This window comes from Gossypium hirsutum, chromosome A13, assembly GCF_007990345.1.
Source record: "Gossypium hirsutum isolate 1008001.06 chromosome A13, Gossypium_hirsutum_v2.1, whole genome shotgun sequence".
Taxonomy (NCBI): Eukaryota; Viridiplantae; Streptophyta; class Magnoliopsida; order Malvales; family Malvaceae; genus Gossypium; species Gossypium hirsutum.
In genome coordinates this window covers 79,956,046-80,028,134 of record NC_053436.1, presented here as the reverse complement: position 1 = coordinate 80,028,134, position 72,089 = coordinate 79,956,046, and the positions used below count along the sequence as shown (strand labels likewise).

The window sequence follows — 72,089 nt, the reverse complement described above, 5'->3', positions numbered from 1 at the left end:
CAATACTGGTGCCTCTGTAAACATTTGTTTCAACATTTCAAAATTTTTCTAACACTGTTCACTCCAAACAAACGGAACATTCTTTTGCAGTAACTTTGTCAATGGTAAAGCTATTTTTGAAAAGCCATTCACAAACCTTCGATAATATCTGGCCAACCCAAGAAAACTACGTATCTCTGACACATTTTTGGGAATTTTCCACTGAAGTATGGCTGCAATCTTCTTTGGATCTACTCTTGTCCCATCCGCTGATACTACATGACCAAGGAATACAACCTTCGTTAACCAAAACTCACACTTATTCAATTTCCCATATAATTTCTTCTCTCGCAATATTTGCAAAACAATTCGAAGATGCTGTTCATGTTCAGTTTCAGACTTCAAATATACTAAAATATCATCTATAAAAACTACTACAAACTGATCCAAGTACGGTTGGAAAATCCGATTCATGAGATCCATAAAAGTAGCTGGAGCATTTGTTAACCCAAATGGCATCACCAAAAATTCATAATGCCCATACCGTGTGCGGAATACCGTCTTCGGTACATCACTCTCCTTTACCTTCAACTGATAATATCCCGACCTCAAATCAATTTTTGAAAACACAGAAGCTCCTTTTAATTGATCAAAAAATCATCAATGCGAGGTAGCGGGTATTTATTCTTAATAGTCACCTTATTCAACTGTCGATAATCAATACACAACCGCATCGAACTATCTTTCTTTTTAACAAATAACACTGGAGCTCCCTACAGTGACTTACTAGGTCGTATAAACCCCCGGTCCAATAAGTCTTGCAGTTGTACCTTCAGCTCATTCAACTTAGTAGGTGATATTCGATATGGAGATATTGACACTGGATCTGTACCCGGGTATACTTCAATCACAAATTCAACTTCCCGATCAGAAGGTAATCCAGACAATTCTTCAGGAAACACATCAAAAAATTCACATACAGTTCAGATTTTACTGCATTGACTCTCAACCGGATCGGATTAATGACATATGCTAAGAAAGTAGCACATCCTTGATAAAGAAGCTTACTAGCTTTAATTGCTGAAATAACACGAATAGTCCCACTAGTCTGAATACCATTTACTTCAATCTGATCACCACTTTCATTCTAAAAGTGAATTTCTTTTTATAACAGTCCAAAATTACTCCATGTTCTCATAGCCAGTCTATGCCCGATATAATATCAAAATTGCCAAATGGCATAATTAACAGATCAACAGAAAAAATGTTATCCTAAATTATTAATGGACATCTTCGACATATCTGATTCACTAACATAGTTTTCCCCAATGGACTAGACACTTCTATCGTTGCTTTAGACAATTCAGGTTTTAAATTTTCCATCTCAACTAGTTTTGCATTAACATAGGAATGTGACGATCTTAGATCTATTAAAACATAAACAGGTTCTGAATGTAATAAGAATATACTTGTCACTACATCATGAGCATCCCCCTCATCTCAAGTTCTTACAACATATACTTGGGCTAGAGCTCTTACTTCAGATTGTTGTGTAGCATTTTCACTAGCTTTTCTAATTCCACCTCTAGCAACTGAACCATTTCGACCTGAACCTCGGCCTCTGGAAACAGATTCAGATCTTTGTGATACCGTTGGTGCTACCTTACCAATCTTTGGACAGTCCTTTACAAAATGATCAGTGGATCCACAATGGAAACAACCCCCAGTTAACTTTCTACATTCTTCCCTATGTCTGTTTCCACAATATTCACATTTGGAATTTCAACGTTCTGAGTTGGGCTTCTGATACTGCCAGTAGATACAGTAGTTTGTCTCTTTTAACTTCTGTCTCCTCTGTCTGATCTTGAATTGAATCTTCCACTACCACAAGATTCCCTCGATCGTTTGAATTGTAAACTTGAACTAGCAATTCCAGGACATTTTCTAGCTGAACGGACATTTTCAGACTTTCTACTCTTCCTCAGTACTTGCTCAATCATTTTAGCTCTTTCTGCTAAATCTGCAAACTCTGTAATCCGTAGAGGCATCAATTGCAGTTGAAATTCATCTCGTAGCCCTCTTAGAAATCGCTTGCATCTGTTAGCTTCAGTCGGTACAAATTCAACTGCATATTTTCTCAGTCTCAAAAATTCCCATTCATAATCCACTACAGACATATCTATCTGTTTTAGCATCAAAAACTCTTGTTTCTGGTCTTCCATTAATGTCTCTCCCAAATACTTCTTCTGAAATTCCCATTTAAAGAATTCCCAGTTTACCTGTTCTTCTGGTATATTCTGAATCACTGATTCCCACCATATGTAAGCCTCTTTTTGTAACAGAGAAACAACACATACTAAACTTTCCTGTGGTATGCATTCTAATTGCTTCAAAATTCTCTTGGTAGTCTCTAACCAATTTTCAACTATTGTTGAATCAGTTCCCTTTGATCCCAGAAGTTTTGTAGCTCCATACTTTCACAACTCCTTAATAGAAGCTATTCGGGTAGTAGGGGTAGGAATAGTAGCAGGCATACCTCCTATCACTCTTTGAAGAGCTTCAGCAATCATTCTAAATATTTCTATATTATCCCTTCCAGTATTCGGTGGTTGGTTACCTACCAGGTTTACACTTGGGGTTACAAATTTAGATTCATTTACATCACGTGATTCATCTCTACTGCACATTTCTTGATCGGTACCCTTGATACTTTCGTCAGACATCTTTTACTCACTATAAAATAGAGTTAGTTTATCAGTATATATAAATCAACATCCAATCCCGACTCAGAGTTAACATAATAATGGCATGTACCTCTAGACTCAATTCGAGCTCGATTTAGTCCTAGAATCGACTAAACCTGAGTAGCTCTGATACCACTAAATGTAACACCCCCTAATCCCAAACCGTCACTGAAATAGGGTTATGAGGCATTACTAGACTTGTACACTAACATTTATACAAAACCAAGTCATAAATTTTCATTTCAATTCAAAACCTTTAAAATTTTACCACAAAGTTCCTAATATGGGCCTACGAGGCCCAATACATGCTTTAGAAGTGATTTGGGACTAAACTGGCAACTTTAGAAATTTTTCCTTGAAGATAGGGGCACACGACCGTGTGGCGAGCCCGTGGAGTTCCTATGGCCGTGTAGCCAGGCTGTGGGCAGATTTGACTTGTACACACGGCCGTAGGAACAGCCCGTGTGACATAAACAGAGAGCCACACGGTCTGAGCACACACCCATGTGACTTGGCCGTGTGAAAACATGATTTTTGACCATTTTTAAGCTATTTTCACAAGCTAAACACATCTAATTCATGCCCAAACATATACTAATAGTTCTTAAATCAAATATCATTCATTATGCCATCCAAACTTAGCAAATATTCATTCATTCACTTCAATACCTCTTAAGGATTATATAACACAATTCATATCAAAATTATACTACATTATCATACTAGTCAAACTCATTAAGTTTAACTTCTAAAATATGCATATTTCATACCATGCTTCAATAACTTTCATGATTATTCACTATCATGTACAAAATAACACCTTAACAACCTGGGTACATGTCATTTTACCAAAAGAAAAGTATTCACCACTTTAAGTCTGGGATTGGCTTGGATGCTGAGTCCTTAGCTTTATTTCGTACCTAGTCCTGCGCACGGAAACATAACCGTACACTGAGTATACACTCAGTGGTATTTCTATAAACTAATACTTAAAATAATAATAAGCTATGTATATACATTGTAACTTAAACTTTTTACTTTCATAATCTTAATAGCTTCACCCCTTACATTCATTTTACATCTCTTCTTTATAGTTAAGCAATTCATATATATTTATATTTCATGTCTTTTGATAACGCAAACATTTGTAAATTAATCACAGTTACTTAATCAATATCAAACAGTCTTCAGTACTTTCATTAACCCCTATTAACATAACTCGGATCTAAACGGATACGCGGATCCAACCCACACAACGAGGATAATATATAGTGTTTCATCGGTCGAAACCGAAATACACCGTAGGGTAATAGTAACAATCATAGACAGGTACGAAGTACCTCTTTGGAATGAATCCGGAATAGTCACAGTAGTCGACACATATAGTGTCTCATCGACACACAGTCGGAATATCCCTAAACACTTCCAATCCTATGGCATGCCAATTTTATCCGACTAGCCCGACACTGTTAATAGGGTATTCAAATCGTTTCATTTCAATACAGAAGTAGTAACAGTTTCCATCATATCATTCATTATACATTCTAACTATTAAAAATAATAGTTATATTGTATTAAATCATTAAGCATAGTTTATAGAAATACAAACCGAAATTCTCGGGTTTATTCGATATCCTTGTTTACTTTCTCTTTTCCCTTTTTTGATGACATTTCTGGTGCTACGTTGGCTACATAAAATTTAACATTTAAAATTATCAATATATGTTATTTAATAACATACTCTTTAATTTCCATGTAACTTTTACTATATTTCCAATTAGGTCATACCACTATAACCATTCTTTTTCTTCAAATAACCTTATAAATATCATTTGATACCTACTTTAAACAAGTTTCAACTCTTAATATTCAATATAAAACATCAATTTTACAATTTAAACAATTTAATCCCTACTATAACAAAACTTATATCTCTCTTTACAATTCAATCCTTCCCCCACTTATAACTTGAATTCCTATCAATTAAACCATAATTCTTCAATTTATACAACTTAATAAACATCTAAAATTTCACTATCTTCTTAAATTTCAACATAATTCAAGTAGGGCATTGTTCTAAGATTCCAAAAACATCAAAATTATAAGAAAATGGATCAAATTGACTTACCAATTAAGCTTGAAACTTCAAAACCTTAAATTTTCCTTTTCTTTTTATTTCCCTTTTTTCTTATTTCTTTCCCTGCTATTTGTGCCCTTCTTTTTCCTTTTTCTTTATGTTTTTTATTTCTTTTATTTATTATAACTATTATATTATTATATTTTAAATTATAATTATTATTTCTTAGATAATAAGTAAATACTTATTTATACATACATTTGTACCAATCAAAGTAATGCCAATGTACTTATACATACCACACACTTGTCACATAAGGCTTATTTACTAATTTAATCCCTTGACTTTTCTATAGTTTATAATTAAACTTTTACCCTATATTCAATCTAGTCCTTTCACTAAATTAGCTTTAATTCAAGCTAATTCACTTAACCAAAGCCTAATTAACTACACTACTAGCTTCGTAAATATTTCTAATAAATATTTACGAATTCATTTTGCGGAAATTATGACCCAAAATTTTAAATTTTCGATACCCGTAAATTTTGGGTTGTTACATTCTGCATCAAAATTTCCATGTTATTCTTTTCACTAAAGGAGATCAGCTCATGAGGGAATTTCAATCAATACATTTCTCGACGTCATACTAGGATAGATCGTTTTACCAAAATTAACCTTTTTCACTAACTGCGATGTTGCGAAATTAAACAATCTTTCACTAACTGCGATGTTGCGAAATTAAACAATCTTTCGATCAATCCGATATCTTTCTAGTTCATATTTGTACTTAACAACCCATTCTCAATCTCTAGTCATGCTTATAACCATTCTACCCCTGAACTCTTTGTTTTCTCACCCAAGAACTCATTCAACACAAATCTCATGAAATTTCATTATAAAACACCACTCTAGTAAGGGGGTGAGGTCGTAGGGCCTCCGACTCAACTCTCATATACATACATATGTGACACAACTTTCATCATCATAGCAATATCATCAAAATCATATCATTCATTTCAGACAACCTGACATTCATATTCGTTTTACGCCAACTTTCCAATTGTCTCGTTTAGACAAGTACGATTATGCATGCACTCTATGAATTCTGAATAACTTCACTTATCCCATTCATTCAACCAAACAAGTCATGTACATAACATCATACGAGGCCAACAAACATGGATGAGTATATTCCAATCGAAACTTTGATTCCACACATCATCATATGCATGTCATTATAATCATATAAATCTATCCAAATAATTTAACACAGTTGCTTAAGTTATACAAGCTTGTCAATCGTAATCATTCAAATAGTTATACATGAACTTTCTTTCTACTTATATTTTTAGTAAGTTATCTAAACAAATGCATACTCAAATAAATCAATCATGTATACCATGGGATTGTCAATCAACCATAGATAAACTCATTATGTCATGTACACATTATATTTCATGTTTCTCATATCAAAAATATATATGCATTTCATGAATTCTTATTCGGACCTTTTCGAGTTTCAATTCATCATAACTGCACTTTATTAGAATACCTTCGTATCTCTATCTACGTGATCGGGTGTAGCTCGGTTGGATAATACCTTCTCTACACAATATGGTTTTCATTCGCGTCGGGAGACATCACACTATCACAAACTTGTGGCATGTATAGCTAGACTCTTACACGTGCTAGGTTAGTCCAAGAACTGATTAAACCATAGCTCTGATACTAATAAATGTAACACCCCTTACCTGGATCCAATGTCGGGACAGGTTTCGAGGCATTACTGGACTTAAACGTACACCATTTCATAAAACCGGGCCATAAAATTTTATTCCTATCAAAACTTTCCATACACATACATAATGTCCCTTACGTGAGCTACCGACGTTCTATGCATGCATTAAAGGCAGTTTGGGACTAAACCAAGAACTTTGAAAAGTTTTGGGAAAACTTAGAAAATTTTCTCATGAAATAGGGTCACACGCCCATGTGGACATAGGGACACGCCCGTGTATCTTTGACACGCCCGTGTCCTCAGGCCATATAACTCTCTGTTTATGATGTTAGTATGCAATCGAACCACATGGTCCAGCCACACGCCTATGTCTCCAAGCAGTGTCCCTCACACCGTCGAGACACACGACCGTGTCTCGGCCCGTGTAGTCAACACTTTGGCTATTTTCCAAGCCTTCATGTTACTCATAAACCCTTACAACCTTATACATATTAAAACCACAAATCATGACATTATTTTAGTGATTAAACACTCTTATTTAAGACATATTCATAACAATAACATGTCCTCTTACAAGCAATGCATCTACTCATGCAATACCAAGTCTAGATTCCTTAATTCACATTCATAAGACTTGTCATTTTGATAATCACTTTTACCATTATACTATGGTTAGCAACTTATCCATCAAGCACTCATGTCTAACCATTATCATATTTTTTCATAACATGCAATTACTACATGGCTATGACCACCTCAATTGGTCATAGAGTGTACATCCAACACACATGTCATATTACCAACCATGCATGGCAACCAAACATAATTACATCATAAACACTAAACATAACATGAATAGCTAGATTTACAAACCATAATCAATATGAGCCACATCTCATGGCCATATACATATAACTTAATATAACCCAATACATTTGGCCAAAATCATAATAACACATGCCATAAAACTAGATCCCTATACATGCCACTCACTTGAAAGTTTCTAACATATGATTCATTATTCCAAAGGTAGTGACTTGATAGTGTGATGCTGCCTCCGACGATCTCCAACCCCGAGCTAACCTGACAAGCTAAAAGAAATGGAAAGGAGGGAGTAAGTTTCACGCTTAGTAAGTCCATATAAAAATAATAAGCAATATTCCAACATGCTTTTCAAGGTAATACAACCATAATTACACTTTTACTTATATTCTGGTCATATTGTTTTCTCGAGTCATAATTACTAATTTATTTATATCTGGAACTACAGAACTCCAAATTAAGATCTGCTAATTTTTCCTGAAACTAGACTCACATATCTTCTTACAATAAAATTTTCAAAATTTTTGGTCTAGCCAATAAGTACAGTTTATTCCTTAAAATTGCCCTTTTTTACTACCTAATAGTTCCAACCCCTCTTCACTAAAAATTAATTATCTCATAATTCAGGACTCAGATGATGTTTCTAACTATTTTTCTTGAAAATAGACTCATAAAGAAATCTAATCATATAAATTATAACCCATAACTATTTTTTCCAATTTTAAATGAATTTCTCAAATTAGAACAGAGGATTTCGAAATCAGTCTGACTTTGTCTCACAACAATTTAAATATTTCATATTATGAAACTCCTTTACTTACATCATTTCTTCTATGTGAAACTAGACTCAATAATATTTAATTTCATATTTTATTTAGCTTCTAACTCAATTTCCACAATTTTTGGTGGATTTTCAAAGTCCAACTACAGCTGCTGCCCAAATTTGTTTTACTGTAATTTAATGATACTAAGTTTATCACACCTTATTAATTCATTTCACCACTTTGGTAAAAATACATGTTTATACGTCATAAGTATAGACCTATAATCACAAGGTCATCACAAAATCATTCTCATAGGCATGACTTACCTATTTACATCCTCACCAAATGTGTATCATAAACCAAAATCATTTCTCATGAGTTGGCATACATGCTTGTGTTACTCAACATGCTCATATACTTACTCATATTCATTCCTTATCAATCAAACAACATGAATTAAATTCACATATCATCAATTTCATGTAAGTACCTGTACCACTCACAATATAACCGTAAGCTCTATCATTTCGATATAAACCATACATCTCCCGTTGAACCGTTTGGAATACTACAGGATATTCAATAGCCCCAAACATAGGATAAGATGCCGGCGCCATATCCCAAACATGGTCTGACACTGGCTAGCATATCAAAGTCGATACCATGTCCTAGATAGGTCTTACACTGACTTTCATATATCGAGGCCGATGCCGTGTCCCAAATAGGTCTTACACTGGCTCTCATCTATCGGTGTCGATGCCATGTCCCAGACAAGTCTTACACTAGCTTGTATATCTCGAGGCCGATGTATGTCCCAAACATGTCTTACACTAGCTCTCGTCTCAATGCCAATGCATGTCCCAAACATGTCTTACACTGGCTGGTATATCTCAAGGCCAATGCATGTCCCAAACATGTCTCACACTGGCTCTCATAATGTGGCCGATGCATGTCCCAGACATGTCTTACACTAGCTCACATATCACCCAATATCATAGCATTAATATCCAGATCTATTCCTAATGTTCAACCAGGAGTCTTTATTACATTAATTTCTCAACATGCATACTCATATTCACAATCAAAACAATTTATGCAATATCAATTCAGTTACACATCATAACAATATAGTTGCATTATTTACATACAACTTACTTATTTCAATGGAATGTCATATTCCATCAACATATAATTAAATACAATCATAGCAAAATAGATTTCAAGTATATTAACAATAATATGGATAACATGCTTATTTAGTCACATGTACATACCTTGAATGCAAATTTCAGCCAATTATTCTATTTTAGTCTATAACCTCGTGCTTTCTGATTTAAGCTCGAATCTCGATTTTTTTATTTTCAAGAAGATAGCTTGGCTGAAATTTTAAAGCTTCAAAACCCTTACTTTTGTTGAAAATTTCGATGAAGATGAAGATGAGAAAGAGATGATATCATTCTTTGTTTATTTTATTTTATTTCTAGTTAATTTGGTTACCAAAATTCACCTAACCATTTTGACTTTTTTAATTCCTTGTCTCATGGCCGGCCATCACTCATTTAAAGGCCTAATTTCACTTTAAAGTCCCCCAATTTTGGTTCTCTAGCTATTTGGTATATCTATCTAATAAAATAAGACTTTTGTCCTTTATGCGATTTAATCTTTTTTCGCAATTAGGCATGAAATCGCTAAAATTAATTCACCAAAATTTTCATGCACTTATATAATCATGCTATGACACATAAAATAATATTTAAAAATAATTTCTTCGGCCTCGGAATAGTGGTTTTGAAACTACTGTTCCTACTAGGCCCAAAATCAGGCTGTTACACACTACTCTTAGGGCACCAAATCTAACACTTTCATGTAATACCAATGAGAGGATATATTTGCCCATATCTTAGGCTATGAACTCCACTATTATGAATGATGCTACGTACTGCAGAAGTTGTATACCCAATGCACCAACTTTCGATTCCTTATCTATTTTAACTCAAGCTTTTACTTACATCAAAGTATACGAGTCACATACATATAGTCCATCATCTATTTAGGTTAAGATATGTCACACTATGAAAGTCACAAGTGAATAAATCCATAAAAGGATTCAGGATATATTATACTTGGGTCCTGTCTGATGTACTGCCGGTCTAGTCAGTCACATCTATGTCTCTATCTTCTAGAAGTCATCTGCTCTGATACCCAAGACAAAGCATCTTCCAATTAGACTTTGGTCCTTCAATCGGTTTGCTCATTTTCGATTAGACTAATGACATGTTTAGATTCATCTACTAATATAAATTGTATTTCGTATTACGATCTAACCATGTAATAGCGTTTAGTATTAGTTAAACATTAGATAACCAATAAGCTAATATTTACTTCCATTTTGCTTTGCATGCAAAAACTATTGAGTATAATATACAAAGTGTATTAATGCAATTCAGGAATGATTTTATTATACCAAATTGATTAAAAAATTACAAAACGAATCTACCATACTTAGGTCACCAAATCCAACAGATATTACAATTATTTCTTTTTAAATGAACAATTGAATAGTTTACCTTAAGTAGATTGTTTATTATCAACTCTTTTTTTTGTTTTTAGTAAAGTACTTTAATCACGAATTATAAAAAGTACCTCCATCATCATGCATATCTTGTTAATTTTGAATTTGTCTCATTTTAATTTGTTCTAAAAAGCATATATGCACGTAATTAAGTTCATGGTGTATTGATATAAGAAATTTATTTAAATGAAGTGTTGATTCACATTAAATAATCTTAAATTTAATGTCTTGATATAGATTTTTTTTCTTGTTAAATAAAATAAAAAGCATAAAGACACGAAATGCGGGTTGATTTATAGAGAAGAACTTCACTTGACTCCATAGTTTGGGATTAATTTAAGCAAAGGAATGTAGCTAGATGTATCCATCATGCTTTAGGCTTTTACTTTCTCATTGCTAGAGCTAAATGCAGAGAGACCAAAGTGAAAGGGTTTACTTGTATGGTAACATTATAAAAATATGGAAGGATGATGTTATGTATTCCACCATCCATACATGTATATATATCCCAAGTTATTCTTTACTTAATCAACTAATCTATTCCTTATCTGAATTAAATATTTCTTTGGTGAAATATGTTTATAGTACAAAATATACAATTCACTAACCCACTATTAAAGGATAATATGTTGGGCCAACGTAGTCATGAATTCAAAAGGACTCTTGGTCCAACCCTAGCCCAAAATGTGCATTTTGCAAAGGTTTACCCTACCTCCACCTGCCAGAATAAAGATGGCTCTTATCGTAAAGGGACAGTGAATGCGTGAAGAAGGGTTTTCAAAAGTTGAAGGCTCGTAATCCAAGACACCAATGATCCACGTGTGAGAAATTTCGCTAAGATGTTGAGAGGGTCAACCTTCTTTTTTATTTTGTCACTATATAAGGAGTCATTCATAATTAAGGAGATTGTGTGCGGTTTGCACCACCATCACTACCACACCACACCACCGTCCTTTTTTTAACTCCACATGTGGCCAAAATTGCCAATCAACCCTCCTGTTTGTTTGACATACATTTTGTCCTCTTCCTCCTCCGCCCTTACCCCTATCTTTGTGTCCCCTCTTTGTTGGGGCCTCCCCCTCTATATCCTTATGGCGGTTGGCCCCTTTTGACAACTCAAAAGCGATTCCTTGTTTCCTCCTTTATTGCTTTCCATTAATTCAAAATCAACTAAATAATCTTATTTGCGGGATGCAAAAGGGTGTTAATCCAACCCCATTGTGACGATTTAATTGATGAGAAATAGTAATGACTTTGTGTTGTGCTGCTAGAGAATAATGCAAAAGGGCGAAGAAGAATATACGGTGGTTGATCCAATGAAAGAGGTGACACATGGCGTGATCATATAATAAATGTCACAATCAGGGTACCACCCAAGATAGGGAAATGTGGCAATGCCACGCTGGAAGGCATACGTGTCACAACTGACATCAAGCGAAAACAACAAGTCGAGATAATGAAATTTCCTTGCCCACCACCGCCACCACCTGCTCACCCGACCTTCTTCTGCCCTTTGTTTCTTTCTTTGTTTCTTTTGCAGCACCTCTTTTCTTTCATTCCTTCATCTATCCATCCATATCTTCTATATTTATGACATTAGGTCAATGGCTTCTTCATTTTTAGTAAAATTTATGACGAACAAACCTAGCTTTTATTAGTATTAATATATATATTTAAAAAAAGTTTTAAGTAAAAGATTCAGATTTAATTATGATCATCAAAATGAATAATAATTTTTATAGGGTCGAGCAGGGGTTTGGCCCAAAAATAATATAATTGCTGGACAATTCTTTTAAATATTGTAACATTATAAGTTCATATGGTGGCACAATTACATTTTAACTTAAAATTTTATATAATTCAATTATGATGGTTGTAGTAAAAAAATTTCTGACATCAACCTTGTTTAGGTTATGATTTCAACGTGAAACATTAATTCCAGTTTAGTGTTGGAATTCAATAGGGGTAGAGGCCAGGCCATTGATGGGGAGGGGGGTTAAAAGGAAAAATATGATGAGATGATTTAAATTTTTTATGTATAGTAGGGTAGGCAAATAAATATTGGCATTAAGTAGGTGACCAAGATGAAGTAAAGAAAAGAGTTGGAAGAAAAATGGTCATAAATTCTTGTAACATCCACTGTTTTAAGAAACACAAGAATTCACAACAATAAATCAACAACAGCTTGAATTGAATCAAACACCCCCCCCCCCAAAACAAAAAAGAAAAAAAAAAACAGATGAAGCCAACATGATCTCCTGGGAGAAACTGAAAACAAGTAACATGTTTAGGTTGGGGGGTATTTATCCCAAAATGTAGTGAATGGAAATTCACCTGAATAAAGGTGATGTTGTAGAAAGCCCCATCTTTTCCTTGCAGTACAAGGCGAAAGAAGGGACGAAACGACAAGACAGCATTTTTGTTTTGCAAAAGACTGGTGGTTTTCAGTCCATATATATATGGTAATGTAAATTACGCATGCGTGCGTCGCCTGACTCTCATTTACCCCCCCCCCTCCTTCTCTCTCTGTATACATTTGTTTCAAGTCTAAGCAAATTTTAATTCGAACATAAGTGGATATGATTCAACGTGTGTTAGTCTTGCTATTGGCCTGGTTTAAACATGAAATATAAATACTGCTTTGAATTTGTTTTTATGTATGGTAGTTGATAAAATCTCTCAAAGGGTTTTTTGTTGGCGTTTAAAATGTAGAAAAGATGATAATGATTGAAGTGAGTGGCGCCGATTACTTGAGGTAATTGTATAAGACACATGTTAGTTGGAGAAGAAAAAGTAGAATGGGGGGCATGTTTTTTGTTTGGTTGCGTTCACATTGTTTTTGTTTAACGAAGGCACATGGTTGCATGTGAAAATAGGGTGAATTAGGCAATGCATGAGCCTATGAAACCAAAATAATAATATTAATTGTTGGAGAAAAAGAAATATAGAAAAACACCCCCCCACAAAAGAACAAGCGCATGTGGTCCTTGATTGCTAATATATATATAAAATTTGCAAAATGGGGCATGCTCAAAACTTCTATTGACCAGCAAGCATCCCACATGTCCCAATCCCAAAATCAGACAGCTTGGCTTTCATGTTACCACACGTGTTAGCCCTTAAATGTGAAAAAGAGATTCCTCCTTTGAGTCATCATCCCTTCCTCCATTGGTGGGGTATATATCACCCCTCCATCCCATCGCAACCTTGTTTCTTTCACGACATTTTCGCTATTTTTTTTGAAAATGTCAATTTTATAAAAAAATTTATTTTATTTATTTCTTTAATTTTTTATTTTTAAAATTTTTTAAATTATATTTTTATCAAGTAATCTCAAAGTTAATAGAAAAATTAACATCCTTTTAATTTTACTGACGTAGCATACCCATATATTATCATGTGGATGATATTTAACATGTCAACATTTAATTATTTTTTTTTAAATTTAAAAAAAATTATACAAACTACATTTAAAAATAAAAAATCGTTAAAATTTTTAAAATATATATTAAAATTTTTAAAAAATTAAATATTATCGTATCATTTAAGTGTCAATCTACATATATATATCACAAGAAAAGCTAACAAACATTAAATTTTCGAGGTAATTTAATAAATAAAATAAAATAATTTTTATTAAATTAAAAGAGCCAAATAAACCTTTTGAAATTCCTTCTTGAAAATAATAAAAAAAGGTACATTCTAGACCGGTGAATAGAGGAAAAATTTACGTTTCTAAAAAGATTTAATTAAATTCAATTTGGAATTTAATTGGTGCATTATAGTAAAGAATCATAGGAAATAAATATCCTATATCATAAATGGGCATGTGAATTTTGAAGGAGTTAAAGAGAGGGGGCACATGCAAGCCATTTGAAGGGTGGGTGCACTTCAAAATGTAGTAGGGCCATGGAGGCACATGTGCTGCGACTGCCAAGGGCTACTTAAATCAAGGGCACATGTTGTGAGCCTGATTTTGCTCATAAAAACCCCCCATTACGCCTATCCTATACAAATTTAATACATTATGAGTTTTTTTAAAAAAAAATACATGCATTAAAATTCAAAATTTAAGAATCAAATTAGGGTTTCTATAGCTTGCAAATATATCTCAGTTAGGTGACAATCTTTGTCGCAAACTGGATTATTGAACTGACCCTTTTGCCGACACAACTATGGTGTTTCTTTGGTTCCACTCCAACTAATTAAACCAAGAAATGAGTGTGAAAGAAGTGATTAGTTAGGTTATAAGGTTGAAAATGACTTGCATTTTGTTTTCAACTCTTATTGAGTAAATAATCAAAATCACAAATCTTGTACCATGCAGAATTCAAATCTTATTTATTTTGATCATCCAAGTAATTTGTGGTGTTTTTCAAACTTTCCTAAATTTGTAAATTTTAATTAAGTTGATAAATGCCACTAATAAAAATTAATTTAAGCTTTTACATTATTATTATTATTATTATTATTATTATTATTATTCCACCCAAAAAGAAATAGCTGGCATTGGCATTGGCATGTTCTAATCAATTAATTAAATGATGCTTAACAAACCGAAAATAAATAAATAAATAAATAAAATAAACAAAAGTGGAGCTCAAAAAGAAAGAAAAAGTCGTGTATACACAATAAAATACAGCAACTTAAAAATCTCACCGATAAACAGTTTCCAAAAATAATAATAATTATTAATAATAAACACCTTTTCAAGAGTTGACATTAGAGGGAAGGCGATCAGCCGGCGGCTGCGGTCCACCGCCAGTTCCGCCGCAGAGAAACTCGGTAATAGCCGTCATGGCTCGAACTTGCATCTCTAGAGCCGCTATGTAATCGCTAGTTTCTTCTATAAGGTTGGAGAAGGATAGTTTCCGGCAACCGGGGACGAGACGTCCCAAAACCTTCAACTTCCGCTCAACAGCCGGCGTTTTCCTCCTCTCTCTGTAAATATCGGGCTTCCTCAACCTGTTATTAGTAGGGAGCTTGGCTTTCTTATGTTTGGTCACCTTGCGAGCGGTGAGAATGGCTCTGCCCCAACGAGTGGTGCCCTTGGCCAAAACGGCGAGAACCCTGTCAGCCGTTTCGTGGACTTCCCTGGAGGCGGAGGTACGACGAGAACGACGGAGAGCCTGGAAGAGCTTGGAGGAGTAGATGTGTTGGTCTCGTTGGGTCCGCCATCGCTTAATTCTTTGGATGCGTTGATTGGGAGGACAAGAGGAAGGGGTTTGAAGGGTTATCCTGGGTTTCTTGGGCTTGAACTGAAGAGAGGTGTCAGGGGCAGGTTCTAGATTGGGTGTGAAGGAAGCCATGGAAAGTTGGGAATAATTGCAGAAAGGAGATGGAGATGGAGATGGAGATGGAAGAAAGAGGTTGGAAAGTAAGATATAGGTTATGTTAATGGTTTGGGATATGAGTTGAGAAACAGAGAGAGGGGCTTCCAATCACTTTATAAAAGCCATGCCCTTTCATTTCTCTCATTCACCAACTAATAAAAAAACAACACGCGGGTTTCAGCTTCTGTGCTGCGCTCTCTCTTTCTTCTTTTATTATTATTATTTAATTTCTCTATAATCATACTTTTTTTTTTTACTTTTTTAAAATAAACACTCCATTGGCAGTGTACTGGATCTTTTTTTTTTTTTTGAGTATATACAGTGAATGTTACAGAAATGTCAATGATTTTCAATACAATTCCATTTTTTAATATTTATTTTCATTACTATATTTTTATATAGAATTTAAATATTTTATCTTAATAATATTTTTATTTTTATTTTATTTAAGAATATAATTAATTTTATAAAAAATAAGAATAATTTTTTTATAAAGGGTTACTGTTATAAAAAGGTTGATTGTAATTGAAAAACTTTTAATGCCCACAGAGTTGTAAAATTTAAATTTGAAAATGTAAATTTGCTAAATTTGAATATGTATTGTAACATGTCAACTAAGTTACTGATTTGGTGGTACACTTGATATGTAGATTGACATTAGATTCAAAGTTAGAATTTAAACAATCCAATTCTCTCCTTTTTTTTCCATATAAAAAAAATACTATTATAACATAAAGAATAATTAATATAAATTTCTACTTGAAATAAGAATAATAGTTAAGTAAAAAAATATTTTTCAGGTTGAAAACAAATCATATGAGTAATTAAAATCACCATGTGTAATTAATTTATTGCTAACTTATGTAGTAAGATATGTTAAAAAACAATACCCTTACCCAATAAAAGTATTACTACTTGAATTCAAATATAAATACAATTATATTATTTAAAATATATTTTTTTAAAAAAATAAAAGGAATAAACGAATTCAAATATTTGAATCTCTTACTAAAAGAAGTAACGTGAATGTTGTTATCTGTAAAATTAAAGTGGATTTGGATCATGAATATCCAATAATTAATATCTACACCCATTTCAAATCCACAATATCTTTGGGGCAGTGATCTGTGATATGCATGGACCTTTATTGGGGGTCTCGAGAAAGCTACCAACAATAGGAAGTGCAACAGTTGCCGAAGCATCGGCCATACGCGAGGCTCCATCTTGGCTCAAAACGTCCAGTTTCGACAATGTTCTCGTGAAGTATGATTGCGTCAAGGTGATTCATGCTTTGAATTCGAATAAGTTGCGCAGCTCTAAGGTGGGTTTGATACTTTATAATTTTTGTTGGCTTTTGTCTCATTTTCAACATCTTTATTTTTATTGGATTTGTCGGAGTACTAATAAAATTTCCACGAGCAACTTTATTCCAAGCAAACATTGTTTTTTATATTATACCATCCTTTTTGAGTTTTTGTACTTTTAGTATCGAAAAGGAGGTAAGGTGTTAAATATGAGTGTATGAGAAAAGCTTATTAATTCGCGTTTAGTAATGTCATTTCTTTATAAATTTTAATTATTCTTATTATATTAATTAATATCATTATTCTTTTCCTTGAAAAAAAAATCGTAAATATCAAAATCCACGCAACCCATTATTATCATTCCCAACATTTCTAAATTAATCGAAACACACGTTTTTTTTTCTTCTCTGTGTAAACTATTTTTGAATAAAAAAATCAAATAAAATAACTTTTCTTTACCTAAAAATGTTATGAAAATAAAAGTAAAGTGATGGAACATCAACTCACAGATTATATATTGTCCAAAAGAAACAAGAGTCAAAACTGAATTGGAATGCTAAAGTATGAGTTAGTTGGTCAACATCATGAATTCAATAAATTAAATTATTATGGGATTGAAAATGCAATGTAAATAGGAATACCTTCATCTACCCAATTATTTGCTTGCGATTTTATGACTATACCTCAACATTTTTCTTTACCTTCCCTCTACACTCTACCTACTTCCGCCAAAATTTATTTACTTTTCAACAACAAATTTCTTAATTTTTTTTAAAATTATAAATTTCAATAAATTTTAATTTTATGCAATTTCATACATCACATTTTAATTTAATTCAATTTTTACTAACTATTGACATAACCATTAATACAATTTTCATATTACATAACAAATAAATAACTTATATAATATAAAAATAAATTGATTTTTTTTTTGTTATTAGAATCTCTATATTTATAGAAGACATGGATTTCTCTTATTAGACATCAAAAAGAAAAATAAAAGCTTGGTGTTGAATAACATAAAAAGAATGATCAACATCTTAACCTTTAGCATATTTTATTAGTTCACTTTAACAAATATTTTATTGTACTTAGAATTTAGCAATGATTTTAAGTTAGGGCTAGAAAGTAACAAAAAGAAAAAGAAGAAAAAAGAATGAATAGCAACAAGAGGCTAAATCAGAAAAAGAAGGATAGGTTTTTTAAATTAGCAATAACCATTATCTTTAAGGTAGCATGTTATTTCAATCATCTTAACTTAATTCCTAAGATAAATAATTAATGAGTAATTTGGTGAAGCAAAATGAAATATAAAATATTTGTTGGGCAGCTCAAAGCTCAACACAAATTAATTTTAGGAATAAATGTAGCACTCTAAATTGAAATGGAAGAGAATAAGTCTGATACATAACCTGGGTGTTGCCTTGCTCCCTCTTTCCTTATCTTTTTCATATACATGAGACCCTATTCTTTCTCATTTTCTAATAAAATCAACATGTTATTCAAAAAAATAAAAGGAATTTAACTATGTTTTTTCTTTTTAAAAAAAATTGTTAAAATTTATCACAAATCCCTTTACTTTTTGAAAAATGAAAATTTAGTCCATATATCTTTATTTCATGAAATTTAGTTCATCTACCTTTCAGATTTTAACATTTAGGTTTAACTGTTAGCACTACTAATTTTTTTTGCTAAATTCAAGTTAATTACAAAGTCAATTTTTTAATCACATAACTACCAAGTAAGTAATTTTTTATTTTAAAAATGGCATAGCAACAAATTTAATAAAAAAATTTAACAGTATTAACAGTGTTAAACAATGACTAAAAGAATAGAACTACTGCATTGAATCAAGAAAATTACAACAGAGTACAAAAACTTAACCCACTTGGATGTAGCTGCATACAGGTTATATAGTAACATAGCCTAACTATATTGAATAACTGACTACTGACTTTGTTGACTACTAACAATTAACGGCTAACTGATTTTATCAGTTACTCTAACATTCTTCTGGTTTCCTTTGATTTGTTTGTTTGCTTCGAGAAGAAAGACAGTATCTCTAGTCAATACACAAAGAACCTGTCGAAAGAAGCCAAACTACTTAGGTGTGATGTGTAACACCCCTTACCCGAGACCATTTCCGGAGTCGAGCACGAGGCATTACTTAGCTTATCTTACCAATTCGGAGCATAAAAACTAGGTTTAAAAATTTATTTCATTATTCGCAGCAAATTTGTCCAATCGCGCAGCAGTTACTAAATTAATTATAACTTGAGCTACAGAACTCGAAATTTAATTCCGTAAATTTTCCCTGAAACTAGACTCATATATCTACTCACCATAAAATTTTTAGAATTTTTGGTTCAGCAAATTAGTACAGTTTATTAGTTAAAGTCTCCCCTGTTTCACCACCTGACTGCCCTGACCTCTAGTCACTAAAAATAAGTTTTCTCACTGTAGGATTTTCATATGAAGTTCTTACTTGTTTCTACAGAAAATAGACTCATTAAGGAATCTAAGCATGTAAATTTCAACTCATAACCATTTTTGTACAATTTATAATTATTTTCTAAACTCAGAACAGGGGACTCCAAAAACAGTTCTGACCCTATCTTACTAAAATTCACATATCTTAAAATATAAATTTCCTTTTTCTACACCGTTATTTTTCCATGAAAATAGACTCAACAAGATTTAATTCCATATATCATTCACCCTCTAATTCATTTTATACTATCTTGGGTGATTTTTCAAATTCACGTCACTGTGCTGCCTGAATTCTGTTTCTTTGCAAAATTTTATCCTTTCATGATATCCATGCATAATTTATCACCTAATCTTTCATAACAACAAACACCTTCATCCTTAATCATTTTAATAACCATACATCATCAACTACTTACACATCACTCATTGTTCATATTATACCAAAAGTAGCTAAGTTTCTATACATGCCATACACAAAACAAAACGTCTAATTATACCGAGTTATTTCTTTGATAGTGTGATCGGCCTCCGACGTTTCCTTCGATCCCCAAGTGGCTAGATAAGTACTATAAGAAGAAGAAAATAAAGAGATTAAGCACTAGGCTTAGTAAGCTTACAAGCAAATAAATCACAACATTCAACATAATGGATAATTATGCATAATATCATCTAACATCATAAATTTCTTTACTTCTCAATTTCTATCTTCTTCTTTATTCCCTTACCTTCTTTCTTACCTGACCTTTCCGTTTTCATAAATATAATCTACTTTTCCTTTGCTGTTAATTCACTGTAATTTAACTCGTATTCTGACCCGTTGAACCACTCGGAATACTAAGGATACTAGGGTCGTTCCTGTCTATCAATATCCTGCCAATGCCATGTCTTTGACATGGACTTACATGAATTATTCCTGTCTCCAATGCCATATATAATATGGACTTACATGGCTCAATCCTGTCTCCAAAGCCATATTTCTAATATGGACTTACATGGCTCATTTCTGTTCTGTCCTGTCAACTCTAATATCCTAACATTCCTAGGGTTCAACCGGGGCTTTCTAACACTTTTCCTCTGTCACTCCACCTTAAATTCGACTTTACATATTTTCATAACATAAGTATATAAATGCTGGAAATTGACAATAATAATGTAAAATAAAAGAATATTGCATTTATTTACTGTAAACTTACCTCGGTACCAATTATAGCCAAATTTACCTAGTCTTCAACTTTATTCTTCCCTTTGTCTAACCTCGAGTTTCGTACTTCTTGATCTAAAATAGTAAATTTAACTTATTTAATAATCACATTCATCAAAATAACCCTCGACTCTAACTTTTTTCAAAATTATAATTTTGCCCCTAAACTTTTACATAATTACATTTTTGCCCCAAGGCTCGGAAATTAAACTTCATCTCTTATTCTTATGTTTTATAACATTCTGAACATTTTTCCCTTCTATGGCAACATCAAATTCTAATTTAATCCCTTATCAATACTAATTTTATTTTTGCATTCTAACTCTATATTCTCTCTTAATTCTTACTATAAACTCAGTTTAATTCTTCAATTTCCCCATAAATCCCTAATTTCGGGATTCTTTCAATTTAATCCCTATCAATTCAAAACTTATATTTTATTTTACAAATCAATCTTTTACTAACTTCTAACTTAAAATTCAATCATTTTAACCTCTAGTTCATCAATTAATTCAACATAACTCATGTCTAACAATCTACTAACTTTCAAAATATCAACATAAATCAAGTAGTATTTATCTCTAGGATTCCAAAAACTCAAAAATTATAAGAAAAAGACTTAATTTGACTTACCAATTGAGCTTGGAACCTTAAAACCTTAAATTTCCCTTTTTCTTTTTCTTTCTTTCTTTCTTTCTTTCCTTCCTTCTCTGCCCGTTTTGCTCTCTGTTTCTTTCTCTGTTTCGTCTCTTCTATTCTGTTTCTTTTCTTTCTTTTTTTTCTATTCTTTCTTTTGTTTTATGTATATATATAATATAATATAATATATTAATGATAATATAATATAAAAACATAATCATTACTATAATATAATATTTTTTAACACATAAAAATCTCAGATTTTTATACTTATGCCGCCTCAACTTTGGAAAAAGGCATAATTGCCTATTTGGTCCTTTTAACTTTTCTTTAATCTATAATTAAACTTTTATCTCTATTGCAATTTAATCCTTTTTCATAATTAACTATCGAAACATTAAAATTTCTTAACGAAACTTTAATATTATCCTATTGACACTCCGTAAATATTTATAAAAATATTTACGGCTCAGTTTATAATATCGAGGTCTCGATACCTCGTTTTCGACCCAATTTACCTAATAATTTCTTTTAAATCACAAAATTCACTAATTCAAAAATATTTCTAACTTCTTCATCGAATTTAGTGATCTCAAATCACTGTTCTGACACTACTGAAAATTGGGCTGTTACATGATGGGCTTGGTGAGGACATCAACTATCTGCTTCTCAGAAGGGACAACGTTGACTTGGAGGGTGCCATCAAGAACTCTTTCTCGAATAAAGTGATGATCGATCTCTACATGCTTTACTCTAGCATGATGCATAGGGTTGGCAGCCATAGAAACTGTGAACGTATTATCACACCAAACTACAAGAGACTGGCAGAAGGTCATACCAACCTCAGATAATAACTGTTTGACCTACAGCAGCTCAAACACACAATTGGCTAGACTGGGATACTCGGCTTCGGATGAGGATCTAGACATGACTGCTTGTTTCTTGGAACACCATACAACACAGCCTGTGATGGATCGTCTGTCTTCAACGAAAGATGCCCATTCAACGTCTGAGTAGCAGGTTAGCTAGAACTGGCCTTTGGAATAAAGAAGCCCATGATCTATAGTGCCACTGAGGTATAGGATAACCCGCTTAACTGTCTTCCAATGAGTCTCACTTGGAGCATTCATGTATTGTCTTAGCTTGTTAACACAGTAGGATAAGTCAGGGCGAGTGATACACACGTATTGAAGTATGCCAATTTTACTCCGATATAAATAATCATCAACCAGTGGCGGACTCTCATCAGCTGCTACCAGCTTTAGAAAACTCACCATGGGAGTTGGCGTGGGTGCTGCTGCTGACATCTCTGTTTTGGACAGAATCTCACTAATATATTTTTGCTAGCTTAAAAATAGCCCTTGAGGTGTATGTTGGACTGCAATACCTAAGAAAAAACTGAGTGGCCCCATGTCTTTAAGAGTAAATTTCGTGTATAGTAGTTGCACAACCTTGTCAATCTCTTGATTGGAACTGCCTATGATGACTATATCATCAACATAGGCCATAAGTAGTAGAAGACTCTCAGATGTAGCGCGAATGAACAATGAAGGATTAGCTTTGGATGCATGAAATCCAAACTGATCAATTAGGTATTGTCTGAGTGTTTGAAACCATACACGAGGGGCTTGGCGCAATTCGTATAGAGCTTTGTTTAATTGACATACAAGCAGCTGTCCATTAGGATCAACTTCTTCAAATCCAGGTGGCTGCTCCATGTAAATTTCCTCAGTCAACACCCCACTGAGGAAAGCATTGTTCACATCAACTTATCTTAATGACCAACGTTTCATAACGGAAAGAGCGAGAATAGTGCGAATGGTAACAGCTCGAACCACAGAACTAAAAGTGTCTTAATAATCCAAGCCTGCATGTTGAGAGAACCTCTTGGCCACGAGACGTGCTTTGTACCTCTCAACAGTACGATCAGCCTTTGTTTTTACTTTAAACAGCCACTTGCAACCAACTACTTGTCTATTTTTAGGTAGAGGACATAAGCACCATGTGTTATTTCGAAAGAGAGCCTGCAGCTCATTATGTACAGCAACCTTCCAAGAATCATTACATATTGCAGTATGAATATCTTTGGGAATACTTTCAGAGGAAGAGGATGCTACGCTTATGTAGGCTTTTGGCTTAAAGATGTCGGCTTTGCTATGAGTTACCATAATATGGGTATTGCATAGGGCTGGTACTAAAGATGGTCGAGTTGAGATGGGGTTAGGCAGAGGAGAGAGAGATCGGTCAAAGATAGAGGGAGTTGGGGTAGAGAGATAAGGCTAAGGGCTATTAGGAAGAGATGCAACAGACATAGGGGTTAGTTGTTGAGGTGGTTGAATAGAGGGGTTGGCTTTAGTATCAGCTGTTGACAGGATAAGTAGTTTGGAGCTTGACAGTGATGGAGATGAAGAACAAGGAGGCTTGGAGCTGACGGCTTTAAATGGGAATATTGTTTCATGAAAAGTGACATGGCGTATGACATACATTCGACCAAAAGAATCTTGACAACGGTAGCCCTTATGCAACGAGGAATAACCCAAAAAGGTGCATGGTGTTGACCTGTACTGTAACTTGTGAGTGTTGTAGGGTCGAAGGTTAGGAAAGCACAAGCAACCAAAGACATGTAAGAAGGCATAGCTGGGCAAAACTTTGAACAACTTTTCATATGACGAGATGTTGTTGAGAGGTTGAGAGGGCAATCTGTTGAGTAAGTAAACTACAATAGCAAAGACATCATTCCAATAAGTCAATGGCATAGAAACATGTGCCAACATAGAGAGACCTGCTTCGATTATCTGCCTATGTTTTCGCTCAACCAGACCATTTTGAGCTGAGGTATACGGACATATAAGGTGATGCACAATCCCTTGTTGAGATAGGTATAGTTTCAAAGCTTGAAATTCTCCTCCCCCATCAGTTTGAAGAGTTTTAAGCTTGCAACCAATAACTCTTTCAACTTGTCTCTGAAACTATAGAAATATAGTAAGAATTTCAAATTTCTTTTTCAGAAAGTAAACCCAAGTGTAGCGTGTATAAGCATCTGTAAAAGCAACATAGTAGCGAAAATTATTAGAAGTAACTGGAGCTAGTCCCCAAACATCGACAACCACTAATTGAAACGGTGCAGTATATTCAGTTACAGATTTCTAAAATGGTTGCTTATGTTCTTTGCCCAAATGACAAGCAATATACAGAAAGGAACCATTATTTACATTAAGAGGTATGTTACACTTGAGTAGAGCCTTTGTAAGGATAGCTTTACAAGGGTGGCCTAGCCTATTATGGCATACATCAAAAGGAACTACAGAGCTAATAGTAAAACATTAAACTGAAGCAGGTGAGCTTGGCTGAGCAGAACCAGGTAAGTGAAGTTTGTATAATTCATGCTGCACGGACCCTTTAAGAAGCACCTCCCCTGTGTGTATGTCACGAACTTGACACTGTGTAGGAAGAAACTCAAACATCACCTAGTTATCTTTAGTAAACTTTGAGGCAGACAAGAGATTCTTGGTAATTCTAGGACAAACAGTAAAGATCGCATATATAAGAGGCGCGAACAAGTAAGTAAATAAGACTAACTAGGGGACAAGACCAGAAGAGCATTGCCATTACCAACATATACCTTACTTGGACATTTGTATGATGTGATTTCTGCTAGAGAAGTAGGTGAGTGTGTGAGATGATGGGTTACCCTAGAGTCAGGGTACCACGCATTATCTCCAACAGTCTCGGGTATGGAAATGTAAGCCCGGGGATATGGGGCTGCTGGAACAAATGTACTGGTTGATGAGAAACTATCAGTGGCAAAAGGATTAGACCAAAAATATGGTGGCATTACAGATGGAAAAAACCAGTTTGGTGGAGCATTAGGAACAGTAGTTGATGTAGGTGGCATCCAAGGTATCATGGGAGAGCCAACACGAACATATAAACATTGGCCTGTGGAGGCTGAAGTGGCCTATATCCTGTACTCTTGTACGATGCATCGAACCTATAATAGCAGCGATCAACAAGGTGACCTTGTTTCCCACAAAGCTGACACTGAAATCGTGAGCCAGATGATCGACCACGCCCTTGCCCTCGAGTGCTAGTAGAAGGGTGATAAGCTGGTGTAGATTCGTTGTTGTCAATCGGCCTTGCGGACTGATGTGAGACCACATTAGCAGAAACAAAGATCTCAATAACTGGAGAAAGTTACCGTGTTTCAGCATCCAAGAGCATAGTAGTAACACCTTGAACTGTGTAGGGCATTCGACTGGCAGTGATGATTGTAATAATTTACTTATAATTCGAAGGCAAACTATTGAGAATTGGCGGTGACATGCTAATGATCGCTGGTGATCTCCCCACAACTAGCAAGACTAGCACAGTACCCTTTAATCTTCATTAAAAAATCTTTCATAGATAAATCTCCTTTGTGCTGAGAGTGTAAAGCTCGCCTGTAAAACATCAGTCTAGACGTGGTTTTGCTACCATACAAATTAACAATGGAATTCCAAATCTGAGCACTAGTGTCTATACCAATAAGATGAGGAAGAACGGGTGGACTTACTAATTATAAGAGCCAAGATGTAAGAGCACTATCTTGCTGCTCAAACCGAGTAAACTCAAGATTTTCTTGAGGCACACCATTAGCATCTGGAAGGAACTGGGGAGGAGGAACAGTTCGAGGATCCAAGAAACTTTGAAGCTTAAACGTTTTAATCACCAAAAGAATTTGTTGACGCCACAACAGATAGTTAGTGTCATCAAGAAGAACACTAATCTTCTTGGAAGAGAAGAATCGACTATCAACAACACCATCAGTAACACTGGAAGGCATCGCAGGTGCGACAGACTGAACAACGAATGGACTGGAAGATATGAAGAACTTAGAAGACTAACCTCCAGAGATCAATGGACATCTGATACCATGTTAAACAATGACTAAAAGAATAGAACTACTGCATTGAATCAAGAAGATTACAACAGAATACAAAAACTTAACCCACTTGGAAGTATCTGCATGCAGGTTATATAGTAACATAGCCTAACTGCATTGAATAACTGACTACTGACTTTGCTGACTACTAACAACTAACGGCTAATTGATTTTATCAGTTACTCTAACAAACAGTTAGATCTGAATTTTGAAATCTAAAAATTAGATGAACTAAATTTCATGAAAAGAAATATAGAGACTATATTCATAATTTTCGAAAAGTACAAGCACTTATAGTATATTTTAATCTTTTTTTTTGTTACCCAATGATTTAATTATCTTTTTTAGTTATCGATTGGCTAATGTGTTAAAATGTAAACATTTAAAAATCCAACATAGTTGGGTGACATTTTATAACTTTTTATAGTTGAGTAAGTGATTGTTAATATAATTTATCCAAAATAAATAAACATATTAATTTTGGATAATTTTGACAAATATAATTAAGAAAAAGGAAAGGAAAAACATGCAAGTGAAATGATTTATTGGATAACAAAGCAAGTGTTGAGGTTTCCTTCCACTTATTGGCTTTTGGTTTTTTTGTGGGGCTAAATGGAATTTGTTTTTATTCTCAGCAATGATTAGTGGGTGATGCAAGAATAAAATTATAAAAGAAAAAATAGATGGAGAAAAAGAGATGGCATGTGGTTGTTTTCACGCCACTTTATTATTTTATTGATGAGAAAAACAAAATTCAAAATTTAATAATTCAAACCAAATCCCGGTTGAATATTATATTATTTTGGAGGACTTTTTATTTGCTTCCGTCCACATCTGCTCACAACGCAGTCTAATCCCTTATCCCTTCCTATTCCATTTAAGCCTTTTGTCTAATTCTATTTTAATTTTAGTAAATATTAAATTATGGGATCAAATAAAAAGACTGCAATATTCTTGTGAGGTAAATTATTGAACTTGTTTCCTATATAGCTACCTTATGACCCAACAAACCAGAAATATCAGGTTTCTAATATATGCCCACTTTATTTCACAGCAAAGTATGTAATAAGTTAAAAAGTGACAAAACTTTTGGGTTGTTGCTGGCTGCTGTAATAATATTATTTATATTCTACAATAAAATAAAATATTAACAAGTACAATTTAATTGGGTCATCAAACTAGTGTTTAACCATTCTTTTTGGATAATTTCAATTTTTTTATATAGTAATAAAAAGATAAACAAAAGAATGAATAGTTTTTGCATTTAATCTTTTAAGAGCTGTTTTGTGCTTCATAATTTACAATGAAATCACTCATAATTGCATGCATAAGATTTAAATAAAAATGAAAATTTTATGACTTGATGGGGTAAAATGGAGGAATAAGTTAATAGTTGGTTTGGTTGGATGTGAGGAGTGCAGCAGAAATTAGATATTATTGGTTGGAAAACAGAGAAAAAATCTTCAAGAGAATCAGGAGAGGACCATCACCATTATACCACTTGCCAGAAGCCCTGCCTCCTCCTGTGAGACAACCCCCTCATTCAAAAGGAAAAAACAGAGTTTTTTTATATTTTTACTTCCATTTAAAATCAAACAAGAGTGAAATCCTTAATCTCAGAGATGATGTTAATGAAAATGGCTTTATTATTCTTACATCAGGATGTAATCATAATGTAAGAAAATAATAATAATAATAATATAAAGGTTATGGGTGTTGCTAGTAATGAGACATATTTGATTGACCAGAATTATGATGAAGTTGAATCTTTCTTATCCATTTTCTTTTTGTTTTCCATTAGGCCACATTTCAGTGTCGTCCAGCAATTAACAAGAATATTTTAATTAGAGATATAAATTAAAAACCCGTGATATGATAATAAGACAAGAGGCAACAGTGACAAGGTTAGGTTTTGTACCATTGCTCCTTCATCCTTATCCCTAACATGGGTTTTGGATTTATTAAAATAACACACCCATTTTTATATTTGTTCTATCTCCCTCCTCTTGTTTTATTTAAAGCACATCTGTGTTATTTTGGGTTTGATTAATTTGCTGTTTATAATAAGATAAATAAAAATGCAGCTTAAATTAGTCAAGACCAAAAGGTAGGTATGGTAATTTACATTTGTATGATTACAGCTTTTAATTTAATAGGATTATACGGTGACATTCAATCAATCCTAAAATCATAAATCACACCGTCATGATTTGACCAATTTAATACAAGTTTGCACTGCACAACTTTATCCCTGCCTTGCTCATCAATCCATCCTTTATATATATATATATTTGAAAAACACAATCATGGTAATAGCAACATTTTTTAATATTAGAAAAATGAAATCATAATGAAGGCAACTCTGCTGCCACCTCAAAAGGGAGCATAACATAAATTAATAGTATGCACATATCATCAGGGTGATGATTTTGTTTGTTCTCTTGTACAACGCCACGTATTGCTAATTATCCATGTATCAAGTACAAGTATATTGGTACGAATACAACATAAAGAAAAACAAAGGAAGAATTTACATATACACATTTATAGGAGCATCTTAGGGGGCAATTAACTGTAAGCTGTTTGTTGAAGCTTTGGGCTTCACATCATACACAAGTTTGATATCTGCAGGCTTAGCTTGTGGATCTTCCTCTTGGAAGGGTACCTCAAATAACAGTGATTGGTACAAGCACACTTCATCTTCTTTGCAATAGTACACCTGGAAGGTCAAGTACCAAAGAAAATATTTGATTTTCATAGTTTTTCCATGATTTAATCTTTAATTTAATCTACAAAATCCTGGCAGACATGGAATAGCTAATAACCATTTAGACATCAACAACTCATATATAACTATCCTGCCTGCCTGTTCTTTTGGTTCGACCGGCTATGCTCTTTGGCATCAAAAGAATGTGCGGGGAAAGAAGGGGTAGGGAAAGAGAAAGAAGATATAAATTTCCATTTTTCCTAGAGTTATTGAGCTTGATTTTCATAGGCTACCTAATAGAAGCTTCCAACTACATAGCTGAGTTCGGCCATGAGTAACCCCTTTTGCTTAAAGGCTTTGCACTAAGCTTTGATGTCAATTGCTTTCATTGTGAGGATCAATAAACTTATAAGAATGCCCTACCCTACTGCATTGATACGCAAAAAATAATTGAAAAGCCCTGCAAACCCACTGGCTATGTGCTGCCACTATATGATATGCTAGCAGTCACAAGCAGTTATTGAACATGCTTCTGGTGGTGCCTATGTCTAAGCATTCAAAGGCACACGAGTTGTACTGATAAACAAACACGGGTCTACATCTCCTAAAACTGTAAAAATTCTATGCTTTCATCATGAGGAGTACCTTGCAATTAATCATCCCTGTAAAAGCCGAAGAAGTGGATCTTCTGAAATGAAGTTTTGTGGATCCCTCTGGACTAAGCTTTCCATCCAAGGGATCAATAGACACAGCATTTGCAGGTTCTATATCAACAGTGAACTTACTCTGTGCTTCCTGCAATTAGTATTAGGAGTCAAAAACATCTAGGAATATTCTTAGATGACAATAGGACTATTTTAACATGACAAAGATAGGGTTAGACCTATCGGTGAGTCATGTGTGCATCACTTTGGTGTGATTATGGGGGAAGGACAGATGAAGAAACCTTGGAGAAATGATACTCTTCAGGTAAAGAGATTTTAAGATACAAGTTCCCCTCACTGGATGAACCGCCATTAACAACGATGGTCTGTGTGTCAGCTGATGATCGTTTCCTAATGCGTCTCAAAGATTTGGACTTTGGTGTAGGAGGCTGAACTCCTTTCAGTTCTAAAGTAAGGATTTCAGCATTTTCCTTGTTCAAATCTAGATATCTGATCAGACTGTTGTTTGTATCAGCAATAATTAGTCTTCCTACAAATCAAATTGGGAAACACATTCAATACATGATTAACTTAAAAGTAGAAGACAATAAAGGTTATATGATGAAATGTTATCTATTCCAATAAGAATACACGTTTTTAGCTAGAACAAAAATTATGTCAAGCAATCGGCAAACTTGTCAGGCAAGTTCCTCTCTATTGCTGAAAAATCTTGGTTCAACTAATTGTAATGCATTAATATATCTAACAAATATGCTATAAAATAATTTTTTATTCTTCTTGTAATAATTCATCTAGTTCTAACACTTTGTTCTAGTATTAAAGGGGATTGCCTCAAGCAATCTGAGATCAGGAAATGAGCACTTGACACTGAATTCCAGGACTAAATCATGCTGTGGGATCACCATATACAAAGTTCTTTAATAACTCACTCCATGGGACGTACAGCTCAACCCTAGAACTAAATAAACATTATGGAGGTTACCTCTGTAAAGAAAGATATCTTTCAGAATTCCTGTGTGTGTAATGAAGTTCATGTAAATGGTAATAAGGTTAAAAAGATAAGTTATATGAAGGAAAAGAGTATAACCATTTTCTGCTTCAATGATCCCTGATGGTTCAGAAAGCTGCAAAGACCATAATAAATCTGTTAAAATGATGCTATTTTCGGTTAAAAGTGTGTAGAAAATTTCAAACATAACTTGCGACTGCATAACCTCTTCAATACGGTTACTTGTTAGCAGTTCTAACCTGAGCAGCAAGGGCCTTTCCATCCTTGAAACCAGCTTTGCCTGTCCCTGCCAGTGTTGTAACTCTTTTACTAGCTGGATCTAGCTTCTTGATCTGAAATTTCAAAACCATATGAAAGATAAACCGCAATTAATTTAGCCTGAAACAATTCCAGCCAGTTATCAAGTCAAAAATTTAAACGAAGTGGTAATTTGAACGTTGAGATACAGTGCATACTGAAATTTGTTTCTAAAAGTATATGTACTCGTTACATTTGAACCACACCAAATGTTTCTTTCAGGGTTTAAATTTCTATGCAAAGAGAAACCAAGTCCTCGATATTTAGCAGTTACAAATCCATAGCTTCTTAAATTTAGAAAGCCAGGGTTGAATAATATAATGAGCTTCACCATCTAATCAACAAGGTTCTTAATTCTAGAATACTGCATATGTTCCATACATACTGAGAGTATGTATTTGAGGAATAAAAGGGACCTTAATAATTAATCCACAAGGAAAAGGAGCTTTGGTTGCAGGAAAGCTTTGCATGTATTAGACAAACAAGTGAAGCACCACTCCTCTCACTAATCTTTAAATTGTACTAGTATGCAGAGCATTTTTGTAGCCTTTAAAAGGAATGTGAAGTTTTAAATGCTTCTTTCAAAAAAGGAAGAAGAAAGTTTTAAATGCTAAATTGATTAGCCTAAGTTGACACTTGATTTCAACAGTGGTTCTTTAACTCTAGAAAAATGACCTATAATATCATTATTTATATGCTGTAAATAACAAGGAGTTCAATCTTGATCTTACCATACTTGTAAGAGTAAATGCAGGGATGTACCTTGTGGTTATAACTGTCTGCTATATAAATCTGACCATCCTTTGCACATAAGACACCCAAGGGATGCTGAAGAAGTACATCAGACCCTATACCATCATGGTCTCCAAACTGCAAAGGGCAGTATGCATTGCAATGACTATCGGCATAACATAATGCCTCACCAAAATTTTACTAACTATAAACCTTAAATCTAATTTACTTTTTCATGTACTGCTTATCTGCTCTGTGTAATCTTTTAAGAAAGTTTTAAACTACAATACCCTGAACAAATTTTCAGAGAAAACTGGGTCACCACCAGCTAGCAGTCTTGATCCTCCTGTTTTCAGATCAAGAGCTCGAATGGAGCTACTCTCACTATCAGCAACATATGCCTCCATCAGATCTGAAAAGAAACATTTAAGTAAATGTTCCTTGAAATGATAAAAGAGCATCTAAAACATTTTAAGAAGGTTAAAGAAAAATGAAAATTATCAAGGTATTCCAAATATTACCAGGAGACAATGATATTCCAGAAGGTTGTGCAAAAGATGTGTTTGTAGAGCTACCTCAATGACAAGAAAATAAACATGTTAATGACAAATACATGCAGGTACCTGATATGTACATTTGTATAATATGAATGAAATGACATTATATGCTAGGCAATTTGAGAAAGTAGATAAATACAGAAAGACGGAAAACATGAAAAATGAAGTAGTAGTTGCTTCATGTATCAGTATTTTGGCCTTACCTTGATCCATTTAAGTTTCTTTCACATCCATTACCACTAAATGCCTTAGTAACCCCATCTTGTATGCTATGCTCCCAAATTTGGTGCTGGCCAGCCATTGCAACGTAGACCTTCTCATTGACAGGGTCAAAGCAGACATCCCAGGGAGAGTTAAGGAGCTGAAAGGAGATGGGTTCAAGTCTTTACTTGCAAGGAAAGAGAAAGTTGAGGAGATTTAACGCGCGGTTAAATATTTATACATGCATCATGGAGAAGATTAGCATTATGTAAAAAATATTATAAGAAAACATTTCACTTATCCAACTTGAAGGACATGAATAGTGTAGACAAGCAATCATATCAATCCATTTTAAAGTTCTGAAAGTCAAGGCGTTGGTGTCTTGCCTGAGAGGCTCCCTTTCCGCCTCCTGTGTAGTCAGAACCTTTTGTCTCATTTCCAGCAAGAGTTTGCACCTTCTCATTAACAAAATCAATTTCCCTACAATAACATTCATAAAACGGAAATAATGGATTAGTGTACAAATAGGAATCTTGGAGGAAAGAGAAAGCCTGAAACAGTAAAGTAGTAATTCTTTTAAATATTTTGTACACAAGAAGTACCCTGGATTTGTCTTGATGAAATAATGCACATTGTTCACATACAATTAGAAAAAGATAGTCACCATTCTTTCACCATCTCAATAACAGAAAATAGAAACTTGTCGGGCTTTCAAACAGTCAAATGTTAGCGTTCAAAATACGAAAGAGAAAACTATCAAGAGAGAAGCAGATGAGAGAAAACATAGAGAGAAAAGAGAGAAATTTGAGGAAGAAAAACTTGTACTATATTCATTTCTTGCCTTGTTGGTTACAACAGAAATGCTTAAAAGGAAAGAGAAAAGAAAACAGTTTGAAAGTTGGTTACTGCCAAACTGTCCGTTATTGGCTTAGCTCAAAAATGCCCTATTTCAATAAAACTCTTATATGCTCCGTTTTCATTAAAATGCTACACACCGTTTTTTATTTCATCTTTTAACTCGTAACAACTACCCCCTCCGTGTCGAGATCTTTGTCCTCAAGGATCAAACTGAGGATATTTGCTTCGCAATTGCTTGAGAGGTTCCCAGGTAGTATCATCCGGAAAAGAATCAACCCATTCTACCAGATCTTTAGTGATCGCATGATGTCCTTTCTTTACCACATGTCGATCAAGAATTCGAGCAGGTTCTTTGGCCCAGACACCATTGTTGTCAACTACAGGTAGACTGTCTTGGGTAGGAGCTGTTCCCACATGCTATTGAGTAATGACACATGAAAAGTAGGGTGTACCTTTGACCCAAGAGGGAGCTGCAACCTGTATGCTACCTTCCCTACCCGAGCTTCCACTGGAAATGGTCCAAAATACTTTGGGATAGTTTCTGGTTCCATCTTTTCTTGACTGAGTGCTGCCCATAAGGTTGTAACCTCAGGTAGACTAAATCCCCCACGTTGAACTGCCTTTCACTCTTGTGCTTATCTGCCTGATGTTTCATTCTATCTTGAGCTCGCTTAAGATGATATTACAGCATTTTTCTAGCAACTTCCCTCTATTGCAGGCTCTTATCAACCATGACTACTGGAGAGGCACCAAAAAAGTAAGGGTTATGGTGTGGAGGAGGTTGGCCATAGAGCGCCTCATATGGTGAGCTATGGATGGTTGAGTGATGGGTTGAATTATACCACCACTCTACTAAAGGTAACCACTGAAGCCAGTCACCAGGATGACATGCAGCGAAGATACCCCTGTAGACATCTGTTTAATTCCTCTGTTTGCCCATCCGACTCAGGGTGATAGGTTGTTGACAAGTGCACTTTAGTTCCCATCCTCTTGAATAAGTCCTACAAAAAATTGTTGACAAAAATTGTTCCTATCTGAAATGATCGAGTCAGGCAACCTATGCAAGTTTGAGCCACTGTTACCACTATGTAAGGGTACGCTAGAGCTAGAAAATGCCCTAATTTTGTGAGCCTATCGACTACTACCAGTATTATAGTTTTGCCTTTGGACTTAGGGAGACCTTCTATGAAGTCCATGCTAACTGAAGACCATGCCCTGTCTAGAATTGGCAATGGTTGTAGTAAACCTGGTTTGGCCATAGTCTCAGACCTGCATTTCTGACATGTAGAACATTCCCTGATCCAAAGCTTCACAACTTTAGTCATGCCTTTCTAGTAGATGATTAAAGCCATGCTATTTCTAGTGGCATGTACACCCGAGCGTCCCCCGATTGCACTCGCATGAAAATGTTGGAATAGGGCCCTCCTAAGATCCCCATCATTGCCTACAAAAATCTTTTCCTTTCTCCTAAAAATCTTCCATCCCAGGTGTATTTGGAGGATGATGCAAATTGGTTCTTGACCTCTTCACAGAGTTTCTGAAGCTTGCAGTCAGATTGGTAACACCAGTCATTTGCCAAACCGGAGTAGTTTTAATAGAGTTGTTTCTCGAAAGGGCATCAGCTACAACATTGCTTGACCTTTTCCTGTAAATAACTTCATAGTCATAGCCCAACATTTTTGCAACCCACCTTTGCTGAAATGGTGTGATAGCTTATTAGTTTGATATAACCCTCAAGCTTTGATGATTACTTCGAATCTTGAAGTGCCTCCCCACTAGATATACATGCCATCTTCTCACTACCATAAACATAGCTAACATCTCTTTCTCATATATCGACAATGCTTGATGTCTAACCCCCAACCCCTTGCTAAAAAATGCTATTGGTTTGCCTTGTTGCTGGAGAACAGCTCCTACACCAAACCCAAATACATTAGTGTCCATGCAAAATTCCAGCTGAAAGTCAGGCAAGGTCAACACAGGTGCTGCACATAGAGCATCTTTTAGCTGCTGAAATGCAAGCGTAGCTTGATTGTCCCATTGCCAAGCATTTTTCTTAAGAAGATTGGTGAGGGGTCTAGCCAAAAATCCATAATATCTGATGAATTGCTTGTAGCATCCAGTGAGGCCTAAAAAACTCCTCAATTCCTTAATATATGTGGGTGTAGGCCAATTGGCAACACAGGCCACTTTCCTTTTGTCCATGGCTACAGTCCCTTGTGTTATCACATGGCCTAGATACTCAACTTGTTCAGTTCCAAACGAACATTTGCTTTGCTTGACAAAGAGTGTGTGTTGACTTAGAATTTGGAAAACCACCATAAGGTGCTCTATGTGTTCATCCCAGCTTATTGAAAATACTAAAATGTCATAAAAAAACCAACACTATTTTTCTCAAAAAGGGCTTAAAGATAGCATTCATAAGTGCTTGAAAACTTGATGGAGCATTAGTGAGCCCAAAGGGCATTAACAAGGACTTATAATGCCCTTCATGAGTTTTAACGGCAGTTTTGTGGATATCAGCATCATTCATCCTTATTTGGTGATGATCCTGACCTGAGGTCCAATTTGGAGAAAACCATTGCATGACTTAGCTCATCCAACAACTCCTCAATGATGGGAATGAGAAATTTATCTTTTATGGTTAGCTGGTTAAGTTGTTTGTAGTCTACACAGAGCTTCCAGCTACCATATTTCTTTTTAACCATAACTATGGGTGAAGCAAAAGAGTTGATACTGTCTCTGATCACACCATGTGCAACATTTCCTGAATAATCTTTTCTATTTCAGCCTTCTGAATCGTAGGGTATCCGTAGGGTCGTATTTTGATCACAACATTCTCGTCCTTCAAGGGAATTTCGTGGTCTTGGGGTCTTGTTGGGGCCAGACCTACAGGGATCCCAAAGATGCCAGAGAAATCCTCCAAGAGTGTTTGTTTGCCTACATGAAGTTGAGGGTCATTTGCTTGTATGGACAATTAAGCAGTTGAAGTCATCAGCATTGTGCAAAGGCATAAAAGCTGATCAGTAGTGGAAAAAGATCCTGAAGATTGAGCTGCTGACATGACATGTATGCTACCAGGAAGAATACCCTACAAGGTGCAATGTTTTTCACCGAAATCAAACTGCATAGTTAATGACCCAAAATTCCAGGAGATGGGTCCTAGTGAGAGTAGCCAATGTATTCCAAGGACCAAATAACACCCTTTCAGAGGTAACAGCATAAAATCTGTGACAAACTAGAAATCCTCTCCCACTTAACTTTCCTACATGTTCCTCTAGTCATTAAGCACCTACCATCTGTTACAGTTACTTTTAACTGTTCCTGGTATTCTACAGGAAAAGGTAGTTTACTTACCAACCTTGTATCCAAAAAGTTATGGGTACTGCCCGAATTCCCTAACACAATGGCTTTGGTATTCCCCATAAGAGCTTTAAACCTCATTGTGTGGAGACCTTGTGACCCTTTCATAGCATGCAGCGGTATCACAAGCTCCTGTTGTTTGTCTTCCGTAGGAGGATCCTCTACCTAGTCAGAACATTCTTGGAAATCCTCTCCTTCTCCATTAGAATGAGATTCCAACAACACCTGGTATAACTGTCCTTTGACACATTTGTGACTAACATGGTACTTGGCTCTGCACAAAAAACATAACCCCTTTTGTTTCTTTTCAGTCATTAGAGCTGGGTTGATTCCTTTAGAGGATGCTCTAGGGCCATTAGTTCCACTAGAAGACCCTGTGGTAATAGTGACAAGAGCTCTAGATGTAACTAGTGAAACAACTCTACTTGGAGCAGCACTTTGTTTAACATTCGAACCAGACCAAAACCCCCTCCCAAGGGAAGTGTTCAAAATATCCTCCACTTGACTAGCTAAATGAAAAGCATCAACTAAGGTTTGAAGCTTAAATAGCTATAAATATTTTCTAATATCATGTTTCAAATTACTAATGAAAATACTTAAAGCATGTTGTTTAGGCAGATCTATATGGTTCAACAAGCTTAAAAATAAATCATGGAAATGCTCCATAGAATCTTGTTGCTTAAGGTTTACCAATTTTGACACGGGGTCTCTGAACTTCCTTGAGCCAAAACGTTCTCGCAAACTGATGGCATATCCTGGCCAATCTAACATATGCAACCCTCTATGTTTCTCGGCATGAAAGTGATGCCAGTCAAGAGCTTGACCGTCCAAGTTCAACATTAAAGTACGAACTCTGTCATTCTCAGGAACTGTTTCTGCTTTAAAAAAATTCTCCAACTTAGACTACCAAGCTTTGTAGTCAATCCCATCAAAATGAGGGTACCCTGCTCTGTAACTCTTCTCTTGGGACCCTCCTTGTGTAGGAACTGCTGGGGGTAGAGGAGCTTCAAGGGGTTCTTTTGGAGGGAACACTAGCGGTGGTCTTCCCAAAACACCCTTTTCTCGGTCTTTAACAATAGCATGAGTTGGCACAACAGGATTACCAAAATATTGCGTAAACAAACCGTGAAGCTTAGACCTGAGATGTTGAAGTTTAGATCTAATTTCTCCTGAAAACTCATCCTTAAATCCTTGCAGTCGATTTTCCAGTTTTGCGTCGAACTTAACATCCAACAGGGAGAGCTCTGCTTAAATCTTTTCCACCTCTTGCTGCAACACATAAACCTCCTTTTGTACATAGGTAGTTACTCCTTCACCGGCCATTGTGATCGGAAAGCTTTGATACCTTTGTTAGTGTTCAAAATACGAAAGAGAAAACTACCGAGAGAGAAAAAGAAAAGAGAAAACATAGAAAGAGAAGAGAGAGAAATTTGAGGAAGAAAACTTGTACTGTATTCATTTCATGCTTTGCTAGTTACAACAAAAATGCTTAAAAGGAAAGAGAAAAGAAAACCATTTGAAAGTTGTTATTGCCAGACTATCCGTTATTAGCTTAGCTCAAAAACGCCCTGTTTCAATTAAACTCTTATACACTCCATTTTCATTAAAATGCTTGCACCATTTTTTATTTCATTTTTAACTCGTAACATCAAATCATAGCAAGTTGCATACCTCAAAGCATGATTTTCAGTATCTGCAACATAAAGAAGATTCTTCTTTGCATTGTAAGCCAGGCCCTATAAAAGTATAATGACATAAGTTTAACAAAGACAAGGCAATAAAACCACAAGGAAAAAGAAAAAAAATTATATATATGTAGTCAACGTTACAAAATTGTCAATGACCATCGCAGTAATATTAACTAATCACCTGAGGGCGGTTAAATGTAGCATCATCAAAAGAACCATCATGTAAGCCCTCTTCTCCTGTGCTTCCAATTTGGACAATGAAGTTCCCATCTAAATCAGTCACCACCTGAAATCATGGTCCACATGCCACAATTTAATAAGATAAGAAAAGACTCAAAATAATTGGATGGCCCCAATAATGCAATTGTTACAAATAACTAACATTCTCTTATGACTAAAAAAGGAATCTCTTTACCTTTATGGAGTACAAGTCAGAAGAAACTAATAAAACTTTGCAACATATGGATATGCTAATATTACTCTTCCTAACATCAAGCACTTTTTCCATAGATGGCTCTGACTTTTGGAGATGTGCACAGGTGTCATGTGCATGGGCATGCATGTGAATGAACACGTTTCCAGGAACCTGAGTGCAAGTCAATTTGCATGTCATATCAATGAGTGAGAGATAGAAAACCTACTATGCGGTTATGGTTACTATCTGAAACGAAGAGCCGGTTGTTAAGAATATCTATCGCCAGCTTGCCAGGAAACTTTAAAGGAGATGTAAGCATGCGAGGATCATTGTCTTTTTCCAGGTTCAGTGGAATTGGTTTGTTGTCCAACAACTTCTTTTGATCATAAAAAATAAGAGCTGCTTCCACTAAATAATCAAGATCCTTTCAAGGAAAAAAAATAAAAACATATTAGCTCCATTCTCGTTTATATACCAACGGGTGAAGTAAGTTTAGTGTTTGTATTGCAACTTTGTAACCACAATTACAATAATGCTATTTTATTGCCAAAACTTGACTCCAACTTGACGTGAAAAAGTCATCCTAATGCAGTTGAGAAACCATTGCCATGAATTCAGACATCCAGTAAAATATGAACCGCAGTCATCCAATTTCGTAAAAGACTACGTGATTTATGGTTAAAGCTTTCATAATAAATGAGTATGGTTTAGAAATGAGAATTGACTAAACAGTAAAGATTTAATTATCAGAACGGTAGATTCCTCTAATACAACAATGAGCTCACACCAGTAGTTTTGAGTCCTCTCTAGTTCTATCTCTTTGCCCCCAATAATCAATTCATACCTTGAACGACAGAGCAGGTTTTGATTAAGTCATATGCTTTGGAACTATCAAAAGCACTGTTTAATGAAGATGCATAATTGATGACAAGTATAACACATTAACAGATTATTGAAATTATGCGACACAAATACAAAATGTTTTTAGAATGACCCTGTAATCAATGGTTCACTGTTGCTCACTGAGTTCCATAGTGCTAACTTAAATTGTGCTTTTGAAGAAGCATTTCAATATCCAGAAGTTGAGAAACTATATCATTCAGTTTTGAAGTCCTTTCGGTCCTTTTCACACTTCTGACCCCGTTCAAAATCTGCTTCACTATTGTCAATAATTCTTGGATATTAATCAACAATAAAAGCACACCCTAACATTCAAGCATGAATAAGGGACATATCTTCCTAATTTGCAATTACCTAAATTTTAGTTAGGTTTTACATCAATGGATATACGTACTTTCTAATTAAACGAACCAAAGTGCTTAAGTTTGTAATTCTGCATTGTTATTTCATCAAAGGATCAAATCACATGCATGGATATGCACAAGTGTTACATTTCTATTGTATGCTAATTAATGCTATGAATATACTTCATTTTTTTGAAAGGAAAACTGTGATGCAACATATTTCAGTAAGAAAAATGTGTCATCGTTACCTTTCTGTGGCCTTCACCTGCTATTTGTGCTAACAGCTTACCGTTGGGTCCAACAATGGCAAATGTAGGCCAAGAATTTACACCTAACTCTTGCCATAAATACATATCTCCATCATTGACAACCTAAATAATAGAACTCATACGGTAAGCTTCAAGAGAGTGAGAAAGAAAGGGAGAGAAAGAAATAGCAGACGATTTATTCAAAAAGATTATTAGTGGATGGATAAAATTATATATATGATATTAATTAGATATCAGGAAAAAGAGGAAAAAAATTCGAGACTTGCTCATATTAGTTATATCTTTGAACAAATAACTGTCTTGTAGTTCATATTATTTATATAAAAATGTATATATTTAGTCATGACTCATGACATGGATGTTTCTAGTTAAAAGAAATCAGTTCTTATATCCAGGATGAATTTGATATGGACGCTTTATTGCAATAGGAATTTTAGTTTTATTTATTATATCAGGTTTTATTAAGAGTTTTAGTTTTACTTATTTTCTCTATTATATTAGGTTTTTGTTTCTTCATAAACACTAAGTTAGGAATTCTATTTTATGTCAATTAGGACTCTTTCCTTTGTTATTAACCGTCTAAAAAAGGCTGCCAATATGAAATAAAGAAGCAAGCAATTATTCTATAAAAAAGAAACATTATTTTGAGAGGGGGTTCAATCAAAGACGAATATGCCTTTTGAGTAACCATAGGTCGAAGCAAGAATTCTTTTTCGTCTAGACCTGTGACTAGATCCTACGCCAAGGCACATAACAACTTGGTATCTGAGCCAACTGTCATGGGTGACGAAAAGACTTTGACAGCCAAGCTAGAGGCTTTCATGGAACAAATGGCTACAAGACAAGTATTAAAGGAGCAGGTGGTGATATTATCTCTTTTGGTCCAAAAGATAACAAAAGGAGATTTTGAGAAGAATAATGAAAAACAGGGCAGCAGCGGAGGCAGGAAAAGGAATATAGACTTGCAGCACGATGGGTGCATGGTGCCACGATACTCTAAGATGGAATTTCCCACTTATGATGGTGTTGGAGATCCTTTAGGGTGGTTGAAAAGATGCAAAAAATTTGTTGGCAATCAACAAACTAACAAAGAAGACAAAGTAAGCTTAGCATCATTCCATCTTTTAGGAGAGGCACAATTGTGGTTTGATCAAATGGAAGAAGAGGAGGCAAATCTTGATTGGAGGCACTTCAAAGAGTGTTGTCATATAAGGTTTGGGCCACCTATGAGTAATAATCCCTTGGGAGAACTAACCAACTTGAAACAAACTGGGACTGTAGAGGAATATCAACGTCAATTTCAATCACTATTGGCTAGGACTACTGATCTTAAACCTCGACAACAAGTAAACCTCTTTACTGCGGGGTTGATCGAGGAACTTTGAATTGATATTCAGATGCAACAACCGGAAAACCTTGGAGTTGCAATGAATATGGCTCGGACATTGGAACGTAAACAAAATGTCTCTTCCAAACTGTCATCTCGAGCCATCCTGAATTGGCCAACTTCCCAAAACTTTTGCAGCAATTCAATTATTCCAACAACTAAGAGCATTGCAAAGAGAGGGGGATAAACAACAGAACCAATAAGGAACAACGGAAAAATAGGTTCTTCTGCACCATTTATTAAAAGATTGACACAGACAGAAATGGCGGAAAGAAGGGCTAAAGGGCTGTGTTATAATTGTAACGAGTCTTATTCCAGGGGACACAAATGTAAAAGGTTATTTTGAATAGAAGTACCTGTTGAAATATGTATATATTTTAAATTTATTTAGATAGATAAATCTTATTTAGGTAGATAAGTTTTATTTATATTTTAGGAATATTTAATTTTATCTTTTAGTAGTTTATTAGAATAAGGGAACTATTTTCCCTCATGTTTTAGTAGTTTATTAGAATAAGAAAATTATTTTCTCAATTAGGATTAGGACTCTTTTCTCTATTTAAATTCAATTATTTAGTTAATAAAAAAGAGAACAATTTTATTAAATACTCTCTTGAAAACTTTCATGGCATCTGAGCTAGGTTATCTCTAATAGCATCATGATTAAAACATCCTTCATTGAAGATAAGAGATCCAGCAATCAAACAGAGGAAGAAAGTTTTACCGTTGAAACAACTAATAAAAATTATGAAGGCCAAAGTTCTCTAGAAGGGTCTCCTTTCACTAAGGAAAAATTAGAGCATCTACACAAGATTTTTCAATCACCACAATTTCGGATGAATTCTTATCTACCTAACTCATCCAATAATCCTTCTTACTCATTTGCCCAATCAGGTACTGATTTTTCTATTTTTTTCAATGCCAAGCCTTGTAAAACAAACACGTGGATCGTTGATTCTGGAGCTAGCGATCACATGACTAGTAGTCATTTTCTTTTTTTAACTTACACATCTTGTGCAGGAAACAAAAAAATCAAAGTAGCAAATGGGTCGTTCTCGGCAATAGCCGGAAAAGGCACTGTTAAAATTTTGCCTTCCTTGGTTTTACATGATGTTTTACATGTGTCAAATCTAGCTTGTAATCTCATATCAGTCAGTAAATTATCCCAGTCCTCGAATTGTCATGTTATATTTGACTACTCTATGTGTAAATTTCAGGACATATTCTCGGGGAAGATGATTGACAATGCTAAAGAATCTGGTGGAATTTACCTTCTTGACGACGATCATCTAAGTCAACCAATAACTAATTTATGTTTAAATTCTGCCTTTAGTTTTGATAAGGTTATGATTTGGCATTATAGGTTTGGGCATCCTAATTTTTACTATTTAAGATATTTGTTACCTGATCTATTTAAAAATAAAAGTTTTTTTCCATATCACTATGAATTTTGTAAATTGGCTAAACATCATCTGTCATTCTTCCCACCAAAAAAATATAAAGCTTCCAAACATTTTTCTTTAATTCATAGTGATGTTTGAGGACCTTTGAGAGTCTCAACTTTTTAAGAAAACGTTGGTTTGTCATATTTATTGATGATCATACTCGCATTAAGATAATTTTGAAGTTAAAAATGTGTTTCAATCTTTTTATGCTATGGTAAAAACACAATTTCGTGTGAGAATAGAAATACTTCGGAGTGACAATGGTGGGGAATTTTTTAGTAACCAATTAGGTGTTTCCTTAACTAAACATGGTATAGTCCACCAAAGCTCTTGTACAAATACACCACAATAAAATGGGGTTGCAGAAAGAAAAAAACTGACATGTTTTGGAAGTAACTACATATCTTATTTAAAAATAAAAGTTTTTTTCCATATCACTATGAATTTTGTAAATTGGCTAAACATCATCGGTCATTCTTCCCACCAAAAAAATATAAAGCTTCCAAACATTTTTCTTTAATTCATAGTGATGTTTGGGGACCTTTGAGAGTCTCAACTTTTTTAAGAAAACGTTGGTTTGTCATATTTATTGATGATCATACTCGCATTAAGATAATTTTGAAGTTAAAAATGTGTTTCAATCTTTTTATGCTATGGTAAAAACACAATTTCGTGTGAGAATAGAAATACTTCAGAGTGACAATGGTGGGGAATTTTTTAGTAACCAATTAGGTGTTTCCTTAACTAAACATGGTATAGTCCACCAAAGCTCTTGTACAAATACACCACAACAAAATGGGGTTGCAGAAAGAAAAAAACTGACATGTTTTGGAAGTAACTAGAGTCTTGATGTTCACTAGTCAGGGACCAATTTATCTTTGGGGTGAAGCCTTGTTAACAACTACATATCTTATTAATAGAATTCCTAATAAAACTCTAAACTATAGAACTTCTTTTAGTCTCTTTAAAGATAACTTTCCTAACTCTAAATTGATCACAGATTTATCCCTTCGAGTTTTTGGGTGTAGTGTTTTTGTTCATCTTCACAACTAAGGTAAACTAGATCCTAGAGCAAAAAAATGTGTCTTTGTTGGCTATGCTTCTAATAAAAAGGGTTATAAATGTTACAATCCAATTGATAGGAATATTATTGTTACCATGGATGTTACATTTGTTGAAATGCAATCTTACTTTGATTCTAATCTTCAGGAGGGAATTATAGTAAGGAAGATTCTATAATTGATCAAGAAAACACTACGAATATAGAACATAGGGATTCTAATAATGGAAAAGGCGAATTTATAATTAACACAGAAATTAGTGATGTTAATATTGTTAATGAAAAGGAGTATGAAGGTGTAGACTGTAGAGCCTGATCATGAGAATAAATAACAAACAAAAGAGTTAATTGTTTACTCAAGAAAAAATCGAAATTAAGAAAGTGGAATCAAACAGATTTATCATCAAGAATCCGACCCGTAAGATCTTGTCAAAAGTTCAGGTAAAGCTCATAATCCAACGTATGAATTTTTTGATTTAGACATTCCAATTGCTAAAAGAAAAGGTGTTAGAAATGTTGTCAAATATCCTATATCTAACTTTGTATCCTATAAAGCCTTGTCTTCGACATTCTCAACCTTTGTTTCGTGTCTCGATACTGTGAAAATACCTAAAAATGTGAAAGATGCTTTACAAGTTCCTGAGTGGAAGGAGGCTATTTTAGAGGAGATACGCGAGCTTGAAAAAACAAGTACATGGGAAACAGTGGAATTACCTGTAGGGAAAAAACTGTAGGCTGTAAATTGGTGTTCACAACCAAATTCAAATCGGATGGATCTTTAGATAGATACAAAGTCCGACTGGTGGCTGAAGGGTACACACAAACATACGGGATAAATTATCTTGAAACATTTGCTCTAGTAGCCAAATTAAGTTCTGTTAGAGTTCTTTTATTAATTGTTGTTAATCTTGATTAGTCCTTACAACAACTACATGTGAAGAATGCTTTCCTAAATGAGAAACTTGAAGAAGAAGTTTACATGGATCCTTCTCCAGGTTTTGAAGAAAAATTTGGAACTCGAGTATGTAAGCTCAGGAAATCTTTGTATGGTCTAAAGCAGTTTCCTCGAGCTTGGTTTGAACGGTTCACTCAAGTTGTTAAAAAATAAGGTTACTCACAAGGGCAAACTGATCATACAATGTTCTATCGACACTCACAAAGAGGTAGAATAGTAGTTATTATAGTTTATGTCGATGATATCATTCTTACAGGAGATGATGTGGATGAAATAAGGCATCTCAAGGAGCATCTAGCTTGGAGTTTGAGATCAAAGACTTGGGTCCTTTGAAATATTTTCTTGGAATGAAAGTTGCTCGATCAAAGAAGGGTCTTGTGGTCTCTCAAAAAAAATATGTTATTGATCTTTTAAAAGAGGTTGAGATGAGTGGTTCCCACCCAGCTGACATAACAATTGATCCAAATGTAAAATTCGAAAATAAAGAAGGTCGATTAGTTAATAAATGATAGTACCAAAGATTAGTTGGTTAGTTAATTTACTTATCACATACAAGGCCAGACATAACTTTTACAGTAAGCTTAGTGAGTCAATTTATACCCTCCCCAATGGAGGAACAAGAAGAAGCAGTGTTTTAGATTCTAAGATACTTGAAGAGTTCACCTGGAAATGGGTTATTTTTCAAGAAATCCGAACAAAGAGGAATTGAAGCTTATACAAATGCAGATTGGGCAGGCTCAATAACAGATAGAAGATCTACATCAAGATACTGTACATTTGTTTGGGGAAACCTTGTGACTTGGCGAAGCAAAAAACAAAGTGTTGTAGCAAGAAGTAGTGCAAAGGCTGAGTTTAAATCAATGGCTCAAGGAATTTGTGAAATGATATGTTTAAAAAGAATTATGGAAGAGCTGAGGAAACCAATAACTTCACCAATGAAGTTGTACTATGATAGCAAAGCTGCCATTAGTATTGCTCACAACCTAGTCCAACATGACAGAACTAGACATGTTGAGATTGATAGACATTTTATCAAGGAGAAGATTGAAGAAGGCCAAGTGTATATGCCGTTTGTCCCTTCAAAACAACAGATTGCTGACATACTCACCAAAAGGCTCTTTAGAACAAGCTTTGATTTTCTTGTAAGCAAGTTGGGCATGATTGATATATGCACCAACTTGAGGGAAGGTGTTGAAATATGTATATATTTTAAATTTATTTAGATAGATAAATCTTATTTAGGTATATAAGTTCTATTCATATTCTAGGAATATTTTATTTTATCTTTTAGTAGTTTATTAGAATAAGAGAACTATTTTTCCTCATGTTTTAGTAGTTTATTAGAATAAGGGAATTATTTTCCCAATTAGGATTAGGAATCTTTTTTATATTTAAGTTCAGTTCTTTAGTTAATAAAAAAGAGAACAGTTTTATTAAATACTCTATTGAAAACTTTTAGTACCATATGTTGAAGGCAAGCAAGATGATGATGAGATAGATGATTTTGGATAAGTTCTGAAGTTTATTCTGAATTTGAGCTTGAGGACAAGCTCAACTCCGAGAAGGGGAGTAATGATATGGATGCTTTTATTACAATATAAATTTTAGTTTTATTTATTATATCAAGTTTTATTAAGAGTTTTAGTTTTACTTATTTTCTCTATTATATTAGGTTTTTGTTTCTTCATAAACTCCAAGTTAAGAATTCTATTTTATGTCAATTAGGACTCTTTCCTTTGTTATTAACAGTCTATAAAAGGCTGCCAATATGAAATAAAAAGACAAGCAATTATTCTATAAAAAAGAAACGTTATTTTGAGAGGGGGTTCAGTTAAGGACGAATTTGCCTTTTGAGTAACTATAAGTCAAAGCAAGAATTCTTTCTCGTCTAGACCTGTGATTAGATCCTACGCCAAGGCACATAACAAAATTACAGACTTGGTTTTACCAAGAAACTACCTACCTGATATTTAGTTCTATGATACCAAAGTACATCGAAAAAGTTTAGGATTCAACTTAATGAACAATTCAAATATTCAACTTACAGGATGTGTGATGCCATAGCGCAATACTGCATTACGGATGGCCTCTAAATCCTTCTCATTATCAAACTTTGCCGAATGCACTCCAATAACCGTGAACTGTAGAAATACCCACACAAGAAACAATTTGATACAAGAATACAGTTAAAGATAGGGATGGCAATGAAACGCGATGGCGGCAGATAGTGCTAAATCCACTACTGATCCATAATTGGCACACTTTGCTCCACCACTTGCCTCGCTCCACTGTAGATATATAATCTTGAAAACCACTACTAACTCCATGGATATTGGATGTATCCATCCCCAGCCCACTCCACTCCGCTCCACTTCAATTTAATTTTTACTAGTTATCTTTAATTTTTTTCAATCTTTTTAAAATCAAGTAAATATTTAAACATAATCCTTCAAAAAAATATTTAAACATAAAATACACGATTTTTTCTATATTACATCATTACATTTTTACCCTTTTAATAGTTTATATATACAAGGATAGAATGGTAATTTTATATAGTGGAGCAGGTTGAGGCGGGGCAAATAATTACTAAAACTACTCTATACCCACTATCCAAAAGAAAAAATCCACCCCGCCCCTTCTTGCATCCACTTTTCAAACAAAAAATCCACTCTATTTTGTCATCCCTAGTTAAAGATTAGCATCCACTGATAACTCAGAAACTAATTACAATCAGTATATCAATATCAAGTAGTTAGATTGCATGCAGTATGTGTGTCCTTATCTTTTCCCTACTGTGGCTCAAATCTCGATACTCTTACTTTTACCACAAATGTTTTACATAGATATTGAATTACCACTAATCCCAATTACATAGGGTTCACCTTAGAGAACCTTTGTTCACCTGCAATTTTCCCTAATCCCATAATGTCAATCATCAATCTAACTCCTCCAGAACCATGTGTTTGCCGTTTTCTTTCAAGTTCCAAGTGCACATGCATTAATTGTGGGCAAAACTAACCCAAAAAAGCAACTTGGAAAATTGATAAGAAAATATCACAATGGAAATTATAAAACAGACAATAGATGAAACATATTGCATCTAATGAGAAGATAAGATCTTACAGGCTTAGCTTTGTATTTCTTCTCCAAAAAGTCTAGATCTGGTAAAACATGCATGCAATTTATACAGCAATAGGTCCAGAAGTCCAGCAAAACTACTTTTCCTTGCAAATCCTGCTCAAAACATATTAAATCATGGGAATGAGGTTATAGTTCTCATATTGACGTGTATTATTCCAAGCCATGAGTAAAAATTTGTGTTAAACTGATGATTTTTCTATTAGCTGAGCTAGTCTTGATATCCCAAATGGAACCAAATACAGATGATGTATTTTCTTGAAATTAGCCACAACCATATTAGTTGTGAATATTCCATACCTTTCACGATTAATAGCCATTTAGTTTCAATCCTGGTTAATAATAAGCCAATGCTGAGATTCCATAACTTGAAAGCTTGCAGTAAACTGATATTGCTTTCCCCTTAAACATTTCAGTTTGAGCATGAAACTCTTGACATATATTAAAGCCTACATAACATGTACATCTATGGTTGGAACGTGTCCTAAGAATTTACCCTTTGAAACTGAAGTGGTGCTGTATTCAGCCAGTCAAGCTTTGCTGGAAATTCTGGCACTTTTGGAGCAGTTCCCCTTAAAAAGTGAAAGAAGATATATTTAAACAGATTAAGCATAAAATATACGAAAGGCATTTAAAGAAAAGAGGATGAATAAAAGTGAATGAAATAAATGATAAGGATGCATTATTAACAGTGGAGAAAGAAACTTCTTACCTGGATTCGAGATCAGATATATAGTTCACAAATTGTTGAATCCTTGCAGAATGCGATTCATCTATAACCAATCAAATGGCAGTTAGTTTGAGACTATGGCTTAAAAATAACTTGAGCAAATTATCTTGTTAACTAAAATCAATTGGTTAAGTGGAGGGCCCAATTTGAACATAATACCACAAGAAACCCTAGACTTAAAATATGTGAGATATCACCACATAACAACATTATCCTCACATGTAGCTGAACGAAGGCCTACACATAGACAACCTCATATGGGGTAACAACAAATGAAAGATAATGCCACATAACACTTATCATATAGAACTTATGATACCCCGAGAAACCTAAGATTTAACATATGTAAGATAAGGCCATTTAATGCTTCTCATAGAACATATTGAGCAAATATAAAACTAGAAGCACAAGAATATGACACTAGCACTAAAAAGAATTCCATGACAATTAACACATACTTTACCTTCAGTGGGTCCAAAAAATGGGTTCTTGGCTGCAAACAACATATTCCAAATAGCTTTCGGTGATGCATATTGCATTGCCTGTGAGAAGAGTCAGAGCCATTGCACACACATATATCATACAATAACAAAAAAAAAAACAAACACAAGGATTATAATGCCATTCCTAGGCAGTCATATGGTTATAATGCTTGCAGTCTACAACAATTTCAACAAGATGCAGTCTCCAGCATCCTTGTTCAACTAAGTCAGTTATACCTTCCAGTTTGAAACAGCAAAGTAGAGACAAGATAAAGCAATGCCCAAACTTCCATATCTCAATATGTCTCGCCTAGAACCCTGCAACCTGTCCATAAATTATTTCTGCAACCTCAAGATGAAGTAGTTTCATTAACTCCTATGCTTATGATAACAGAAATTCAGTGATAAAATTTTATGCTGATGGCTGAAACTTTTCTTGTATGTTAAAAATTGTAAGCTAATTACAGACATTACATGGCTTGAGTTGAATACTTACTAGATTTTGAAGAGGCACCCAAAATTGATAAAGAAAATATTTTCATCTATAAAGCAATATACATCTTAAAGCAGCATGCTGAGATTTTAAGCAAACTAAAAGAAATTGAGGAGGAAGAAAATTTTAAAATTTTAATTGATAAGAGACAATGTAAGTCTAGAGTTTTGAACACATATGGGTCATATCTTACCCCTGAAGGGAGAAGACCTCATTGCTAGGAACATCCACACCAGGGGTTGATCCATTTCGAGTTCTTTCATTGAGAATCCTTGATGGATTTTGTTCAGTAACTTGCAGAAACCGCATATTCTGCACCATCTCATCTGCAATGATATTTATTTATTAGAACTTTATATGCCAAATCTACAAGCCTTAGTGATCAATCGGGAAAAGAATGGCTTCAGGGATACCCAATGCTGCTTAGTTTAAAGGTGATTGTTTTTCTCATTATTTCATCAAATTCAAGATCAAAATTTAGTAGTATTAGCTTGTTGGTGCACAAGGATGGACTTTATCAATAGAATTGAAAATTTTCCACTACATAGGAGACAAATTACAACAGCGAATGTATCATGTGCTTCCATAAAAAAAACAAAAAGAATGCTAAAAAGCATCATCATTTTACAATGTTAATGGTACAAAATGACATTTGCACCATATTCTCAGGACAACAGACTATAACCACCTGAGCCACCACTGAGAATATCATCAAGTGAAACACTTCCAATATCATTTCTGATAATTGATGGACCAGCAGGTTTTAGAGTCTCTTCTGTCAATGTAGTTGTCACAGCTATGCATCTGCAGGCAGTGGAGAATGATTAGAATTACTATAAAGTTACTCCATTTCTGTATGACGAGAGAAGCAAATGGTAAACAAGCACAACCTAAACATTAATCTATATGTTAAAAAAAGGGAAAAGCAGGTGATTTTGATACAACATATTAATCATGTAAGCAAATCATATTCTTCTCCCAAGTTGAAAGTGTGAAAAGAAAATAAAGAAGGAAGTAAAGAGCAAAGTAAATAGAAACAAACATGAATATAGATCACTTACCTCATTTTTGCTGCATTAGCAGCCTGTACTCCAGCCAAAGCATCTTCAATAACAAGACACTGGCAAATATAGGTAGAGGTCATATTTCCCAGCAGAAGAATTACAATGGAACTTTAGGAAACGAAGAATTTTAAAAACAGAAGCTCTGCAGTATTATTGTAACAAGAATATAAAATTCTCCAAGCAAGTCATAAAGCTATCAAAGTTCAGCTAACAGACAGTGTACACCACCCACAAGAGAAATGGGAAGTATGTTAGGTGCATGAGACATGGCAAAATCAGTAAGTTTTTAATACTTTTTGGCACACAAAGAAGAAAAATACATTTTCTATTTCACATAAATTCCAATAAAAATTGCAAAGAAAAATAAATGCTGCAATATCACCATTCTCATGCAGCGTAACTTTGGTCAATGAAAAGGGAAGAAAATAGTTGCAATTGGTAGAGGGGAGAGAACTAGATATACCTCATCAGGGGAAACGTCTAATATCTTTGATGCAGCTAAGAAAATATCTGGAGCAGGTTTCAGATTCTCAAAAGCATCTGCTGACACAATAGCATCGAACCTGATATATAAAGGCTAGAACCATAATAAGAACAAGAAAAAAAAAAAACAGATTGATGCTGCAAAGCTAAAAATGTAAATATACAACCAATATATTCATCCAAACAACTATATTAGGTTGGCAGTTGGCTTACATTGATAAGGGCAATCCAGCAGCAGCTAAGTTAGCATCTACCTTGACACGATCAGCACTGGATGCAACAGCCACTTTTAGGCCTTTGTTTTTACACTGTCACACAGAATATTCCATCATATGATCATAAACCTGAGGTGACATCATTATCTCTCCAGTGACAATTGGCTTACGTACCTCATTAATGAGCTCAAAAGCACCTGGAAATCCTATTCCAGAATTAGGTTTTGCATACTACAAGAAGGAAAGAACTTTTTGTGTGAAAATTTGTTCACTGAAAAACACTAAAAATGGGCATTGTATGATTGTCCTTTCATAAGAAGAAAGAATAACTCTCCATATAAAAACTAAGTGCTGATTACCTTATCAAGATATATCTCAAAGAATCTCTTTTTTGCTGCCTCAGTGTTAAATTCTTTAACACCCTTAACAGAAGCAACGCCTCCTAAAAAGTTTGCTTCACCTGGTATATCAGTGAAGTAGAAATATGCAGGTAAAGTTAACAGCTCTTCATGACATCAAAATTAATTGACAATAAATCAGAAGAACTATTTGTCGCAGATTTACATATTTATGAAGAACTCTTTGAAACACATTTACTTCTTAATCAGCACCATACAATTAATCACCTACATTCCTCAAAATTCATACTTTTCCGAATCACTCAAATTTATGGAAGACTATCCATAACAGGAGAAACTTAAAATAAATATCAAGGGATCAAACTAAAATTTTACCCATTCCAGTGAAAGGAGCAAAGTCCTCCGCAATGACTTGGACACCCATCTCTGCAAAAACATCAACAGCAGCCTTTCTAGAAGGGTTCTCACTATTGCACAACACTCCATCCATGTCAAAAAGTACAGCTGTCACCTTGCCCCACTCTTGTTTACTAGTTTCTTTCACATTCTTTTCTTCCACCTTAACACATGCCTTTACCACCATTTTCCTTGTAAAAATTCTGCACTTGGATCTCCATTGAAAGAAGGAGGTTGCTGTTGAGATGGGTTTGGGTGATGAGAAGAAGGAGAGCTTTGTTGGATCAGATAGAGCAGTTGGAGTTGACAATAGTCTCACGGCCATAGCACAAACTCAGTTTTCTGTTTGAGTGGCGGTAACTGGCTCCTGGAAAGGAGCTTTTCAGGATTAAATTGTTTGGGTTTTTTTTGGTGGACTAAATCATCCTTGATGTAATTAAAACAGACCTTTGATTTGTTGGGCTAGTTGTCCTTGTAGTGCACTGAAAATGGTTGGATGGTGTTTATACTATAAGTAGTGGTGGAGATGAAGCTTCGTCTTCTGCTGATTATTTATTTGGTTGCCAATAATTGGTGCTTTATCCAATGCATTTGTATGGGTCTTAGTGACATTAAACTAGTGACAGGGGCCCACTAAAAATAGATAATGATAATTGGAGTAAAATTTGGTAAATACTCCATAATAAGTGTTTCCTCACCGTTAATATAAAAGGAAGTATTGTATGAAATTATGGTTACACCTAATTTTATCTCTTTTCAATAGAAAAATAATTAATTTTTAATTTTTCTTCTTTTAATATAATATATATATATAAATAAAAGATAATTGTTGTTTACCTTGAGGATTTAAATATTATTTTTAAAATATAAAAAATTAATTTTAAAAAAATTGAGATGAAAGATATTATAAAAACAAAATTTTGTTTCGGCCTATACATTGAGTATTTAAATGATGAAATTCATATCCATCAGTCAACTTATATAAAAAAAATCTTAAAGAAATTTTACTTGGATAAATCATATTCATTGAATACCTCAATAGTTGTAAAATCACTATATGGGAATAAAGACTCATTTCGTCTTGATGAAAATGATGAAGAATTTTTTGGTCATGAAGTACCATATTTAAAAGTTATAGACTTATAAGGCATTAGTGTATCTTGAAACAACACACGACCTGATATAACATTCATAGTGAACTTGTTAACAAAATTTAAATTCTTCTCAAACACAGAGACATTGTATGAAATTAAACATGTATTTAGATGTCTTAGAAGAACCATCCATATGGAATTATTTTATCCAAGTGGAAGTTGAATTATTCTTTCTTTTTTCTACTATTCTCTTTTGTTCTTTATAATGATATTAGTTTATAATATTTATGAAATAATTAAAAATAATTTATAGTTATTTCAAATTATATTTTTATTAATAAAATAATATATCACAATATTTTATTTTTATTTCTTTATGACTTAATAATATATCATTTAGTACTAGAGTATGACATTTTTTTTATAACTCCCCCATACTTGACCCGATCGTCGGGTCAAGATATCAAAAGGCTACATTTGTTGTTGAAGCAATGATAATTAAATTAAATTCATTTCATCAATTCATTCAAGTTATTGGGGTCATTAAACATTTCTAATATAATTCAAACACATGTCTAAATTTTATACGAGCTTCTAATAGCTCTTTTAATAGTCAAACACAACAACGTGGAACCCTCGATGCTGCGACGTCACATATTGACTTATGTCATCGAGACGTGGTAATCTTGATGTCGTGACGTGCATTCTATTTTTAAAATTTTTCCATTTCTTCAAATTTCATCACCTATAACCCTATTCAAATATCAAATTTCTACCAATTCAATCAACATTCCATTCATATAAGTTCAATTCCAATCTCAAGAACACATAATTCATCATAAACTCATTCAAAAAGGCTAAGTTTATAATGTTAACAAAGAGTTTCAAGTTCTACAATTAAGTTCAACAAAAGGCTTATATTCACAAATTAACTTTACCTATGGACATATCATAGTTGATGTCGATCCTCCACTTTAGAACTTCAAGTCTAATCTTTACCTACGTATTGGAAAGTAACGTGTTAAGCTTATGACAACTTAGTAAGTATTACAAGAATTAAACTTTCTATTTAAGATTTAGCTAACATTAGAATATGTATAATTTCATAAAACTAATACTAATAAATAAGAATCATTTCGCAAGACGTGAATCACATACCGGATCCATTGACAATTTTCTCTTACCATATTTCATTGATATAGCCCATTGTAGACTAAACATAACATAGAGGATATACGAAACAATCACAGTATTGCACCTAAGTGCTACTTTTCATCGCATTGAAGTGCCACATTTCATTTGCACGCATAGACTTCCTAATGGTATGCCATTCATATCCTATTAGTTATCATTTCGTCTATATGGGCTTTTATACAATTATTCCTTTATATACACTCTATCAAATGAAAATCACTTAAACTTACACTTTCTACAATTTAGTTCTTATTGTCATGAAATTCATTATACTTCGTAATTCAATCACACTTTGATTTTTCACACATTCATTTATTTTTTACACTTCATTCACAATCCAATTTATTAAATTTTCAGTTGTCATAACAAATTTGTACACTACACAATTTAGTTTTTTTTTTACTATTATTTCAGTATGTTAAATCAATTTTTCATATAATCAAAATTCAACTATATTCATCACTATTTATTAAAGATTTACGCACATAATATTACCATATTTTAATTAAATTAACTAATTTAACATAATCTATACCTAAATTAAAATTAAATCATTCATGTTAGTTTGGATAAAATCTTTTTTTCTTTCTTTACTCCTTAACCATTGCCTTTCCTTTTTCTTCAATCAATCCTTCACTTTTCTTCTCTTTTTTTTTTTATTCTTTATTTTTTATTTCCATATAAAAACATATAAGATTTACTTGTTAGAATCATAATCAAATAATATATCTATGCTATTTAAATGAAACTAACATGAATTTTATGAACAAACTTACCATTCTTACCTTAATGACTCGTAATCAAATCCTAATTTTTTTTCTCTCTCCTCCAAGACAACTATTGATGCTCTTTTCATAAAATCAAGGTGGCTAACAAGCTTTTCTAATGATTTTACTAAGGATTCATGAAAGAAATTGGAGGAATTAAGCTTGAAAATGGTGGAGAGAACTTATTTGTAATAAAAGCAAAAGTTGATATGGTGTAATATTTAAAGTGGCATGAAGATAGAGATGACATGGATGATTTTTCATCATCTTTCTATAATATTCTATAAAAATATATACTTAATTTATTAATTAAAATAACAAATAATTAAATATTCCAATGAATTAGATTTTTCACAATTTAGCCCTTAATTGTTAAGCTTTTCATAATTATCTAATTTAAGTAATTATTAATTAGTCCTTCAACTTTCTCTATAATGCCATTCATGAATTATACTTTATTTTTCATCTTTCTATAATATTCTATAAAAATATATACTTAATTTATTAATTAAAATAATAAATAAATATTTCAATCAAATAGATTTTTTCACAATTTAGTCCTTAATCATTAAGCTTTTCATAATTATCTAATTTAAGTAACTATTAATTAGTCGTTCAACTTTCCCTATAATGCCATTCATGAATCATACTTTATTTTGATAGAATTTCACTTCTAGCCCTTCCTCATTTTTCCTTCAATTCAATGCAATTACTTCAAATATTTAACTTTCTTATTTTTTTCCCTAATACTTTTTATTCTCTTACAATTTAGTCAATACCCTAGATTTATTTCTCTTGTTTCAAGAGTATTTTTAATTTCCTTTTGGCTCTAACTACTTTCTATATTAACACTAAAAAATTCCTATTTTATCTATTTTTAAAATTCTAAAGTATACCTAACCCGACTTTGTATTTTTTCTAATTCAATAGTAAATTAGGGATATTACATTTTTGTAATGTTGTATTGTATTGACAAAAGTTATAACAATGTTAACCTTTTAGTGTTTAATTCGGGTTTTTGCACTAATTTGATGAAAGTTAATTGCTAATATTATTAGTTATGAATTTTCACGATTTTGTTAATAGAACACATTTAGTGTTAATTGCAAAATTGTTTAATTTTGCATCTTATTTGTCAAATAGAGTCTGAATATGATTTAATTTGGACTTTAGGGTCAATTTAATGAAAGTTAATTGCTAATATTTATTAACTGATAATATTTTTTTTATCAAATCAACTCTAAAACCTGAATTAAGCATTAAAAATTTAACATTGTTAGTTTCACATACTAAAATGTATAATTTTTGTCAAATATAAATACTATATTAGAACATAAAAAAACACAAGTACCACATTAAAAAAAATAGTCAAAATTCGATACCAAATTATATACTAAACCTTTTATTATTTATGTAATTATTTATTATTTATTTAAATAGTAATTTACATAAATTTAAGTATTGAAGCTATGTCTTTTAGGCAAGACTGATATATTTGTTGAGTTTATTTTTACTTTATTCTTTCATTTAATTTTTAAATTCTTGTTATTATTTTTTTTGTGAATTATAAGAATATGACAAAAGCTTAAAACAACAGATGCAACTAGAGCGACTCGAACCCATGCCACACCTGAGATGGTGAATATCCTGATCATCAAGCCATCACATAAGGTTCTAAATTTTTTTTATCTTAGGATCCTTTGCTCTCACATCTCTTATATAAATAGGTGCGATATAATGGTTGAATATCAATTTTTACTTTATCTAAAATCTATTTACTTATTCTGTTTGGTTGAATGGAATAAGTCATCCATTTAGGCATAATTCAATGAGTCCACACATATGTTTAGTTCATTGTAATATGTTATTATGTGTTGGGTTGTTTAACCGTCTATTCTAAAAAAACACTGAATGCTCATTCATTGCTCCCACCTTTGAGTTGCAATTCAACCCACGAGGATTAAAAAATATATAACTTGCCATTATTGTCTTTTATTTAATATCTTCTTCAATATTTTCTGGTTTGAGAATACTTTCTTCAATCTTTTTCAACAAACAAATCCTTAATTCTCTCTTTCATTCTATTTGATCAATGTAGCACCAACAAATCCCTTTCTCAAAAACGTTTGGTTTTTCTTCGTCTCTTTCTTTAATATTTCTCCTAAGTCTCATTCTCTCTTACACTCTATTTGTTTTAGTTGCTTGAATTTGCTTTGATTTTCTCTTAGCTCAAAATGGTTATTTATTCAAAATTTATTGCCTTTTTACTTAAACTTATTTATCTTCTTTAGTTTATAACTTTTTATATTGCTTGAAAGAGTGATAAATAGGTGTAAATTTTCTGGCTTTTAAATTTTCTGGCTTTTTTTAGAACTTTGATACAAATATAAAATGATAATAATTTAGGGGAAATACAAATTTTGGTTTTGTTATGTATTGTTGCTTTTTTTTCTATTTCTAATTTAAGTGTTTCTTCTTTTATTGCAATTATATTTGGTTAAGGTTTTGTGTTTGCTCTGTAGAATTTTTATTTTGAACAATTGCTGTATGATTTTCCTTTTATCTAATTCTCTAATTTATGTTTTTTAAGAAAAAAAATGTAGGCCGAGTACCTTATAGATACATGGCACAAGTGTGACTTCTGTAAGAAAATATATAGTGTGTGCTCCATCAACCTTTTGGACAATAGATTTAAAATATTATCACAAGAAATCAAGTTAAGATTAAAAATATCTTAATTAAGAGGGAAGCATAAAAACTAGATCTCGAAAGCACCAACTTAATCTTATATAATGAACTAGACGTAACTTATTAGATTTCATATGTATTTTCTAATGATGCATGTAAATTCCATGTTGTTTGGATTCATCATTATTTTTAGAGTATCCATGTCCAACATCCTTTTTTTAGTATCCATGTCCGACACTCACTCCAAATGATCCTCCAAATACAAGAAAAAACTTAAAAAGTTTAGTATACCAGTATTAGATGCATGCTTGTATTCTACGGTCACACCTAAATCTAACTCACACCTAATGATCCTCTAAATACATTAAAAAAACATAGAAAGAATAACCATACTCGTGTCAAATACATGCTTGTCTATGAATGATTTAGCATTTCCCTTCTATGTTATTTTAGGATTTAAGTGAGATCATATGTTGGATTAGAGTCTAATTTTTTCCTTTTACTTAATTGCCTTCAAATAATTTTGTTCTTTAATTTTTTTTACACTCCATCTTAGAAAAGAATATATATAAAGAAACCCTTTATTTATGATTTTTTATCCCATGAAATAAATTCTTATTTCTAAAACAGAAAGATATAAATATTGAATGGTGAGGGACTTAGCAGTTTATTATCATTATTATATATTTAAAGTGTATACAAAGACAAATTACACAAACTATGATGCATGGAAATATTTATAGCTTTCTTCTATTTCTCTCTCTCTCTCTATTGTATTTGTCTTATTGTCTATCTTTTTAATGTGTACTTCCCCAACCACACAATAAAGTATGTAGTTTTTCAAATAAATAGAAGTACACTCTTTCAACTGTATTTTTAACACACCATAGTTATATTTATTCATTTTATAGATACCATGTTTTTTTATTTTTAAGGAGGGTAAAAACTATTACATAGCAATCAATCTAAGAAAAGATAAACCAATAACATCATCATGCAGCACATTCAAAGCAAAATTAGGAGGTTGGGACCAAGAGTAAAAACCAATAACCATTCCTTCTACAGCCTTTGATTTAATTCTTATGTTCGTTAAATTTGATTAGTGGGCCAAGTAGATTGTCTTAATTTGCATAGAAGTCAAAATGTAACAAAAAACATGTGCTTGTTGTAACATGCAAAGTACATGTGTTAGGCTATAAAGCAAAGACATATACAAATTTCAACTATTTGTTTGAATTACCTATGAGAGTTATTTTTGATACCTTTTTCTCTTTTACCTTTTCTTAATTAATAACTAGACCAATCATTAAACTTCCCTTTGATTGTTGCTAACTTTACTCTCATGCATGTGCCTTATGATTTAAATATGTGTAATGATGAACTATTTTGTAGTAATGGATCGATTGTCATTGATAACCAAAGCTAAGAAATTCTAAAGAACCGTGATTGTATTGATAGTATGGTTATAGATGTGTACTATATTGAGTTGGTTCTTGACTATGTTAATATCATAGATCGCTATTAGAAGTTATAAACCAAGAGTTAGGTCATACGTATTAGATTTTTATGCTTAAAGCAATTATGTGCAGTGACTTGTATATGTTAGTGATGAGACATGTATTGAACAAATTAGGATGAATATATTTTCATTTTTTTTTAAATTATGTGAGATGTTACAAAATTTAGGAGGATTAAAATTAAGAAGGAATATGCTTGTGGATGAGCAAGTGGTAATGTTCTTGTATATTGTTTCTTATCACCTTAAAAACTGAGTTATCAAACACCATTTTAATAGGTCTAGAGAAACTATTAGTAGGTCATTCCATAATATATTAAATGTAGTCATGTGCTTGCAAAGTGTGTTGTTTATAAAGCTAGAACCAAATCCAATTAAATCTACAGATCTGAAGTGGAAATGGTTATATCTGTTTAGAAATAACTTATTGGATTTAGATTTCAATAGACTATATTAACTCTACATCTTTTCTTTATTTGTAGAATTGCTTAGGTGCTTTAGATAGAACCTATATCAAGATTAAAGTTTCACTAGTTGATAAATCTAGATATCGAACTTGGAAAGGTGACATAACAACAAATATGTTAGGTGTTTGTACATCTAATATGCATTTGTATATGTTCTCCCTGGTTGTGAAGGTTCTATCGTCGATGGACGAATTCTTCAAGATGCGATTATTAGGAGACATGGACTTAAAGTTCCTCATGACAAAGTTTTAACATAAAAAAATTTGAATTAATTTTTCAGATCTTTTCAATTATATGTTTTTAAATGTATATTCTTTTAAATATAGGTTATTACAACCTAGTTGATGCTGGACACACAAATTGTGAAGGATTTCTTACACTTTTTAGGGGCTAAAGGTACCATTTGAATGAATGACACCAAGGTCACCAACCAAGCACTCAAGAATAATTTTTTAATATGAAACATGCAATAACATAATGTTACTAAAAGGTGTTTTGTATTGTTAAAACTTAGATGGAACATACTTAGAAGTCCGTCATTTTATCTTGTGTAGGTACATAATCGGATTATTATTGCTTGTTGCTTACCTCATAATTTTTATTTGAAAGGAGATGAATTTAGATCCTATCGAAGCAAATTTGAGAGAAGTTATAGACAATAACATAATTGGGGAAGATGCTTCTAATGTAATAAATATTCATCCAAGTGATGCATGGTCAAATTAGGGGATTCAATTAGCACATCAAATGTTTAATGAATGGCAAGCATCTAGAAATTGGACATGTGTAAGGGTTGTATTTTCTTTTTGTATGTAAAAGTCTGCAAGTTTATTAAGGTTTTTATTTTTATTTTTTCTCTTGATATTAGATTGTTTATCCATTTCATTCTTTTGTTGTGCATACATTTTTAATTGATGAACTTTGTATTGTCTTGAGATCTTAGTTGTACTTGAGATAAAACAAAATTGTTGATTGAAAATGTACTTTAATTGTAATTAAACAAAAGGATCAAAAAAAAATTGTGTCAATTAAAATAGTGAACTAGATTACTTTAATACAAAAGATAAAATTAGTAAGGGCATGATGCATGGTAAAATTTTGCTTTAGATGACCCACACATATTTTAACAATCTCTACATATTAATTAGCTTTGGTTCATGGAAATTATGCATGACAACTTCCAATTCCTATTTTTATAATCAACTAACATCCAAAAATTATATATTAATGATTTTATATTTATATTTATATTTTTCTCTAAAAAAATTATTAATGAATATATCCATCATTTTAAGTTTCTACATTTTATATAAAAAAAACTATTAAAAGGGTATATTTTTTATTTGAGCATTTTTCCTTATGCTATTATAGTCTCTATTCCACTAAACCAAACACATGAATGCTTTTATAATATCTATTCTATTCTATCCAACCAAACTAATGTTATGATTTTTCTATTCCATTACAACCTTCTTTCATTATCACAGAATAAGTATTCTATTATAACTCTATTCTATTAAGTGCACCAAACATGGTGTAAGTGTCACAGGCCACGATTCAAAGTCTGTGACCAAAGCACAAAAAGTGTCCCATGTAGGCCTACATATTAAATGGGGCTCATCTGATTCACCTAAACTGGCTCGATTCGAAGAACAAGTGACAAAGCCCATCTACTTGAAGCCATTGTGGCCTAGTGAAACACATTTGGTAAATCAAGGCTACCTTGGTAAATAGAGAAAGTAATCTTAGAATATTTGTAATCTAATAAGATTTGCTTTTGTAATATTGGGCATTATGTAAATCCCTTAATTGTATATAGGCTTCGAACTCGTTCGTCAATAACTCAATTTGTACCATCAATTTTGGGAGAGCTCAACTATAAATAGAGAGTCTCCCTCTCATTTGTAATGAATCCATTGAATTCCATTCATTAGTAATGAATACTAAATTGAGAGAATTTACTCAAACACGTTGTATGCATTGCTTTTTTGTGGCTATTATGCTATTTTGATGTCTTTGAAATTGCTTCTGCTATATTTTGGTGCCTTAGAGGAATTCTACGAAAATCCTTAGTTTGCAAGAGTTAGGCTAATTTAGACGCATTTTGTAACATCCCGATTTTGGGCTTAGTCGGAACAGTGGTTTCGGGACCACAAATTCGATGAGGAAAATTTTATTTTTATTATATTTTTATGGTCCATGATTTCACGAAATGATTTTGTGAAAATTTCGTTTGAAAATTTCGACGTTTGGGCAATCAATTTAGTAAAAAGGATTAAATTGTAAAAAGTAAAAGTTGAGTTTTATATGTTAGAGGTGTATAATTGTCATGAAATTTTAAATAGGAGGTCCTTAAATGATAATTAAACCATTTTATAACTTTTTGGACAAAAATGGCCTTGTTTGGGTAAAATTTGAAAGAATAGTAAAAAGGGCATTTTGGTCATTTAGGGGTAAAATGAATTAAAAGGCAAATTTTAAACCCCAAATGTGTCACTTTCTTCTTGCTACAGTAGAATGTACCAAGACCAGCCATGGTTAGGGTTTGGCCAAGCTTCCAATCTTAATAGTAAGTGATTCCGAGCTCCATTTTTAATGTTCTATGTATTTTTGAAATCCCGGTAACATGATTTGCTCATTTCTACCACTATTTTGAGTTAGGATTTATGTTTAAAAATTTACCCATGAATGATATACATGTATTTTGATGTTTAATGGTAGAATATGAAGCTTGAAATTGTGCTTAACAACTTTTGCTAAGCGATTTTACGTGAAAACGAGTAAAACGACATAATCGGTAAAAATACCTAATGTTCATAAGTACATGTTAGAGTGAGAAATTGATGTTGCCATAGAAGGTAAAAATGATCAGCATGTCATAAAACATAAGAAAATAGGAAGAAGTTTAATTTCCGAACCTTGGGGCAAACGTACAAATATGCAAAAAGTTTAGGGGTCAAAATGAAAATTTTTAAAAATATGATTTTTAGACCCATATGAATAGTGTGACTAATTAGTAGGCTAAATGTGATATTATAGATCAAGCAAATCGAGATTTGGGCTTAAATCGGGAAAATACAAGGTTATGGACTAGAATGATAAATTGCCATTTCTGGATCCAAGGTAAGTTTGTATGTAAATATTTTATCGATTCTTTTTATTTTATTATATTTTGTTATATATTTTGTTATCATATGAAATGTGGCTGCCTATAGAATGATTATTTGTTGTAAATTGCAAATTGAAAAAGGACTATGAATAAATTGTAAAATGTTGTAAAGTGAGGAATTTCCTCGTTGAGCCTTCGGAATAGAAACGATACGAATGATCTATTGTGAGGTCACGTGTGTAGTACTAAGTGCAGGCTACTACGTGTACCGGATTATTGGTCGCATGTGTAGTACTAAGTGCAGGCTACTATGCGTACCCGATAACTTCGATCACATGTGTAGTACTAAGTGCAGGCTACTACGTGTATCAGATGGTTAGGTCACGTGTGTAGTACTAAGTGCAGGCTACTACGTGTACCGGATAATTGGTCGCATGTGTAGTACTAAGTGCAGGTTATTATGCGAACCAGATAGCTTTGGCTACAAGTGTGAAAATATGTGCAGGCAACTGAGTATCAGTTATTATTCCGAAGAGTTCAATGGGAAAATCGATTAAGTAAAAATACATGTGAACATGATTATATGATGAATAAGTGCAGGTATATGTTTAAGAAAATTTTGAGCAATATGCTCGATATTTGAGTGAACTTCGATAAGACAAAATGGATTAAGTGAAATTATGCAAGAGTGAATTTTAGTAGTAATTGTGTGACTTTGAAAATTCACCAAAAATTGTGTAAGTTGAATTAAATTTGAAATAAATTATGTAATTAAAGCTTAATGAGTCTATTTTTATATAAAAGAAACAGGGGGAGCAAAAGAGTTATATATTATGTGAGACAGTGTCAGAATGAATTCGAGATCCCCTGTTCTGACTTGGAAAAATTGTTAAAAATTGTAGAAAAATAATTATGGGTTATAATTTATATGCTTAGAATCCTTCTACTTTCAGGAGAAAGAGACGGGAACATTATCCGAGTCTCGTACTATGAGATAAATAAATTTTAGTGAAGAAACATTGAAGCTGTCTAATAGCGAAACCGGGGAGAATTTGAATAATAAACTGTACTTATTGGCTGGGCCAAAAATTCTAAAAATTTCATAGTGGAGATATATATGAGTCTAGTTTCTGGGAAAATTTACGGATCTTAATTTGGAGTTTTGTAACTCCATATATAAATGATTTAGTGACTGTAACTCAAGAAAGCAGCTTAACCAAAACATGTGTAAATGTACAATTAGGTTAGTTTTACTATGGAAAGGATGTTAGTAAATTGCTTATTATTTTCATGTGAGCTTAATAAGTGTAAAGCTTACCCCCTCTTTTCCAATTTCTTTTAGTGTTGTCAAGTTAGCTCAGGGTTAGAGATCATCGGAGGCAACATCACACTATCAAGCCAACTCCTTGAGAGTATAAACACATATGCTAGAATTATTAAGTGAGTGGCATGTATAGGGAGCTAGTTTTATAACATGTGTGTTATAGGCTTCAAAGGCCTATATAAGGGACGATATGCATGTGTTTAATATGTTTTAACTTTGGACAAAAATTTTGTGGCCCGATTTTGCATGTTGTAAATGTTTAAGTGCGGTAACGCCTCAAACCCTGTCCCGACGTTGGATACAGGTGAGGGGTGCTACATTTAGTGGTATTAGAGCTATAGTTTAGTCGGTTCTCAGACTAACCTAGCATGTGTAAAAGTCCAGCTATACATGCCACCGATCCGTGATAGTGTGATGGCTCTCGACGCGTATGAGAGCCACTTTGTTTAGACAAAGATACTCTCAAACCGAACTACACCGACCATGTTGAATGTGATGCTAAAATATTCAAGTAAAGTATAGTCATGATGAACTGAAACTTGGAAAGGTACGAATGAGGATTCATGACTTGTGTACATGGTGAAATGAGCTTATCTATGATTAATAGATAATTCCATGATGTATATGATTGATTTATTTGAATAAATGCATGTGTTTGAGTAACTTATCAAAAATATTGATAAGATAAATATTCATGTATATTGGTTGGGATGATTATGATTGGTAAGCTCGTATAACTTGAGTAAATGTATTAAATTGCTTTGACTGATATATATGATTATAATGATATGTATATGATGATGTGTAAGATGAAAGTTTAGACTGTGATATACTTATCCATGTTTGTTTAGCCCTTAAATGATATTATGTGCTTGATTTGTCTGATTTAATGAATGGATAAGTAAGATTATCTAGGCAACATGGAAATACATGTATAAGTACACTTGTTTAAATGAGATAACTGGAAAGTGAGTGTAAAATCAATATGAATGTTAGTTACTTGAAATGAATGACATGAATGAGATATGATTACTATGATGAAAATTGTGTTACATGTATATGTATATGAGAGTTGAGTCAGAGGCCCTACGACCCTCTTCCCCTTACCAAAGTGGTGTTTTATAATGGAAATTCCTGAGATTTATGTTGAATGAGTTTCCAGGTGAGAAACCAAAAAGTTCAATGATAGAATGGTTATAAGCATGATTAGAGATTAAGAATGGGTTGATAAGTACAGATATGAGCTAGAAAGATACCGGATTGACCGAAAGATTGTTTAATTTTTGCAACATCGCAGTTAGTGAAAAAGGTTAATTTTGGTAAAACGATCTATCTTGGTATGATGTCGAGAAATGTATTGATTGAAATTCCTTAATGAATTGGTTTTCTTAGTAAAGGGAATATTATGGAATTTGGGACGGCAGAAATAGTTAAAGGAATAATGTTCGAAATATGAAATGTTCAAGCATGGTAATTACAGTGAACAGTTTGTGACTGTTTCTATTGAGATATTGTATGAGATTACCTGATATTGGAAATATTATTAGGGCTATCTAATCCCTGATGAATTCTTATATTATGAAAATGTTCCTTGATCTTAACGTTAGACGAATATATTGTCAGTCTAATTGGGTTATGATCTGTATGGCTCTGTTTTACTCTGGTATTTTGTTATATTCTGCCTATTGAGAATCAATGAGAAATTGTGTATGGTGCCATGATTCTGTCTCTACTGATCATTGCTCTGACTGATTATACACACACACACACATATATATATATTAAGAGCATATATTTCCAGTCGTATTTTTTGATAGTGGTTGAAAATGATGTTATTCTGGATTTCTTTATTCTGGGCTTCTCCGTCTAGAATTTCTCTATCTTGGATTTTCTGGTTATATTTATATTGTAACTTGTTGATCATGGCTTGCATTTAGAGCATGACCTCCAGCTTGTGATTGATGTATATAAAGAACAAGTATGACTATACCTCTGAATTGATCCTGATAGTGTGGTGAAATTTCAAGTCATAATGTGTATGGTGGATTTCCTTTCTCAAGTAAGTTAATTAGAGTTAATGTATTCAGTTGAAGTACCAGTATTACTTATGCTAATGCATTTGTTATGGTCTTCGATTGGCATGATGAGTGAATTTGGAATGATGCATGTTGAATAGTTCTGTTGACTAGAAGAGAGAATTTTTTTGAAATATCAATTACGGATGAATAAGGTCGACTTGGTTGTTCAATATGTATGAAATATATGTTTAGAATTTAATGAGATGTGTATGCTTGAGAATAAGATTTTATTTCTTCACGGGTAAAAAGACGAATAGCCTGATTAAGAAGTGTATGCTTCCTAGAAGAATCGTATGCGATAAGAAGATCTGATATTGATAATGTGAAGATAATCTGGGTATCTAAAAATGCTGAAACGATCATTGTTTATCTTTGAGTACAAATTTTTGAAATGTTGAAAGTTTAAAGATGTATAGCAAGAATCATCAGAATTATTTTTGCTGTTTGGGAATTAGAATGGAAATAGAAAAGGTTAATATGGATTTTCTTGTTTGGATCATTCCTGTCCTTAAAAGAGGAAAGTGATATGTAGCGTTGTTAAACGTTATGAGATGTGTAAATTATGCTGGTATACCCGAATGTAACCTCACCAGATTCATAGAATTTCGTGTCTTTATGAATTTTGGATATCATGAAATTTTAAACTCCACTAATCGGATTGAGATCCGAGTTTCATATCATGATTTCTTTGGAAAGCCAGAAGAGGCTTAGAATAAAGAGTAGCTGAGGGTTGAATTGACAAATAATTGGACTGTGTAAAATTATAAAAAGTATGAGGTTGAGATGAACTGATTAGTTTTACTATTCGAATCCAGAAAGATTCTGGTGCGAATATATATGTAACATGATGGTGTGGATCGGACTTTTGAGTACATGAGCTTTCTGGTAAATATTAAGTTTCAGTAAAAGTATTGTAAAATGAATACCACTTATAATTTTTGCATGTAAAATTTAAAGAGACAGGTAGTAAAATTTTAGCCTGAGTGAAAGTTCTTTGACATTGATTATAGGATTGAGGAATCCAAGTGAAAAACCCAAAATCACTTTTCTGGTGAGATTTTCGAGGACGAAAATCCCTAAAGGAGGGAGAAATGTAACATCCCGATTTTGTGCTTAGTCAGAACAGTGGTTTCGGGACCACAAATCCAATAAGGAAAATTTTATTTTTATTATATTTTATGGTCTACGATTTCACGAAATGATTTCGTGAAAATTTTGTTCAAAAATTTCGACGTTTGGGCACTCAATTTAGTAAAAAGGACTAAATTGTAAAAAGTGCAAAAGTTGAGTTTTATATGTTAGAGGTGTCTAATTGTCATGAAATTTTAAATAGGAGGTCCTTAAATGATAATTAAACCATTGTATAACTTTTTGGACAAAAATGGCCTTGTTTGGGTAAAATTTGAAAGAATAGTAAAAAGGGTATTTTGGTCATTTAGGGGTAAAATGAATTAAAAGACAAATTTGAAACCCCAAATGTGTCCCTTTCTTCTTGCTACAGCAGAATGTACCAAGAGCAGCCATGGTTAGGGTTTGGCCAAGCTTCCAAGCTTAATAGTAAGTGATTCCAAGCTCCGTTTTTAATGTTTTATGTATTTTTGAAATCCCGGTAACATGATTTACTCATTTCTACCATTATTTTGAGTTAGGATTTATGTTTAAAAATTTACCCATGAATGATATACATGTATTTTGATGTTTAATGGTAGAATATGAAGCTTGAAATTGTGTTAAACAACTTTTGCTAAGCGATTTTATGTGAAAACGAGTAAAACGACATAATTGGTAAAAATACGTAATGTTCATCAGTACATGTTAGAGTGAGAAATTGATGTTGCCATGAAGGGAAAAATGACTAGCATGTCATAAAACATAAGAAAATAGGAAGAAGTTTAATTTCCAAACCTTGGGGCAAAAGTGAAAATATGCAAAAGTTTAGGGGTCAAAATGAAAATTTTTAAAAATATGATTTTTAGACCCATATGAATAGTGTGACTAATTATTAGGCTAAATGTGATATTATAGATCAAGGAAATCAGGATTTGGGCTTAAATCGGGAAAATACAAGGTTATGGACTAGAATGGTAAATTGCCATTTCTGGATCCGAAGTAAGTTTGTACGTAAATAATTTATCGATTCTTTTTATTTTATTATATTTTGTTAACATATGATATGTGGCTGCCTATAGAATGATTATTTGTTGTAAATTGCAAATTGAAAAAGGACTATGAATAAATTGTAACGTGTTAGAAAGTGAGGAATTTCCCGGTTGAGCCTTCGGAATAGAAACGATACGAATGATATACTGTGAGGTCACATGTGTAGTACTAAGTGTAGGCTACTACGTGTACCGGATTATTGGTCGCATGTGGAGTATAACTTCGATCACGTGTGTAGTACTAAGTGCAGGCTACTACGTGTATCAGATGGTTAGGTCACGTGTGTAGTACTAAGTGCAGGCTAGTACGTATACCGGATAATTGGTCGCATGTGTAGTACTAAGAGCAGGCTATTATGCGTACCAGATAGCTTTGGCTACAAGTGTGAAAATATGTGCAGGCAACTGAGTATCAGTTATTATTCCGAAGAGTTCAACGGAAAAATCGATTAAGTAAAAATACATGTGACCATGATTATATGATGAATAAGTGCAGGTATATGTTTAAGAAAATTTTGAGCAATATGCTCGATATTTGAGTGAACTTCGATAAGACAAAATGGATTAAGTGAAATTATGCAAGAGTGAATTTTAGTAATAAAACAGTGTTGGACAGCAGGAGTTGTGTGACTTTGAAAATTCACCAAAAATTGTGTAAGTTGAATTAAATTTGAAATAAATTATGTAATTAAAGCTTAATGAGTCTATTTTTATATAAAAGAAAAAGGGGGAGCAAAAGAGTTATATATTATGTGAGACAGTGTCAGAATGAATTCGAGATCCCTTATTTGGAAAAATTGTTAAAAATTGTAGAAAAATAATTATGGGTGATAATTTATATGCTTAGAATCCTTAATGAGTCTACTTTCAGGAGAAAGAGACGGGAACATTATCCGAGTCTTGTACTATGAGATAAATAAATTTTAGTGAAGAAACATTGAAGCTGTCTAATAGCAAAACTGGGGAGAATTTGAATAATAAACTGTACTTATTGGCTGGACCAAAAATTCTGAAAATTTCATAGTGGAAATATATGAGTCTAGTTTCTGGGAAAAATTACGGATCTTAATTTGGAGTTTTGTAACTCCATATATAAATGATTTAGTGACTGTAGCTCAGGAAAGCAGCTTAACCAGAACATGTGTAAATGTACAATTGGGTTAGTTTTACTATGGAAAGCATGTTAGTAAATTGCTTATTATTTTCATGTGAGCTTACTAATCGAAAAGCTTACCCCCTATTTTCCATTTCCTTTAGTGTAACACCCCGAACCCGAGACCGACACCGGAGTCGAACACGAGGTGTTAACAGACTTTAAACCCCTTATAAAAATATTTCTTAGACACTGCCAATCTGCGTACTAGTCGCTTTAAAAATCATATCTTGAGTTTCACAACTCAAAAATCAGTTTCGTGATTTTTCCCTGAAACTAGACTCATATACCCATCTACATATTTTTTTCTAGAATTTTTGGTCGGGCCAATTAGTACAGTTTATTAGTCAAAGTCTCCCATGTTACAGGGATCGACTACCCTGACCTTTGCGCATTACGACTTGGATATCTCCTTGTACAGGGCTCCAATACTGATGCTGTTTGTTTTTATAGAAACTAGACTCAGAGAGGAATCTATCCATATATGGTATGACTCCTAATTATCTCTGGTTAATTTATAATGAATTTCCAAAGTCGGAACAGGAAATCCAGAAACCGTTCTGGCCCTGTCTCACGAGAACCTGAATATCTCTTAACATACTGTCCGTATGATTGTTTCGTTACTTTCCTATGAAAGTAGATTCATCAAGGTTTGTTTACATAATTTATTCACTATTTAATTCCCTTCCTACTATTTTTAGTGATTTTCCAAATCTACATCACTGCTGCTGTCAGCATCTACCTTTAAGGTAGACTTTACCTATTTCATGGTTTCCATGATTCAACTAGCCCTTTTTGCATAAATAGCACAATTTATGAAAGTGATTAACCATCCCCATGGCCAATCCTTGTCAAGCATATCCACACCAAATGATTATAACAATATACTCAAACACATATAAGCCATTTTCGCATGGCTATCCAAAATTATACAAGTCCAAAGGGTCCACGACCCACAACAAACGGGTAGTCCTATACATGCCATTTCGAAGTTCAACCAAAATTGTACCAAAAGGGGGCTTTGATAGTGTGGGCGACTTTGATCTCAAGATCCCGAGTCCGATAGCTGGAGAACCAAATCTATAAAACAGAGGAGCAATGAAACGGAGTAAGCAATTTATGCTTAGTAAGTTTTGAGCAAGGAATTCCAGCACAACAAAAGTATAGCATTCATATAGCTAAACGGATAATTTCATATGCACAAATTTACGATATCGTACTTGCTTCACATTATCAACCCTTATGTACATACACAAAAGATCAACTCAGCCAAAGGCCGGTAGCTCGTTTATCAACTGAGCGAATACTTATTTGTAAGGGCTCAACTAAATTCAAGCACATACGAAACATACCTCAATGTTGGGGTGTTTCGAGAGTATTAACTGGAATTTTACAGCAAGTTCATTCATTCCCAAATCACGTACCTTCGGAATTTAACCGGATATAGCTCCTCGTTCAAATGCCTTCGGGACATAGCCCGGTTATAGTAATTCGCACAAATGCCTTCGGGACTTAACCCGGATTTAGTAACTCGCACAAATGCCTTCGGGCTTAGCCCGGATTTAGTAACTCGCACAAATGTCTTCGGGACTTAACCCGGATTTAGTAACTCGCACAAATGTCTTCGGGACTTAACCCGGATTTAGTAACTCGCACAAATGCCTTCGGGCTTAGCCCGGAATTAGTATCTCGCACAAATGCCTTCGGATCTTAGTCCGGATATTGTCACTTAGCACAA

The 72,089-nt window shown here is 33.4% G+C and overlaps 2 protein-coding genes across 4 annotated transcripts; both read right to left on the bottom strand.

Annotated features, from left to right (window-relative positions):
- Positions 1-15,296: 15,296 nt before the first annotated feature.
- LOC107903828 (transcription factor bHLH149) lies at positions 15,297-16,344 on the bottom strand. Its single transcript, XM_016830001.2, has one exon. It carries the CDS (start codon positions 16,003-16,005, stop codon positions 15,406-15,408), a length of 600 nt encoding a protein of 199 aa, XP_016685490.1. The 5' UTR covers positions 16,006-16,344; the 3' UTR covers positions 15,297-15,405.
- A 12,594-nt stretch (positions 16,345-28,938) lies between these two features.
- LOC107903827 (protein SUPPRESSOR OF QUENCHING 1, chloroplastic) lies at positions 28,939-53,363 on the bottom strand. Of its 3 annotated transcripts, XM_016829998.2 has the most exons (28): positions 52,782-53,363; positions 52,407-52,507; positions 52,222-52,278; positions 52,046-52,140; positions 51,813-51,912; positions 51,347-51,405; positions 50,974-51,089; positions 50,479-50,611; positions 50,030-50,117; positions 49,774-49,852; positions 49,293-49,353; positions 49,077-49,152; positions 48,566-48,676; positions 47,485-47,580; positions 40,572-40,694; positions 39,306-39,503; positions 38,846-38,950; positions 38,648-38,712; positions 33,142-33,235; positions 32,758-32,915; positions 32,519-32,568; positions 32,288-32,409; positions 32,028-32,135; positions 31,208-31,300; positions 31,047-31,083; positions 30,241-30,488; positions 29,940-30,089; positions 28,939-29,306 (listed from the first exon to the last, which is right to left on the bottom strand). In XM_016829998.2, the coding sequence occupies exons 1-28, from the start codon at positions 53,125-53,127 to the stop codon at positions 29,145-29,147; spliced, it is 3,231 nt and encodes a 1,076-aa protein (XP_016685487.2). In that variant the 5' UTR covers positions 53,128-53,363; the 3' UTR covers positions 28,939-29,144. The 3 variants fall into 3 exon arrangements, 2 of the variants coding, with proteins under 2 accessions (XP_016685487.2, XP_016685489.1); XM_016830000.2 differs by lacking the exon at positions 28,939-29,306 and having other exon boundaries at positions 29,948-30,089; positions 30,178-30,488; XR_001685973.2 differs by lacking the exons at positions 28,939-29,306; positions 29,940-30,089 and having other exon boundaries at positions 30,385-30,488; positions 31,174-31,300.
- Between the last annotated feature and the right edge of the window lie 18,726 nt (positions 53,364-72,089).

Bases quoted from the DNA above. Each gene is read 5' to 3' on its own strand.
- LOC107903828 (XM_016830001.2), bottom strand. From the start codon at position 16,005: ATGGCTTCCTTCACACCCAATCTAGAACCTGCCCCTGACACCTCTCTT.
- LOC107903827 (XM_016829998.2), bottom strand. From the start codon at position 53,127: ATGGCCGTGAGACTATTGTCAACTCCAACTGCTCTATCTGATCCAACA. The intron at 51,406-51,812 runs GTATATCTAGTT...TATATTTGCCAG, and splicing joins TAGACGTTTCCCCTGATGAG to TGTCTTGTTATTGAAGATGC. The intron at 38,951-39,305 runs GTAGGTTTTCTA...CCATGATTTCAG, and splicing joins ATAGTAACCATAACCGCATA to GTGGTGACTGATTTAGATGG.